The sequence below is a fragment of the Pinus tabuliformis genome, chromosome 5_1, assembly GCF_031772625.1.
Source record: "Pinus tabuliformis cultivar Carrire ecotype Pingquan chromosome 5_1, CPIR1, whole genome shotgun sequence".
Taxonomy (NCBI): domain Eukaryota; kingdom Viridiplantae; phylum Streptophyta; class Pinopsida; order Pinales; family Pinaceae; genus Pinus; species Pinus tabuliformis.
In genome coordinates, this window is record NC_142305.1 from 690,515,886 (window position 1) to 690,587,974 (window position 72,089).

The 72,089-nt window shown below is 41.6% G+C and overlaps 4 pseudogenes; all 4 read right to left on the reverse strand.

The window, feature by feature from the left end:
• Positions 1-35,275: 35,275 nt before the first annotated feature.
• On the reverse strand, positions 35,276-36,339 carry LOC149166824 (DNA damage-binding protein 2 pseudogene; annotated as a pseudogene).
• On the reverse strand, positions 36,225-37,001 carry LOC149166825 (origin of replication complex subunit 6 pseudogene; annotated as a pseudogene).
• A 3,079-nt stretch (positions 37,002-40,080) lies between these two features.
• LOC149166826 (DNA damage-binding protein 2 pseudogene) lies at positions 40,081-41,092 on the reverse strand (annotated as a pseudogene).
• Positions 41,013-41,769, reverse strand: LOC149166827 (origin of replication complex subunit 6 pseudogene; annotated as a pseudogene).
• Between the last annotated feature and the right edge of the window lie 30,320 nt (positions 41,770-72,089).

The window sequence follows — 72,089 nt, forward strand, 5'->3', positions numbered from 1 at the left end:
GCACATTGGGTTGCTACCAATCACATTTTGAGATGTTTTCATGAGACGATCACCCTTGGTTTGAGATATTTTGTTGGAGATGTTTGACTTCATGGATATACTGATGCTCACTGGGAAGGAAAAATTGTGAACAAAAATAGTACGTTTAGATGTTGTTTTATCCTTGGATCCTCCCTGATATCTTGGATGAGTAGGAAGCATAATTTTGTAGCATTTCATACCGCCAAGGCAGAGTACATTTCTTCTAGCATGGATATATGTGAAGCAGTTTAGTTGAGGAATCTATTTGGAGAGATGTTTGAGAAGGTCCTAGACATTATAGTGATGTATTCTGACAATAAGAGAGGGGTCCAATTGACAAATAATCATGTATTTCATGACAATTCCAAGAAAATAGATATTTGATATCATTACATTTGAGACATGGTGTAGAGGGGAGCCATTAGACTCCATCATGTATCAAAAGATGAGAAATTTGTAGATATTCTCACCAAGGCTTTGTCGAAAGGAAAGTTCTTGGTCTTCAAAGAACAACTTGGACTGATGGATGTGACCCCTCCTATTAATGGGCATCACTAATCGAGAACTCTGAGCCGACTCTTCCCCCCTATCTGAGCTCCCAAGGTGAGGAATTGAGATGGATGGATGTTGGGGTTGAGGGATCTATGGACAATAGGGTATCACCCCTATCTTTTATCCATAGGGTGGAAGATGTTTCTCCCCTATATTTTTCTATGCAGAGTACACCCCAGTTCGCATCATACCCACAAGACGATATTGTTGGGATTATCTTTCCCCGTCTGACCAACGAGTTGAGAGAGAGCTTGGGGGTGTGTGATCCTTACCTTTGGTAGTTCAGTTATCTCACCTAAGCTGATTATGATGGACATGTTCTACCATGTGACTCTTTAGGGTCATTGCCGGGAATATCGACATGGAATAGGATGGATGTGATCCTTACCTATTATATAGCAACTTGTATCTTCCCCATTGATTACACAATGGGATGATTGTGATCCTTTCTTGGTAATTTGTATCTCGCCTATGTCTCGATGAGATGACTTGGGGGAGTGTCCCATAGGAACTTCCTCACTATCATAAACATGAGGTAGGAGTGTTCCATAGGACCTTTCTCATTGTCATGACGAGGTGGTAGCTTTAGCTCCTCAATGATTCTTCTTCTTTAGATTCGAGAATGATTCAATAGATAGAGCTGAGCCAAGATGGGATATTATATGATGAAAAAATACTTATGGTGATTACATGATGTGGTTGGAATTTCTCCCTAGCTGAGAGGGAGTGTTAATTTGGAAGCTCAGTGACAAATTTCAACCATGGGACTAGTTTCCTCTTTTCGAGAGAATCAATTTTGATTATTGAAGCACTCAATTTGGATAAGATAAAGTGAAATTTTGAAGAAAATCCCACATGTGCACAAAAGGAGAGGTCAGCCGTAACAGGAAAATATATACATGTTGGCTTAGGGGGTCCTGACCCAAGTTTAGAGTTAGTTGCGCCAATCAACAAAATCCTACACTACCAGCCCTTTCGATAACAACCCACATAGAGGAGACTGCGGTCTCACCCGAATTAGTATGGGGGGATGCTAGAACCAAGTTTCCGCATCCAGAGATTAGTGTGATGTCTTCTAATGCCTCAGATTTTCCTTCGCATAGATTGATAAGACCCTTGGGCTCGGTACTGCAAATATAGTAAAACAGTCTTTAGACCTTCGCGGAGGTCTATGATTGGCTTTTGCGGACCTTTATCAGTTGGTTTATCCACTTACGTGCATCATAGAAAAATTCTATATTAGGGCTCGCGTAGATAAGCTTTTGTTATTAATAAACATTAGCTAATTCATGAAAGTCTTCATGAAAATACATAGAAATGCTTGTGTACATTACCTAATAGTTATCCAATAGAATCATGCACCATTAGATCAATATTTCATACACACATTATTTATCCACAACATATATCGTAAACAAAAATAAACAGAAGTAAACAGAAATAAACAGCTATACATAATATTTCTTTGAGAAACTTCTTTATTGATTTTCAGTTCAACTTTACAGACTCAAAACTACCCTACGCACTCAGCTGCAGGGGTCCACACACTCAGCTGTGGACTCTACCTAGGCCTCTGTGCACTTATCTGTAGAGCCTTTCTCTCCTATCTGACCCACTCTTTGCGCTATCACTTTTTTCTTACTGACCCATTACATCCAAGATTATGCCTTAGACTCTCTAAGACACACCTATTTATAGCCTTTTACATACAATCCCATGGTCCACGGACCATGGGTGGGTCTCAAAGCTGACTCAAACTTTACATAAACAAGGGGCTAAAACCCCATTGACTCCTAACCATCTGTGCGCTCCGCATATAGAAATCACGGATAATTTACATTAGTTACAAAATATACATCAAAACTTGGGTTATTTTAACCCCAAAACTAACCCAGGGGACCCCATCCCAACAGGCCCCTAACACAAAGATTATGACTCGCCCTCGAGTCACTTGGTTGGCACTGCGATCTTGCTGTGAAGATCCCCCAGATCCACCTGAACGATAGCAAATTTAGCAACGCTCTGAGTGGATGCCTGCTTGACCTCTTCAACAAGCTTCTCTGTAGCTGGTCCTTTTGCGACCAGCCTCATTGTCTGCTACGTCTGCTACAAGCCCGTTAGCTTCTCCTGAAGATTGGTCATGACCTAGTAAGCCTCCTCTAACTAAGGTTGCAGCCTGGCCATAATCAAGGCCTCCTTCTTATATTTTGCCTCTACCTACGCTAGGAGTTTCTTCCCCTCCTATAATTTTTTAAGGTGCTGCACTGGTGCGATTTTCCCTAACTTCCTCATACTATCGTTGCAACTTCTTGATCTTTGTATTCCTTTTATGCATGTTTGGATCTTCCTGTAGATTGGTGACCAACTACATGGCTTGTGTTATACTCCTATACCAATAGGTGTCATCTTTCATGATTGAATTATTGAGCTCTATAATATGTTCATCCCTTTCCTTGTTGCAAAGGTTTTCCATATTATCAAAAAATAAAAAAAATAAAAAAATATAAAAAATGTAAAGAGGGTATCCCCTAAAAGAAAAATCAAAGGGTAAAAAGAGTAAAGTGGTCAAAAGAAACAATGAGAAGAAATGAACCCCAAACAAAGAAAGACCAGGAGAGTGTGCAAGTCCAAAATGCCACTACTTTTTCATTTTCTGTAAATAAAGCATTGTGTACAGATTGTTGACTTTTTGCCACAATTGATGAATGGCCAAACAACTTAATCTTGGCTAGTTCATGTTTGAATTTCATGTTTTAGAGATAGAGAATAAAATCTGGCCAAATTGTTTAATCTTGCTAGATAAGTAGATAGGTAGAGAAGCAAAGGAGCTCAACAGTTTAAACTGAGCCCTCGGATGTAATAAGTGCAGACTTAGGTAGGCTTTCTATGAAAAGAAAAGAAAAGTTGATAAGGGTTTGCTAGTCCAAGTGCACCCAAGTAAAGAGAAGAAAAAATGCTAGGCCAAAGTAGGCAGGGTAGGTAGATTGGTGTTGCAGAATGATACTTGTGATGGATCATGTCTCTCAATGTGTTAACTTTCACTTCTATCACAAGTGCAAGGTGGATATTTTACTTGATGCAGATCAACTGAGGCAAGGTTTCATAGCTAACTCCCCTTCCTATTTCTCCCTAATCATTTACTAATTTCCCCCCTAAAATATTAAGAATTTGTTCTTAATATCATTAAAAAGCCACTCCATATCATTTCATAAATTGCCTAAGTGAATCCCTATTTTACTTAGGAAATTGGCAAATATCCCTCACATAAAACCCTTTTTCCCCTTCAAAGCATGAGTTTAACTACAAAAGTCAAAATTGTTTTTAAACTTGGCACTGTCATTTGCATCTTTTCATATTAACAATTAACATGATTATTATTTAAATCCCATATAAAGTCATTTCCCTTCCTGTATTATGTAAATACATAAAAAATCCCCGCATCACTACATATCCTGCCTCGATCGAATACGATAATAAAACATAGTTTTAATAGGGATTAATAAGTTTATTTGAAACTTATTAAGAACCCTCCCCGCGCGCCATATGGGATTAATTAACCCCCAGTTAATTAATAACCAAACCAACCCTGAACCAATGAAATTGCCCCCAATACATTTAAAAACATGGTTTAATATATCGGGCTCGCGCATTAAACCTCTGCCATATTCCATGAGTGTCCACCGTCCGATCCCCGCTCCACCATCCAACAATTCTCATCCATTTCACAACCCCCTCCATCGCCAAATTTTAATGCGTGAACGCTTGGATGTTTTCCGCCGTACCTCTGCCACGCATCACGCTCTCAGCCTACTCACTCGCCCTCCGTCCAAAACCGCCCAGCCCCAAAAGCAGTGTGGGCCAAACCGCTTACCACCATCTGCTTACGTCATCCATCTTGCTTATCATAAAATCCCACCAAAACTCCATTTTTTCCAATAAAAGGGTAAATCGTCATTTTGCTATGTTTTTCTGCATAACGCGCTCTTGGGAAAAAACATATTTTTTAGTGTTATACGCTGCATACAGTGCCTCGAACTCCCATGCAGAAATAACGACCTCTGCTCCAGTTTTTCCGACCGCCTTCCGACCAGAAAGGCTACATCGACGAGCTCGCGGCCATTCAAGCTGCAGCATGCAGTTTTCCTCTGTAAAAATAGGTACATTTTTTAGCTATCTCCAACAATCGGCTATCATCGCATGAATTGCTAGAGAAAGGAGATGAGGAGACACGTTAGCAGTTCTATTTTTCCAGACAATGATGAGCAGGAGTCAAAACATAGTTAAAGTGTATTAGTTCATCATTAAAGTGTATCAGTTCAGCATTAAAGAGTATCAGTTCAGCAATTAAAGAGTATCAGATCAGCGTTAAAGGTGTCAGAGCAGAATTAAAAGTGGCATATCAGAATTAAAGAGCACAGTTAAGACAGGCAGTTGGCGCAAAGTTGCTATAGGACAGCTGCAAGCCGAACCCTAAAGGCCTGCCTCCAACACTGCATCAGTTAGCTGTTTCTATTTTACTTGTAAACTCTTATTTACCCTAGATGTTATCTCACAATTGTTATGAGATATAGGTTGTACATATTTTGATCGTATAAATACCCCCTCCATTAGAGGATTGGGGCGGTGTGTGGTGTGTGGATTTCCTAGGTTGTGCTGTAATATTGAAATTTTGGAATAAAGAGCTGTTGGAATCAAATTGTTGTCTGGCCTACTGGATGAAGAATTGAAGCAGAGGACTTGTCACAGATTTCTTGAATCAACCTTCGGACCAATAAGTCCCCTATATCTTGTGTTTTACAGTTTTCTTGTTTGTTATATCATCTGTGTTTCATAAACTGAATGATAAAGAAAATGGTTAATTTCAGAATATGCTTGATTGCACTTTGTTTTTAGTCTTTATTGTTCTCTATGTTTTCTTCAGAATTAGAATAAGCAGTGAAATCTTAGTTGCTCCTGTTTCCTGATTTTTTCATGTTGATTATTTGCTAAAGAATTCTTAACTGCTCCTTATCAATAATCAACCATTTTCCCTCTTTCAAAAGGTTGAAGGATTCTTAACTGCCCTTCACCCGATCTGAGCCCATTCCATCTGTTTCAATCCTTCATTTGTTCCATGTTTGACTACCTTGCTCTGTGAAACCATCCTCTATTAAGAAACCAAATCCAGAAAGTCATCTTCTTTGACTCCATCATGCCCAATGGACTGAACTATTCTGTCTTACCTCTCTGTTCTATTGAATCTCACCACCCAAACTCAAAACACAACCCCTGAACTTCATAACTAGCCTAATACCTTTAAAAAAACAAAACTAAATCATAAAGAGGGAGCCCTCTCTAGATGCAGATTGGCTAGATTCTGTATCTAAAAGATTGGTCTATGGTTACCTCGGCATCCTTCCCTTTCTTACAACTTTTGGGAAGACCTGAGTGATAACATCATTGGCGACTCCGCTGGGGACCTGAATAATTGTTTGTTACTGTTGTTTATTTCAGAAGCTACAGACAGAGCCTGAAGTCAGCCAGGTAGCCTTTCAAATGCTTTTGCTTTGCAATTGCAGAAGTAAATGAATGTTGCTTCAGTCTATCTCTGGTCTAGTTTATGGACTAAACATCTAGTTTCAAATACCTGATCAGTTTCTCTTTTCAAAAAAGTCTTTAGGAAAGTTCAAAACTCCCACATCTAAAACCTCCTAGAAGAGACTGTTAAAATTGTATTATCAAACCTATTTCAAGAAAAAGCCAAAAACACACCTAGAAACTTGGCCTCAGAAAGGATTCATTACACCAGATCAAATCTTGATCCTAATCCCCCACCTGTGTTTGAAAATCATAAACTGATTCCTAGGATTCTTAGGAGTCAAGAGAGCCAAGGAAATTCTGTTACTTCACACCTGAACAGACATTTGCAGAACTCCATTCAATCCGAGCTTACCTCTGAAAGAACACCAAACCTTTCTGTGATTACTACAGCTTCTCCAAGTTCACCATCAGCCCCTCCAACTACCCTTTCCACTTCTCCATCTACAACACACATTCCCATTGTTATCCCTACTCCTCTAGTTGTCACATCTATTTTTGCAACCATGGCAAACCGATATACTCCCCTAAACTTACCTGCCAATCTAGGGGCTATGCCCCAAGACTATCAAAGTAAAATCCCTTCTTTTGAAAGTGTCACTTACACAGCTCAACGAAATACCAATAAAACGACCGACTATTTTGAGAGATATGAAGTTGATGATGATGATGTTAGAATGAAAGTATTTGTTCAAAGTTTAACTGGAGATGTTAGAACCTAGTTTAGAACCCTCCCTGCCAACAGTATCAATGACCCACAAGCTCTTTATCAGACCTTCTTGAAAACATGGGAAAAGTAGAAAGATCCTCTCCACATTTTATCAGAATATGAAAACCTAAGAAGATGCACACAAGAAACTGTCCAAGATTACTGTACCAGATTCAATAATGTCTACAACGCTATTCCTCAAAATATCAGACCTCCTCCAGATTTGGCCTTGATCAAATTCCCTGATGCATTTGATTCTGATATGGCATACCAACTTAGGGAAAGAGCTCCTCGAAACCTAGAAGAGATGCAGAGTATAGTTGTCAGTGTTGAGGCCAACCTGATATCTAAACGATCTAGAGCCAGAGCTGAAAGAAGGACACCTTTCAAAGAAGAACCTTCTGCCTTTGAACAGAAATTAGATGCAATTATTAAAGGAATGGACAGACTTGGAGATAGAGTAGAAACAATTGAGAGAAAATCCCCTTGGGATGGTCAACCAAGCAATACTGGGAGAAATCCAAATTTCAGGAAGAACCAAAATCCTAACACTGGAAAGACAGGGCCTGACCAAAATATTAGGCCCCCATTTCAAGAAAATTATGCTGAAGCCTCAACTTTTGATGAACCAACATAAGACACTCAAATTAATCTGATGGGACTCAATAATGAACAACAAGTTTTCTTGACCCAAGAGGATCAAGAAGCTCACATCCTTAAACAATTCCAAACTCAGTCAGGTGAAACATTTGACTCTAGGGAGGGATATGATACAACCATTTATGAAGTCCACAAATAGTACAATCTGAGGAGCAGAAGAATAGATATCCCTGAAACCAGTAAACAAAAAGATACCAAGCATCCCAACAAAGGTAAGATGAGTGCTCCCCCTGTACATATTCTTTCTAAAACAGATCCTAACCCTAATAACCCAATTGTTGAAGATGTATTAGACAGTCAACCACCTAACAGACAGCCTTCAACTTTCATTCCTGCTAAAGGAAAAGTAGGAGAGCATCTAGATCTTGATTTGGAAACAACTTCAGCCCATAATCCCACTCTTGAAGAGGAGAGAAACACAGAAAATCTAGCTGTCTGAAATACAAGAACTCAGATCGAAAAACCTTTCAATCTTGAGACAGAAGTAGGCAAACTAAGTATAGCTATTCCATTATCAGAATTAGCTAAACATGATGTCTACAGAAGTCAAATCAGCATATCACTCAAAATTTCTGTGAATGAAGATTCAGTAAATGTTTTTGATGACCAGCCTGAATTCATATTTGGCCCTGAAGTAAATGGAAAAACAGCAGAAGGAGAAATTCCTCCTTTCTATGTAGGTTTAAACATACATGATAAAATACTTCATAATGCCATGTTTGATTCAGGTGCTTCTCATAACTTAATGCCTAAATCTGTAATGGAGAGACTAGACCTTGACATCACTAGGCCATATAAGGACCTTTTCTCTTTTGATTCAAGTCAGGTCAAATGTTTAGGTTTAATCAAAGACTTATGTGTGTCACTAGTTTAGTATCCTGCTGAAACCATCTTAATGGACATAGTAGTAGCTGATATTCCACCAAAGTATGGCATGTTATTGTCTAGATCTTGGGGTGAAAAACTTCAAGGATCTCTACAGTTAGACATGTCTTACGCCACTATTTCAGTGTTTGGTCAACCCAAGAGACTATACAGAGAAACCTTAATGAAGTATGTAGTAAGTAGTCAAGAGAAACCTCAAAATTTCCCTATCTACTCAGTACATTCAGATATGGATTCTTTTATCCTTTACAATGCTGAAATTGATCCCCCACATGCAATAAAAGTTCTAACAGATGAAACAGAAAAAATTGCAAATAAAGAGTCTAGTGTCTGAATCCAAGAAATCTTTGAAAATCATGAAACATCCGATAAACCAGAAGAAACTGAAAAACCAGATCTCCCTATTGAACAGATCCCAGGAACTACAGATACTAATTATGAACATGAAATCCTTTGGTACTTAGAATTTGATGGTTTCGTGAACAAATTAGAAGTAGGAGCAGGAGTATGGGTGCACAATTTTGAAAAAAATCATGTTGAAGGCCATGCCTACAGGTTAAACTTTGAGTGCACTAATAATATGGCTGAATATGAAGCTCTGTTGCTAGGTCTTAAACTGGTCAAGAAATTGGGAGCAACTAGAGTGTCAGTCCTATGAGATTCTGATTTAATCATTCAACAGATAAAAGGGAAGTTCTTAACAAATGATCCCAGATTAAGAGAGTACAGAGGAACATCTATAGAGATCCGCAATACATTTCTAGAAAGCCAGCTTGCTAAAATCCTAAGAAAACATAACTTGCAAGCTCATAGCCTAGCAATTTTTGGCAGCATCTGTAAATTACCATTTGAACCAAATCATCAATTCACAATTGAAATTAGACACAGGCCAGTCATACCCGATAATTTAAAGAACTGGCAAGTGTTTGAAAGTGATATTCAGATCAACAATTTTTTAAACCTAGAAGAGGAATTTTCTAGCACTAACGTTGATGGAGATACAGTCAGTGACTTTGATCCAACAAATCAGATAGAAACAGACATTTCAGTAGAAAACGCAACTCAAATGCTTCATCCAACAAAATTTACCAAAGAGGAAATACAAGATCTTAAAGAAACAAATGTTGATGAGATTATTGAAGGAGAGTCTGAAATTATCAATTTGAAAGACAATCACTTGCCCAAGGGATTAACTCCTTTGGAAGATCTCTTTGATTTCAACGATATCCCAAAGAAACCTCGGATGGAACCCCTAAAAGTAGACATTGAAGACTACAACATAGGAACTAAAGAGAATCCAAAAATGGTAAAATTGTCCAAATCTTTTCCCCCGGATCAAAAAATTAAGTATGTTGAACTGATCAAAGAATTCTAGGATGTTTTTTCCTGGAGCTATGAAGACCTGAAGTCTTATGACACCTTTTTAATTCAACATACAATACCCCTCAAAGAAAATCAAAAACCATTCAAACAAAAGCTCAGAAGAATCAACCCTGTACTGCTTCCTTTAATTGAAAAAAGAAATCAAACGAATGCATGATGCAGGGATAATTGCTCCAATCAGATTTTCAGATTGGGCATCAAATTTAGTGCCTACTAGGAAGAAAACAGGAGAAATCAGATTATGTGTCGTCTTAAGAAATGTAAACAAGGTTTCTTTGAAAGAAAATTACCCTTTACCTAAGATGGATCATATCTTACAAAGAGTAGTAGGGGCTTCTAGGATTTCACTTTTGGATGGGTTCTCAGGTTTTAATCAGATTCTGGTTCATCCTGATGACCAGGAAAAGACTGCATTTACAACACCATGGGGCACATTCAAATATGTTAAAATGCCATTCGGACTTAAGAATGTAGGGGCAACCTTTCAGCGAGCAATGGACATAGCTTTTGCAAAAGAAATTCACGATTTTCTGGTTATATATCTAGATGACCTCACTGTGTTTTCTAGATCAGATCAGCAACATTTAGATCATTTGAGACAAGTGTTTTTAAAATGCAGAAAGTATGGTATTTCATTAAATCCTAAAAATTCTTTGTTTGGTCTAGAAGAAGGCAAACTGTTAGGCCACATCATCTCCAAAGATGGCATCAGAATTGATCCTACTAGGATAGAAGCTATTTTGCAAATACCGCACCCCAGAAATGTCAAAGAACTTCAAGCTTTCCTAGGAAAGATCAACTTTTTGAGAAGATTCATATATAATCTGGCTAAATTAAGTAGATTGCTGAATAACATGTTAAAAAAGGATTCGAACTTCATCTGCGTGACACTTTGTCATCACTTTTCTTGCCAATATTTGTGTGGCCAATTTCACTGTAGGGTTTGAGATGGAAAAAATGGAATACTCGCGTGACTTTTTCACCAGTTCGTAATATTTTTTCATTCACTCTCCAAGCTCCTTCTCTCCTGTCTTTTCGCCAACCTCCTTGGCTAGTTTCAAACCTTCATGTGGTAGGTGTGTAATCCTGTGAATGAGCATATCTATGATGGGTATAGGCCCTCCTAGCCATAAACACCCATCATGCACCAAAGTGAGCAACTGGCATATGAAAATTGTGTTAATGGGGGTGCGGTGGTAATGTGGCACCCATAGCAAGTTGAGAAATCCTAATTGCTCAACACCATAGACCCATTCCTCCATTTCTAGCGCTGTCATACCTATTTCTTCATAGTAAAATCTCTTCATGTACTTGTCCGTCGCTAAGTGTGGGAACTTAGCATGATCCGTGAGGTCCTAATCCTCCATCTTCAATAATGGGACTCACGTGAGCCGTGGACCTTCAAAAGGCACCTACTCAGGTAGCAGGGGTGTGGAGATGGTGAATTTCTCCGAGTCTGGGTCTTTAGTGATCTTTGCTTTTCCCTTTCTCGGAGGGATATACCTAGGGAGCTTTGTTATAGGTTATGTGCCTTCAACATCAATATCCTCTGTTCCTTAGCCTTCTTCTACCTCCAGGTCTACAACCTTCTGTTTATCCTTCGCTGGTTGCTTATATTTCTTCTGGGATGGTGTTGCGATATGATTCCTTGGGGAAGCATGCACCTATACCGAATTTTTCTTCTTCTCATTTGTCGCAGTTTGCTTTCCTATCACAACGGGTTGTTTATCTTTTTCCATGGACTGTTTTGGCCTTGGTGACCTCGGCGCCATGGGCACCACAGTCGTGGCTTCCACACTGGATACTTCAGGTCCTGGGATGTCAGATACAGTGACTTCTGAACTCAAAGCTTCAGCAGGGTTGGTGGCAATCATCCTCTCCATAAACAGCTCATGGGCTTCCAGAGAAGCATCTGTGTGGGCGAAGAGTTCCTCCGAAAACACTCGTCTCATGAAATCAGATAACAAATTTCAACAACTCTAAGGGTGCAAAGTGTTCTCTATTGCGCCGATATGCAAAATTTATAAGGGGATTTGAATTCAAATCCGACCATTCCCCCAAAATTTTGAAAATTAATGGTGTTTTGGTGGCAAATCTTCAAAGATTTTTTCCTTAAGTGCCACCAGTCTGCTCCCCTCAACCGTCTCCTGGCTGTTCAATCATGAATAGTGACTTCAACGGTCACTTTCTGTTGCGTTGCGCGACACCTTTCTCCATGGTGCAGCTTTCTGCGTGCAGCTCCCAGGATTGCTTCTTCATCATCTTTCATGCTGCCCACCTGCTTCGTATTCCTCCAACCCTAGAAGTGTAGTTTATAGTCCCACGCTCCCTTGCAACTGCCTGGAGCGCTAATAATTTCCTTCTGCCATATAGTCATTATGCAGGATCCCCTGTATACAACTTTAATCGGATCCCATTCACTCTCCTCGGAAATTGTTCTTCATTCAGTTTCGCGAGCCAAACTGTGCCTCCATCTATAATTTATTTGATAATATATGGCCCAACCCAATGCATCTGAAATTTACCCATAAATTTAGTGAACTTACTATCATATAACAATACTAGATCGTTTACTTTAAATGTGCGAAGCTTGATGTGTCGCTCATGAACACTTTTGGAAAACCAAATCCTGTTAAGACATACTCAAACAAAAACTTCGTTGTTGTAGCCCCTGTACAATCCTTAATCGGCTGGGCCTCTGCCCATCTGGTTAGATATTCCATTGTAGTGATAATATAGTGCGCACTAGTTTTCTTCCATGGGGGTTGAATTGGCCCAACAAAATCAATTGGCCATTTTTAAAATGGTTGCAAAGACACTTGAGGTTGTAGTGGCAACTCATACCTTCGTGATGGTCTGCCTATTCTCTAACATGCATCGCATGCCTTACAATACACTTTGGAATCCTTATGCATCGTTGGCCATCAGATACTTGCGCACAAAATATTCTGCACAGTCGCCTTTCTTGCATAGTGTCCTCCTGTAGCCCCTCCATGAACTTCAATGAGAATGCTATTTCTCTCAAAATCTAGCACATATCTTTGCAATATTTCATTAGCACCCATCTTATACAAATATCTTACAATCACTAAAAAGTTTGCCACACGCACTACAAGTTCCTTCTTTTGCTGACCTGTATACCCTTCCGGTGCCATCCTTGTAGTGAAAAAGTGAATAATATTTGCAAAATGATTGTTCGTTACGCGCACTGTGAAGAGCTGCGCATATGGCAACCCTTCCTCCAAATTGGTAGGCTCCTCTCCTGTTTCGATCCGTGACAGATGGTTAGGTCCTGCATTTAAATTTCCTGGCTTCACAATTACTTCAAAGTCATACTCCTAGAATAGTAGCAACCATCTGCAGATCTTCCCCCCCAACACATGCTTATTAAATAGGTATTTAAAGGTAGAATGATCTATGTACATCTTGAAATGCCCTCCTAATAGATAGTGCCTAAATTTTTGCAGCGCGTACACCATGGACAATCATTCATGCTCAGTCATTGAATAATTCTTCTCAACCTTCAATAATTTCCTACTCGCGAAGGGAATGGGGTGGTCCATTTCTCCTTCACCGGCCTGTTTTAACATTGCACCCAACACAATGCAAGAGGCATCCACATGTACGTGAAATTCCTTTTTCCAATCAAGGAATACCAAGATCGGCACAATGACCATCTTTTCTTTCAATACATCCAAACTATGCCGACATTCTTCATCCCAACAGAATGTTGCATCCTTCTTCAACAATTCATACAATGGGCGTGGTAATTTGAGCATATTCTTTGATAAATTTTCTGTAATATCCCGTGTGTCCTAGCATCACGCGCAACTTCTTAACGCTTCTTGGGGCCTCTAAATTCACTATCACCGTGATTTTTGCAGGGTCTGCCATCAACCCTTGCTTGCATACCACATGATCCAGCAAAATTCCAAAGGGAACATAGAATAGGCATTTCTTCAAATTCAACGCCATATGATATCTGCGACACATATCCAACATCAAGCGTAGACTTGTTACATGGTGCTTCACTAGACCGAACACTATCTAATCATCAAAGTATACTTCCAAGAACTTATGGATGAACTCTTTAAATGATGCTATAACTACGTGAGAGAATATCGCAAGAAAATTCTTGAGTCCAAATGACATCACAGTATATTGGAAACAACCCCATTCTGTTGCGAAGGTTATTTTGCTCCTATCCTTTGGCACGATCTTGATCTGATGATACCCTAAAAACCTGTCAGTGAATGAGTAGGCCTCCTACCATCCAACATTGTCTAATACATCATCAGTAAACGACATCGGAAATGGATCATGGACACAGACATCATTAAGCTTCCTCAGATCTATGCAAATCCTTATTTCACCCTTTTTTTCTTCTCCTAAACCACCATCGGGCTCACCCAACCAGATTCTTCCATAGGTTCCATGATGGCTGCCTCCAGTATCTTATCCAACTCCTAACGAACCTTTTGCTTGTATTTGGCATTAAAACGATTTAGCCTTTGCTTAATAGGCTTCGTGTCTGTCTTCAACATAATCTTCATTAAGCCCAAGTGACCTATTATGCCCTTCAGGTCCAAAAAATTGGTAGGAAAAAGATATTGGTACTCGCGGAGTAGCTCAACAACTTTATCCATAGTGGCATCGTCCCAGTAATCCCCAATATTTGCAAACTTTGGCTGTTCTTCAATGCCAATGTTTACTCGCTTTATTTTCAACAATGTGGTGATGTCTAGGTTTTCTATTTGCGGACCTTCGTCTTCGCGACACCCTTCCGCTTCTGGGATATTAAGGTTCCTTGGATAGACATCCTCCTCTTCAGCAGTCACATTATAACATTCCCGTGCATGGGAAAGCTGGGTGCTCCAATCTGGCTGGACCCACTCCAATGGTTCTTGCGGCGTTCTGAAGATAACTGCCTTAATTTCGTGTAGAGCTTCACCAATGCTCGCGAAGCCATCTTCAAAACTGAAGGTCAATAAGAACCCTTCTCTTAATATATCCCACTCTGTAGTGGCATGGCGGAGCTTCATCTCCAAATACCAGTTCATGGGGATTGCATCTAAAGTATGGAAAAATAAGTGTACCCACTCCAGCTGAGGCTCCGTTCCATAAGATTTAGTCCACTTTTCTAGGTGATCATGTGGATCATGCCTCCCATCATATTTCCTGGCCAATTGAGTGTTGGGACATCCAAACCACAATCTCATCATTCTTCTATAATCTACCATCCATCAAATCTATCCTTGTGCGTACCCCACCATCGTGCGGGCGTAGCGCGCAATGCCAAATCTAACACTTGGAAGCGGTGATGCTCGGGGACTTCATGCTTAAACACATCCAAAAACTTATCCATGCTAGTTAAACCATCATATTAAGGTAAGTTACTTACCTCTGATGAAATGCGACACGACGATTTAGTCATCATGTTGCAGTGTAGTGTAGATACTTCATACAAGCGATTATGCCAATTCTCCAACTCTTCATTTGAATCAGAGGTGCAAGAACTCTCCCGGTCCCACACAATCCATCCATCTGTTGTCGGGTTGATCCAGTCCTTGTCGCGCATTGTTATTTTGTAGATCTAATCCAGTTCATCCTCACATTCCTCATAATCGTAGACTGGTTCAGTGTAGCACGCCCCTTCTGCACGGTCCAACGACACTACAACTCGAAGCGTTTTCCTTTCAAATGACATCATCCTCTTCTTTAAATTGATGACCTCGTTCATGTCAATGGCCCAGTCAATTTTGAGGAGAGCGGGGTATAGATTACTATCATCAATGATTTCTATCGCCTCAAAGTCAATCATTGCGCTCACACCTTCTATATCAATTGTGACTCTGTATAATCATCCAATAGGGATGATCTTCTCCTGGTTCGCCATTCTGAGCTGAATTGGAGACCACTACAACATAGGTCTCCCCATCCTTTCCCATGTTTTCTTCGGCAACACGTTCGCATCAGATCCCAGATCCAATATGACTTGATCCATTTCATAGTCTCCTATCTACGTGGTGAGCCTCATCTCACATCCTGTTCGCGCCTTATGTTTACCAATTTTTCTAACTACGCGGTGTCCATCACGGGTGTTCTCTTTGCTGCTGCATTTGTTTATTAACTCCTGCAAGACTTTCAAAGCTTTGCTATCTCACAAAAATTTCATGCAGGTATCCAAGAACGTGGTAAGGATAGAGCGATCCACCTCTGTAGGCATGTTGGTTTATTGTACTTTGTTATGGCTTCCTGAGGTGGAGGCCTCAACAATGCTCTTCTTGGCTTCCACAAAAGTTTCCTTAGCGCGGTCCAGATCAAAACCATCTTCCTTTTCTGGGGCCTTGCAGACCCATCTGTCTTTTTCAGGCTATTTACCCTTATCATCAACAGTTGTTATTCCGGTCCTCAACACTATATTCATGCTCTGATCCTCTATATTCTATGCTGGTGTCGTGGTATGCTTCCTTGGGGAAGCGTGCACCTGTACCGACTTTTTCTGCTCCTCATTTGCTACAGGTTGCTTTTCTATCACAACAGGTTGTTTATCTTTTTCCATGGACTGTTTTGGCCTTGGTGACCTCGGTGCTGTGGGCACTATAGGCGTGGCTTCCACACTGGATACTTCAGGTCTTGGGGCGTTGGATACATCGGCTTTCGAACTCAAAGCTTCAGCAGGGTTGGTGGTAGTCATCCTCTCTATAAAAAACTCATGGGCTTCTAGAGAAACATCTATGTGGGCGAAGAATTCCTCCCAAAACGCTCGGCTCATGAGTGACAGATAGCAAATTTCAACAACAACTCTAAGGGCACAAAGTGTTCTCTGTTGGGACGGTATGTAAAATTTATAGGGGGATTTGAATTCAAATTCGACCGTTCCCCCCAAATTTTGACAATTAATGCTGTTTTGGTGGCATATCTTCAAAGATTTTTCCTTAAATTCTGCCAGCTCGCTCCCCTCAACCGTCTCCTAGCTGTCAAGTCATGAACAATGACTTCAACGATCACTTTTCTATTGCACTGTGCGACACCTTTCTCCATGGTGCACCTTTCTGCGCACAACTCCCGGGATTGCATCTTCATCATCTTCTGCGTAGCTTGCCTGCTGCGTAGTCATCTAACCATAGAATGTAGTTTATAGTCCTGCACTCCCTTGCAACTACCTGGAGCACTAAGATTGTCTTGCCGCAATATAGTCATTGCGCAGGATCCCTTGTATATAGCTCCCATTCACTCTCCCCGGAAAATGTTCTCCATTTAGTTTCACCAGCTGAACTGCAGCTCCATCTGTAATTTCTTTGATAATATTTGGCCCCAACCAATACATCTGAAATTTACCTGGAAATTTAGTGTACTTACTATCATATAACAAGACCAGATCATTTACTTTGAATGTGTGAAGTTTGATGTGGCAATCGTGCCATGCTTTTTCATGTTCCTTCAGTACCTGCTAATGGAATCCAACTAAGAATCGGTCCTCTTCAAGCTCCATCAGTTGTGCGATCCGTTCTTCCAAGGCTTCGTGATTCACCATACCTGTGAGAGCTTCCATGTGCAGACTAGGCACAATATACTCCATTAGCATTACAGTTTTGACACCATATACCAATCTGAACGTCATTAGTCATGTCAGCTTCTTGCAAGTAGTCCTATACGCCCATAGTACTGTAGGTATGTGCACATCCCAGTCATTTCGCTGTGCGTTGCAGATCTTCATCAACGCATTCTCCAAAATATTGTTGAAGGCCTCAATATTTCCATTGGTTTGTGGGTGATACGGTGTACTCTTATGATGGTATACCTGAAATTCTTCAGTTAACACGCTAATCATTTCATTCAGAAAGTGTGTACCTCTATCGCTCATCAAAACTTTTGGACAGCCAAATCTGGTTAAGACATAGTCAAACAAAAACTTCATTGTTGTAGCCCATGTACAATCCTTAACCGGCTATTCCTTTGCCCATCTGGTTATATATTTCATCACAGTGATGATATAGTGCACACCAGTCTTCTTCCCTGGGAGCTGAATTGGCCCAACAAAATCAATAGCCCATTTTTCAAATGGCTGCAATGAAACGTGAGGATGTAGTGGCAACTCATCCCTTCGTGATGGTTTGCTCGTTCTCTAACATGCATTGCATGCCTTACAATATGCTTTGGAATCCTTATGCAGCATTGGCCACCAGAGACCTGCACGCAGGTCTAAAGCTTCAATGAGAATGACATTTATCTCAAAATCTGGCACATATCTTTGCAATATTTCATCAACAACCATCTTATACAAATGTCCCACAATCACTGAAAATTCCACCACACGCACTACAAGTTCCTTCTTTTACTGACCTGTATACCCTTTCGGTGCCATCCCCGTAGTCAAAAAGTGAATAATATCTACAAAATGATTGTCCATTAGACACACCATGAAGAGCTACACATATGGAAACCCTTCCTCCAAACTGGTAGGCTCCTCTCCTATTTCAATCCGCTAGAGATGGTCAGGTCCTGTGTTTAACCTTCCTGGCTTCACAGTTACTTCAAATTCATACTCCTAGAATAGTAGCAACCATCTGCAGATCTTGCCCCGCAACACAGGCTTATTGACTAGGTATTTCAAGGCAAAATGATCTTTGTACATCTTGAAATTCCCTCCTAAAAGATAGTGCCTAAATTTCTACAACGCGTATGCCATGGCCAATAATTCTCGCTCAGCCATTGAATAATTCTTCTTATCATTCAATAATTTCCTACTCACGAAGGTAATGGGGTGGTCCATTTCTCCTTCATGGCTTGCGTTAACATTGCACCCAACGCAATGCAAGAGGCATCCACATGTACGTGAAATTCCTTTTTCCAATCAGGGAATACCAAGATCGGTGTAGTGACCATCTTTTCTTTCAATACATCCAAGTTGTGCTGACATTCTTCATCCCAACAGAATGTTGCATCCTTCTTCAACAATTTCTCCATGGGCATGGTAATTTGAGCATATGCTTTGATAAATTTTCTATAATATCCCGTGTGTCCTAGCGTCGCGTGCAGTTGCTTAACGCTTCTCGGGGCCTCCAAATTCACTATCACCATGATTTTTGCAGGGTCCACCATCAACCCTTGCTTGCACACCACATGACCCAGCAAAATTCCAAAGGGAACACATAATAGGAATTTCTTCAAATTCAACGCAATCTGATATCTGCGACACGTATCCAACATTAGGCACAGACTTGCTACATGGTGCTTCACTAAACCAAACACCGTCCAATCATCAAAGTATACTTCCAAGAACTTATGGATGAACTCTTTAAATGTTGTTATAACTACGCGAGAGAATATCATAGGTGCATTCTTGCGTTGAAATGACATCACAGTATACTGGAAACAACCCCATTTCGTTGCGAAGGTTGTTTTGCTCCTATCCTCTGGCGCGATCTTGATTTGATGATACCAGGGGTAAACCCGTCAGTGAATGAGTAAGCCTCCTACCTTCCAACATTGTCTAATACTTCATTAGTAAACTACTTCAGCAATGGATCATGGACACAGGCATCATTAAGCTTCCTCAGATCTACGGAAATCCTTATTTCACCCTCCTGTTTCTTCTCCTGAACCACCATCGGGCTCACCCAATCAGATTCCTCCACAGGTTCTATGATGGCCACCTTCAGCATCTTATCCAACTCATGACGAACCTTTTCCTTGTATTTGGCATTGAGACGATACGACCTCTTCTTAATAGGTTTTGCATCCATCTTCAGCGTAATCTTCATGATGCCCAAGTCGCCTATCATGCCCTTTAGGTCCGAAAACTTTGTAGGAAAGGGATCTTGGTACTCACGGAGTAGGTAAACAACTTTATCCACAGTGGCATTATCCCAGTAATCCCCAATATTTTCAAACTTCAGTTCTGCTTCAGTACCAATGTTTACTTGCTTTGTTTTCAATGACCCGGTGATGTTTGGGTTTTCTATTTGTAGACCTTCGACTTAATGATACCCTTATGCTTCTGGGATATCAAGATTCCTTGAAACATCATCCTCCTCTTCAGCGGTCACATTATAACATTCCAGTGCGTGGCACAGCTGGGTGCTCCAATCTGGCTAGACCCACTCCAGTGGTTCCCTCAGTGTTCTAAAGATAATTGCCTTAATTTCCTATAGAGCTTCACCAATGCTCATGAAGCCATCTTCAAAAATGAAGGTCAATAAGAACCCTTCTCTTAATATATCCCACTCCGTGGTTCTATGGCGGAGCTCTGTCTCCAAATACCAGTTCATGGGGATTGTGTCTAAAGTATGGAAAAATAAGTGTACCCACTTTGGCTGCGGCTCTGTTCCATAAGCTTTAGTCCACTTTGCTAGGTGATCATGCGGATCATCCCTCCCATAGTATTTCTCGTCCAATCGAGTGTTAGGATGTCCAAACTAAAATATCATCATTCTTTTGTAATCCCGCCATCCATCAAAGATATCCTTGTGCGTACCCAACCATCATGCGGGCGTAGCATGCAATGCCAAATCTAAAGCTTGGAAGTGGTGATTCTCGGGGTCTTCAAGCTCAAACGCATCCAAAAACTTATCCATGCCAGTTAAACCATCATAATAAGGTAAGTTCATTACCTCTGATGAAGCGTAACGCAATGATTTAGTCATCAGGTTACAGCGTAATGTCGATACTTCACGCAAGCGATTCTACCAATGATCCAACTCTTCATCTGAATCAGAGGTGCAGGAACTCTCCTGGTCCCACGCAATCCATCCATATGCCATCGGGTTGATCTAGTCTTGGTCGCTCACTATTATTTTGTAGATTTGATCTAGTTCATCCTCACTTTCTTCATAATCGTGGACTGGTTCAGTGTAGCATGCCCCTTCTACAGGGTCCAACGGCACTACAACTCGAAGCGTTTTCCTTTCAAATGACATCATCCTCTTCTTTAAATTTATGACCTCGTTCATGTTAATGGCCCAGTCAATTCTGAGGAGCGCGGGGTATGGATTACTGCCATAAATGATTTATATCACCTCAAAGTTAGCCATTACACTCGCACCTTCTATATTAACTATAACTTTGTATAATCGTCCCATAGGGATGATCTTTTGCTAGTTCGCCATTCTAGGCTGAATCGAAGACCACTGCAGCGAAGGTATACCCATCCTTTTCCATGTTTGCATCGGAAACACGTTCGCATCAGATCCCAGATCCAAAATGACCTAATCCATTTCATAGTCTCCTATCTGCGCAGTGAGCCTCATCTCACGCCCTGTTCGCACCTTATGTTTACCAATTTTTCTAACTACGTGGTGTCCATCAGGGGTGTTCTCTTTGCTGGTGCATTTGTTTATTAACTCCTGTAGGCCTTTCACAACTTTGCTATCATGCAACAGTTTCATGTAGGTCTCCAAGAACGTGGTAAGGATAGAGGGATCCACCTCTGTAGGCATGTTGGTTTCTTGTACTTTTTTCTGGCTTCCTGAGTTAGAGGCCTCAACGAAGCTCTTCTTGGCTTCCATAAAAGTTTCCTTAGCGCGGTCCATATCAAAACCAACTTCCTTTTCTGGGGCCTTGCGGACCCATCCATATTCTTTAGGCTGTTTACCCTTATCATCACCAGTCATTATTCCGCTCTTCAACACTATATTCAGGCTTTGATCCTCTTCGCGGGGTTCAAGTCTCATCATCTGTAATTTCTGTGTCGGCTCCTGAGGTTGTGCCTTCTTTTCTTGGATATTAGCTATCAACATCGGGAATTCTTCTATAGTATGGTCAAACTGGTTGCAGTATTGACATGACGGGTGTGTCTGATTTAGACACTCCCACATGTAGTGCCTTGGTGTCCCTCAGTTGTAGCAGATAACTTGTCCACGACCTCTACCAGGTCCTCCTTCTCTGTGGCCTCGTCCTCTACCCTGATAACCTCCACGCGCTCCTCTAGTGCTCTACTCTGGGGGCTAAGTTTCTGCTTGCATCTGGTATGTAGGTGTTCTTTCATCATCAGCTCATAGCTGCGACAGTGGCACTCATCATGGCCCACAGATTTATGGAAGTCACAGAGCAATTACTGGGGTGTCTGAATGAACTTTTGAAGCAAATGACAATTATCCATTACGTGTTTTCTAGCAACCTGACAAATAATGCACCATAGTGTAGTCCCCATGCTCGACCCTGCTGGGGCTTCCGACTTTAGGGGATTTGGTCCCCCTCTTATAATATAATTCAATAATACGGGACTATGGTCTTTATCATGCCCCCGGATCTTACACTTCAGACACCAAACTTCCACACGCACCTCTCGTTTAGTATCCTTGTCTTTCTTCAAGCTTTTCAATTCTAAACAGAGGCTTTGTAACTGGGAGTGAATCTGTTGTACCTGTTAGAGCCTAAATCTGCCTTAGGCTGAAGGTAGGCAAGATTTCAGGATAACCACAAACCACGCTCAGTCTGGTAGCTAGCCCTACCAGAACAGGAGAGGGCTCTCTCCGGGTCACGCTCAGTAAAATAGACAATAGGGTCTGAGATGACTCAAAATGTATGCTGATTTTAGGCTAGTAAATAGATATGAAAAGATAATTTGATTGAATGACTGAAATTTTCTGGGCTGTATGGGACAAAGGACAGTATGCGCTGGGAAATTAAGTCAAGATACAGAATATTTCGTGAGGCAAGATAGGCAGGAGGTTTAGCAATCAGATTGAAATAATATGGAGCGGAAAGACTGTTGAGAGGTTGAAAAGGGCATAACTGATGAATCCTTTTCAAACAGAAGAAAAAACACAGAAGATGAATGCTTTCTAAGGCAGAGCAATAAATTGGATTCTACCGTTCTTACTCAAAAACATTCAACTGGAAATGACTATGAATGAACTGCAAAACATAACGAGACACATATGAAACAGAGAAGAAACATTTTGCTAAACTCATACCACAGGGATCTCATGAATCAGAGCTGCATCATTTATTAATTTCCTGGCCAAAAACTGTACAGTGAAAAAGCACTGGGCTTTCCTCCACACCTCTCCCAGAAATCAGAAGCTCTACAAATGATTTTTCATACAATAAATAATCTCTACCATGAGGAAATGGATCGACCCAAAGTGGGGATCGTTTAATCATTATTGACAGAAGGTGAAAGGCCAACCACCTGTAAAGGAACAGCGTTACATTTTTTTTGTTGATAACCAATGAGAATGCGGAACCTGTGGCATAGACCCTTTGAATGGCGACTGAAGACAAAAAATAGACCATCCAACCATATTTCTCTGCCACGGTGGATATATACGTTTAAATTTAGCTTTTCACTTTTGGACTTTTCACCTTCCCTTTGCCATTTAATAAAAACTGATTCTTCATAAAAAGGATTTTGAACTAAGCTTTTTGCCCTTTAATAAAGGAGAAAACGTGTTAATAACCGATCCAGCTGGCAAGTCCATGCGTTTTTGAGCGATGGGAGTGAGTTTAGGCGTTTCTCGGGTTTCCTGGCTGTGTGCGTCGCGTGCAAGCCCAGTGCGCCGTGCCATGTGAGTGCGCCGCGAAAGTGTAATTTAACACTGCGAAAATGTGCCCCATGCGCCGCGCACTGTGGGTGCACCGCGCCTGCTCCCAATGCGCCACGCGCCCGTCCAACACACAATTTCAGCTCTCAAACAGTAAATTTGCTCCTCCTCTTCATTGATTATTGATCTTGACTGTATTCCGGCATGATTGAGCCGATTTCCCATCGTACAATTGTGTGTTGACAAGGAGGAATGTCATCCTCCCTCCTTCAGCTCTCGAGCATTGTGTTGGATCCGATTTCATGGTATGGCGTGTGGATCTAAAATTTTCAAATTTAGGGATCAAATCTTCAGAATTCATTGCTGGAGCACGACACCGATCCTTTTCCTCAAACTGACAAATCCGTGCATTTTTGGGTGATTTTTGGCTTTCCTGGCTGTGTGCGCCGCGCCAGTGCAAATTTGCATTGAGAAAATCAGCTCTATGCGCCGCGCACAGCCAGTGCGCCGTGCCAGTTGCCCAGTGCATCGCGCCTGGATTTCACACAGATTTTGTTTTCCAAACAACTAACTTCGCCTTTCTACATTTTGCTTTATCTTCTTGATACCCTTCAACTTGTAGTTGCCAATGTTTGCCATAAAATACAATTTTGCTAGTTATGTAATGGACCATATAACAACATGAATAATGGATTCTACTGAAGAAATGGCACTGATCACACTCCTCGCTCCATGACGCCCACTGTTTGTATTTTGTTTATTTTTTTTGCAATCCGAACTTATGCCATACTTCAAGTCTCTGAAAGTGGATTAGCATGAGGGCCGTTATAATCCCCTTGTGTTTCCGAGCTGGGAGAATCAAAGGGTGGAGTAATCAAATCTGTAAGCCCTACTGTACCAGCATGAATACATACCTCTCCAAAAAAGTTGCATTTTCCTTCATTGGCCTTATGTTTTGCATGGCCTGCCATTGTGCAGTACGTTCTGACCAAATCCTTAAATGGGACATTACTTTCACTCTGAACCGAGACATGTTGCGTAATAAAATCAGATCCCGCCCCATATAAAAACATGCCATTGCACTGACTGTACTAAAATATGGACCCTCCTGTTAGGCTGATTAGACTCCTTCCCTTGGCAATGACGCAACAAAATTGGATCTGGAAACTACAGTGCAAGATTCTTATGCAAATAGAACAAATTATACTACAGATGTGTTTTAATTTCCATTCTGATTTTAGCTTGAAATGATGACTTTCTTGGTTGATTTCCTCTAAGGATAGGAGCTGCTGAAACCTGGCAAGATGACCAGGGCTGCCTGAAGAACTGTGGAACTTGAAAAACCTTAACAAACATGTGTTGAACAAACTTGATGATTTCTTCTTCAAAACAGAGTTTTGAAGAAGAAATATCCTTCAGCATTATTAATGATGAAAATCTTGAACTGAGCACTTATTGAAAACATCCTCATGGCCTGCAGGCATTATTCAACATTCTGAAGACAAACCCTAGACCTAGAAAGTGAAATGACTCCTTTCTGGACCAAAATAGCATCTGCAAATGACGTGAAATGAACTTTGAGAAATTTTTTTGACCAACCCAGTAGGTACAAACATGATGGAAACAAGTGAAGAGACCCTTCCGTTAGATAATGGCATGCTCCTAAATGGAATGTAGGTGATCAAGCTGAATGAGACACCTAAAAATGAAATGCAAAAAGAGTTTTTATCTCTGAGGGAGGATTGACAAGACCGACTCTAACATTGGCTCCAATGGGGATGGTAGCTCCTTGGAGGTGCCAAGAATGGCAGATCTCTGGAGGAGCTAGACAGTGCCTTCGTCCATTGGGCTATGGAGTCATTATTTCGACAAACAACACAAAGCTCTTGACTCATTTATTGACTGAAACTTGACTCGAACTGACTCAAATTTGGACTTAAAATAACTCGAATACTGACTAGACAAACCCAAACCAAAACTGAACTAAAATGGTATTTACAGTGACAATGGAAGCAGCATAAACAACTCAGAAATGGTACCGCTTGAGCAGCCGACCATTGATCGACCCTCCTGGACAATCTTCTCCATTCATTTCCTTTAGAAGAAAGGCATTCTGACCCCAATATGCTGGAATCTTGAAGGGACCTTTCCAGAGATTCTCAAATTTACCGTGCTTACCCTTTTCCTCATTCCTTGCATCCCACTTCAACACCACATCATCCAACTGAAATTTGTTCGCCTTTACGTTTCTATTATAAATTTTCTTAATCTTCTCCTGCAACTTGGACATGTTTTGGAAAACTTCTTCTCTAGTCTGCTGCAAATGGACCATTTGATTCAATCTTCTCTACATAGGATCATCTTCACTACCGGCCTCCTGAAGAAGTTTGACTACCAGAGCTGCGAGAGAGGTAGGAAACACTGTATCAACTCCATAAACAAGCTCAAAGGGGGACATACCAATGGATAACTTCTGACTGACCCGATCTGCCCAAAGTACATTGACCAATTTCTTTTGCCAACTATTCTTGTTGATTTTCAACAGCTTCTTGATGATATTGACTAAAGATTTGTTAGAAGACTTTGCCAGCCCATTTCCTTTCGGATGATAGGCAGTTGAATGACCCAAAATGATTTTATACTTGTTACAAAACTCAATCATCTTCTTTGATTTGAAAGCTGCTGCATTATCAGTGATCAACTTCTTCGGGCAACCAAAACGAGACAAGATGTTGTTTTCCAGGAATGAAATAATCACCGCATCTGTAGCTTGTCTGGTGGGAACTGCTTCGATCCATTTCGTGAAATAATCTGTTGCTGTGAGAATCCACCGATGCTGACCGTAAGAAGCGGGATGAATTTCACCAATGAAATCCAACCCCCACTGCTGAAAAGGGGCGCTCACCTCAATGGGCTTAAGCGACAAAGGCTGTAATTTCTACCTTCCTTCAAAAATCTGACATTTATGACAGCTCTTGACTACCTTATATACATCATCAAACAATGTCGGCCAATAGTATCTTGCTCTCAAAATTTTATTTGCCGTTGTTTTCCAAAAAATGTGACCGCCACATTCTCCTTTGTGGAAATCCTCCATGACTTTCTTTGCCTCTTCTTCCACCAAACAATTCAACAGAATGCCACCGAGATCTTTCCAATAAAGTGCAGAATTTAGAATGCAAAACTTGGCAGCCTTTAATTTGAGAGTTCTAGCTTTGTTTCTAGTCATGCCGGGTGGTGGTGACAAATTTTGAAGCACATATATGATATCTGAATACCACGGAGAAAGAGAAAACATTTCAGATACCTGAATTGACGAACCTTCCTCATTCTCATCGGACATAGCAGCGATCAGATTTATGTCTAAGGCGTGCAAGTTTGATTCGGCCATTAACTTTGCCAATCCCTGTCCTTTAACAAGATTTGTGGGCTTTATTTCCACATCATATTCCAACAAAGCTGCAATCCACTTGCCTCGTCTTCCTTCCGGATCTATCTGCACTAAAACATCTTTGACAGTAGCGTTAGGAACATAAGCCAAAATATGAGAATGCAGAATGTATACCCGAAAATCTTTTAATGCTTTTACAAGTGCGAGGGCTTGCTTCTCAATTATGTTGTACTTTAAGGCTGCATCTCTTATAGCTCGGATGAAGAAAACAATTGGTCTTTCGTGATCATCTCTTTTCTACATCAACACCGCTGCCATAGTATGCTCCGAAGCGAATGAAAATAATATAAAATCCTGAATGTATTCCGGGCTGATTAGAACTGGAGCTGAAGAAAGAGCCAATTTGACTAAATTGAAAGATTTTACAGCCTCTTCCATCAACTTCACTTGGCTGTCCTTCTTAAGCATGTTTGTAATCTCTCTTAGGTGTTCAACAAGATTAGGTACAAAGCGGCGTAAAAAATTCATTTTACCATTGAAAGATTGAATCGCCTTCTTATTCCGGGGCAGATCAATTTGTTGAATTGCTTGTACACGTGCTGGATCAATATGAATGCCATCTTTTGAGATAATGTGCCCAAGTTGTTTGCCTTCCTCCATGGCAAACAAGCTCTTTTTCGAATTCAGCGACAGTCCATATTTTCTGCACTTTTGAAAAATAGTTTTCAGATGATACATGTGTTCTTCATCTGATTTGGAAAACACTGTCAGATCATCAAGGTACACAACCAAAAAGACATCCTTCTCATTTGCAAAATCCAAGTCCATTGCCTGCTGAAATGTGGCACCCGCGTACTTCAAACCAAAAGGCATTTTAGCGTAATGAAAAGTTCCCCACGGAGTGGTGAACACTGTCTTGTCTCGTGATGAGCCCAAAATTTGGTAACCTTTTGGGTTCATTTGGCCTAACTACCCTTGCTCAATCCTTCATTTTTCATTACTTATGCATTATTTTTTAGTATGTTTATGTCATTTGTATGAATAAGGGTAGTCATTATTCCTAGGTGGCTAACACGTGCTCATTTCAGGATTTTTTGACACATGTTGAAGCAAAACCGAGCAGACATGGGCTAGGAGACAGCCAAGCTTGGGTTGAGGATTCGTAGGGGGTTTGTTTATGGCATTAAATAGCCTCCCTCAGGATCTTCACCCCCAACTCCGAGCTCCGAAGGCCACCAAAACCGGATATAAAAGGCAGCCAAGCAAATTTCTTGGAAGGAGTTGTTCACTCACAGTTTGGGTAGCCAAGTCCCATAGATTTAGGAGGCCAGCTAGGGCCTCGTAGTGTATAAATGTTAAGGCTTCAGCCTTCGAAAAGGACTTTTGAAAAACTCTTGCATATTCTGCACTACGTGCTGCTAGCTCTATTTTGTTCTTTTGTAGCCATTATTGGCATAACCCTTGACTTGTGATTATTTTTTGATAATGGAAAGCAGTCAGATTTGATATCAGCTCTGAGTTTTTTATAGGAGCCATAGCTCTCGGGGTTGGGCCCAACCTGAGAGCCTAGGGCCTCCTTATTTGTATTGTTATCTTTCCTTTTAGCACTGTGATTTTCCTTTTATGCATCTGAAACGAAGTTTGTTGAGCTAGATTTAGTTGTGTTGGTTAAATAGGTTATTGTTGAGGAATAGAATTACTTTAGATGTGTAGAACAGATTGATAAGATAAATATTGATAAAAGCTCCATAAAAGGGTTGCCTGCACTCTCAGTTTCACCTCTCCCTTATTGGATCAGGGGCTGGAATTGTGGAGCCAGTGCTGCTCAACAAAAACACTAGTTTGCTTGACCATGCAATCATTGGTGTAATGTTTTTCATTTGTAGAAGTTAGTCATGCGTTTAGACCTTTTTAGATGTTCCTTTGATTAAGTGTTGTACATGGTTCTCTTTGGAAATAAAGCTGTTGTTCATTTGTTTCATTGACAGTTTGGATAGATTAGCTAAGATTTCGATTGTATGCAGGATTTGGTTGATTCAGTTAAGTGCACACTGTGCAGGGCTTATCCATCTTTCTCTCATCCACAGTGCACACTGTGCAGGGCTTATCCATCTTTCTCTCATCCACCTAAGCTTCATCCAGGCCAGCTGTTCCATCTCCTAGTCAGCTTCCTCATCTCACAACCCCTCTTATGTCCACGTCACCCTACCTTTTTGCTCTTCCATTGCCTTAGCCTTCCTTAAGACAAGTTAGCTCTCCACACCCTCTCATCACTTCATTCATCAGTCACTGGGTCATCTCAGACCCCTACCCTACCTCCCTATCCATTCATGCATCCTCTTTCACTCACCCATCCTCCAAAATCCAATGTCAGAACATCCTGTAGAAATTTCTGAACATCCTGTAGAAATCCCTGAAACATCTTGTAGAACCCCTGCAGACTTCCTGTAGAAGCTCACAAGTGAGGTTGATGGATAGCCAAACTTGGTGAAACTCTCTGGAAGGGTGTTAGGGACTCCTTAGACCCTCTCTGAACCTTCCCAACCTTTTCCAAGCATTTCTCCTCCTTGATCCACCCCTGCATAGTAAGAAGCCAGTTAAAAGTACATGTATGATAATTTTGATAACGTAACCAAAATACAAAAAAAAGGTATTCTTTAGATAGAGATAGCATAGGCATGTGCATTTCACCTTTGTAGAAGTAATGGCATCTTCTTCAATAGTTTGCATCCTCTCCTTTGCATCAGTAGGACTAGCTGGTAGAATCAGGGTTTGCTAGGGTTTATGTTACTCTTTGACTTTCAGTTTCTTTCTGCAAGTAGATCAACTTCCCTTGAGTTAGCTTCCATCCATCAGGTACAAAGCTTCTTCTAAGAGCTCATAGAAGTTGGCTTGAGCCCCTAGCGGACTTGTGCCAGCTGACCAAGTGACAGCTGCGGCAAGAGCTAGTACTTGTGCATACAGCACCGTCGCTTCCAAGTTTGTTACGAACTATCGGGTTGATAAGAGTAAAGAAGGGAGTCCCAGGAGTTGCAACATTATTGCTACAATACTGGAGCCCACCCTCTTTTTGGTGCCGTTGCTGGGGAAGCGTCAGAGTATTGGTGATTGTTGCTTTTCTTCCATTTTTCTACACTTGCCTTCTGCGAAATATTTCACTTCATTTTCATTCTGCAATCTCATTTCCGCAAAAGTAAAATAGATATTTCCTGCTTTCATAGATTAGCAGTTTCAATTCTGCAAGTGTAGACTAGCAATTTCAATTCTGCAAGCGTAGACTAGCAATTTCAATTCTGCAAGCGTAGACTACCAATTTCAATTATGCAAACGTAGATTAGCATTTCATTCCTGGAATTTCATTTGAGCAACGTAGCTTAGTCTCATTTCAATTCTGCATCTTCATTCCAGCAAGATAGCTAGTTGCAGTTCAATCTATTTTAGTTTTGCAGGTACAAGCAGAAAAAGCAAAAATCAATTAAAAGCCTTTCCATTTCATGCCTTGTAGGAACATAGATAAAACCGGCAAATTCCTACCCAACACCCCCACCACTTCACTGAGTCACCCTTCTCTCTTCTTTGGTGACAGTGATCCAGAAGAACCTATAGGTGAGCCTCCTGAGACATACGAAGATCCTATACCAGAAGAAGAGTTAGAAACCATCCCACCTGAAGCCATGGCTGAAGATGGAAGAGAAGATGAGAGAATAGAAGGTGCCTTTCCCATCCGAGAGACCAATGGAGACATGAAAATGAAAAACATAAGCCCCTCTGCTTTACCTCACTTCCATGGATTGACTACTGAAGACCCTGATACCTTCTTGTTTGAGTTTTCTGTCCTTTGTCGAACCTATGACTATACAGAAGATGAGAAAAAACTAAAACTCTTTCCCTCTACTCTCAAGGATGCAGCATTACGCTGGTTCATGGGATTACCTGGAAACAGTATCACCACTTGGGCTCAGATGCAGCAAGCTTTCAATACCAAATACCGGGACTACTGTAGGTCCAAGGAAGCCAAGGGAGAGATCTTTCGGATGACCATGGGAAATGAGGAGTCTTTAGAAGATTATGAGGAAAGATTCCAACTTAGCTATAAACGGGCCAGGTGCACACTTGACCCTGAATCTCTCAAGTTGGTCCTGCTCCGAGGAGTCCCTGAAGACCTCCTAGATACCCTTCACATGCTAGCTGGAGGAGACATCTACCAACTACCTTACGAGGATATAATGAATGTGTTTAGAAACCACTCTAGGGCAGCCCGGAAAAGAGGTAGGGGAAACCCCCTTTCATCCAGTGCTACTTTCTCCAAGCATGAGTTTGTTAATCAGCTGGAGGACCTCAAAAGTGAGGTGAGACAGACCATTGCCATGCAACTTGATACATTTTGAATCCAGCAAAAGAAAGAGGAAGTTGAGAGGGCTTTGGCCATCTTCTGTCCTAGGTGTACAAGGAAGCACCCTAAGAACGAGTGTCCCTTACACTCGGTAGAGGTATGCTTCGTTTGTGAGGAGGACCACCCCACAAACCAATGCCCAACCTTACCTGGGCTTAAGGCCATGTACCAAGGAACTGAGGCACCCACTGAACCTCTCTACTTCCTCAACCAAATAAGGCCGCATGGACCTAGACCTTACCAGCAGGGGATGCAAGGGACTCAAACAGTTGTGTGTAAGAATACCACTTCTCCAAGCCATCAAATATGTACCGATATACAAAAAATTGGTTAAGGAAAAGTGTTTCAGGCACCCAGGCAGGCGAAAAAGAGATGCCTCAACCATCAATGTCATAGGACAAATGTCTAATCTTATGTTGGGGCAAGTAATCTGTCCAAAGTATTTGGATCCCGGGAGTCCTGTAGTTGATGTTCACATCAATGGAACCATCATACCCCACACTTTGATTGATTTAGGGGCTGCCATCAATGTGATGACTAGGGATACCATGCTCAAACTCAACCTTCAGGGTTCCTTAAGGAAGACCTCGAAAGTCCTGCAGTTGGCAGATCGCTCCACTGTGACTCCCGAAGGGATTGTGGAGGATGTCTTGGTCTCTGTTGACTCTTGGGAGTATCCTGCGGACTTCTTGGTTCTTCAGCCAAAGGAAAAGCTTACTAGATACCCCCTTATTTTGGGAAGACCTTGGCTAGCTACTGCGGATTCTTACATTATCTGCCGAGCAGGAAATATGACCATCAAAAATGGTCTTATGTCCAAGCAGATAGTCCTATACCCTCCTGCCCAACCTCTATTAGAGCATGACTTACCACTTTGGTTGGAAGAAGGAGAAGAGGATGAGGTGTACTCTGCACCCTTGTGCACCTTAGAGACCACCAGGGGAGGTCCTCAAACTGAGGATGATTTGATTGAGACCTTGATTCAGAATCTGCCTCCTAGTGCATTGTCCTTAGAGAAATTGGTGGAAGATACTCAAGCCAGCACCTTAGTGGACCTTTGTGTGACCGATCCACTCTCTCCCAGGGTCAAAAATGTGGAGTTTGGCTCCGAGAGAACGTTAAAGATCAGCTCCTCCCTATCTCCTTCCCAGGAAAAAGAGCTGTATAGTCTGTTGGCCAGTCATCTAGATGCTTTTGCTTGGAGCTATAAGGAGATGAAAGGAGTCCACCCTTCGGTCTGTACCCATCACATCTACATCAAAGAAGATTGTAAACCGGTCAGGCAACCTCAGAGGAGAATGAATCCAGCCCTTAAGGACATTGTCAAAGAAAAACTGCAAAAATTGTTGGATGCAGGATTCATCTACCCCATCTCGGATAGCGAGTGGTTGTCCCCTCTAGTGTTGGTACCCAAGAAAAATGGAAAGTGGAGAATCTGTGTGGACTACCGAGAACTAAACAAAGCCACCAAGAAAGACCACTTTCCTCTGCCTTTCATAGATCAAGTGTTGGATGGACTAGCAGGGAAGAAGTTTTTCTCTTTCCTAGATGGGTTCAGCGGGTATAACCAGATCCAAATCAGCCCAGAAGACCAAGATAAGACCACCTTCACTTGTCCTTGGGGTACCTTTGCTGACCGAGTCCTTCCCTTTGGGCTATGCAACGCTCCTGCCACTTTCCAAAGAGAAGTATTGAGCATCTTTTCTGAGCTGGTCCATGATTCGGTGGAAATCTATATGGAGGACTTCACTCCCTATGGGTCCAACTTCCAAGAAGCATTGTCCAATCTGGGAAAAGTCCTAACCAAGTGCATTGAGATGAACCTATCCCTTAGTCCGGAAAAATGTGAATTCTTGATGACTGAAGGGACCGTGATGGGACATACCATTTCTCGCCAGGGATTGCAGGTGGACCCTAATAAAATTGCTCTCATCAAAAAGGTTCCACATCCTCAGAAAGTAAGAGATGTTCGGAGTTTCCTAGGCTTAGCAGGATATTATAGAAGGTTTATTAAAGATTTCAGTAAGCTAGCCTCGCCACTGTTTGGCCTCTTAGCAAAAGATGTTGAGTTCAAATGGACGGATGACTGTCAAAGGGCTCTGAATGAGTTAAAGGATAAGTTGGTGTCCGCCCCGATATTAAGAGGTCCAAACTGGGCCCTACGTTTCCACATCCACACTGATGCCTCGAAAAAATCCATAGGGGCAGCCTTAGGACAGGTTGAACAAAAACTCCCATATGCCATATACTTTGTCAGCAAAAACTTATCCAAGGAAGAACTGAACTATATTGTAACTGAGAAAGAGTTCCTGGCTGTGGTCCATGCCCTGAACAAGTTCCGACACTACATCACTGGCTATCAAACATTTGTACATACTGATCATGCTGCAATTAGATATTTAATGAATAAACCAGATGTGAATGCTCGTATTATTAGATGGTTACTTCTGTTGCAGCAATTTGATTTGACTATTGTTGACGAACTAGGTAAAGAAAACGTTGTTGCTGACTTCTTGTTTAGATTGGATTTACCTGCAGGTGAAGATGGAACAGTGGACGACCAGATGCCAGATGAACATCTGTTTGCTATCTCAGTACTCTCCCCATGGTTTGCTGATATAGCAAACTATTTGGTCTCAGCACAGTTCCCTCCGCATCTATCTTCCAAAGAGAAAAGCAAAATTGTAAGGAAGAGTGCCTCGTTCACTTGGATCGAGGGCAACTTGTTCAAACTTGGCCCCGATCAGATCTTAAGGTGTTGTGTAAGGGAGGAGGAAGTCTTTGACATCCTCCTAACCTGTCATAATGGGCCTCGTGGAGGACATTTTGCAGCCAAGAGGACTTCCTTCAAAATTCTATAGGCAGGCTACTATTGGCCCACGCTTCATCAAGATGTCAAGAGATATATCAGCCAATGTGACCGATGCCAAAGGATGGGGAAGCCAACCCCAAGGGACGAAATGCCTCTCCAACCTCAAGTGACTCTTGAACCATTCGAGAAGTGGGGCATGGATTTTGTGGGTCCTATCAATCCTCCTTCAAGGCAAAGGTCTTACATCATTGTGTGCACAGACTATCTGACAAAGTGGGCAGAAACCAAGGCAATCAAAGCAGCGACAGAAGAAAAGGTGGCTAAGTTTTTAAGAGAAAACATCTTCTACAAATTTGGCTACCCAAGAGAGCTAGTCACCGATCAAGGAAGCCAGTTCACCTCCAACTTAATTGAAGATTTTCTTGCTCATCACAAGATCAAGCACAAGACTTCCACCCTCTATCATCCTCAAGCAAATGGGAAGGTGGAAGTCACCAATAGAGCGTTAGAAGGGATTTTGACTAAGGTGGTGAGCAGCAGCAGAAAGGATTGGGCAGATTGCCTGGTTGAGGCTGTTAGCGCTCGAATTTGCCTCAGGCTGAAGAAGGCGAAACTCAAGGTAACATCAAACCACTTAGCCTCGTAGCTAGCCCTACAAGGCAGGAGAGGGTTCTCTCCAACCTATCTCAGCAAAAAGTTTTCAAAAGGGGCTGAGATGATTTTAAAAGAAACTGATTTTAGGCTAGTAAATTGATAAAAAGGGGTTTTTAATAAAATGATGGGGTTTTTCTGGGCTGCATGGGGCAAAGAACAGCTTGAAACAGAGAAATATAATCAAAAACACAGATTATCTCATGAGGCAAGGTAGGCAAGAAATTTAACATCAAATTGAGATTAAATGGACTGGCAAGACTGCTGAGGAGCTGACAAGGGCATAGAAGATGAATCCTTGTCAAACAGAAGAAAACATTGAATATGAACAAACTTAAAGGCAGAGCATAAAAATTATGAATTCTACCTTAACACTTCATTTTTTCAAATGGAAAAGATCATGAAATGAAATGAAAACATAACAGGCTACATATGAAACAGAAGGAAAACTTATGCTAAATTTCATACCACAGGAATCTCAAAAGCCAGAGCTGTGTATTTTCATTAAAATCTCTGTCAAAACTGTACAATGGGAGCTCTCTGTTCTCCACCAGCTCTCAGAACTCTCTCTCCTCTCTCTGACCCTTAAAAATGATTTTTTTAATACATTAAATAAACTATACTAGAAGAAAACAGATCGACCCAACAATAAGGGCGTTGTTTCAACTGAAATTACAAAAATTAGAAAAGAGCATTACATTTATTCTACAAACGGAACAGCATCCCTCTAAATCTTCTGATGATTGGTTTATTAAGAGGCAAAGCTGGAGCGCAGATCCCATCGAATCAGGACTGAAGTCATTAGTAGGAGATCGGTTGCTATATTTGGACCCATTATTTCAGCAACAAGCTATCCATTGTTTGTATCGATGAATTCAATTGGATGCAATGCTATGTCATTGAAATTATCACTTATGTAACGACCAATAACTGCAAGGCACTCGGACGAATCCTTTGGATCCCATTCGGCACGAAAGCAGGTCAAATGACGATTAAAATCATGACTATGGACGATCACATGGCTTGGATAGCTCAAATCACCAAAGATAGAATCCCATACACGTATCCGATTATCTTGGTAGGTAGTTATGATTTTACTACCAGTTTATGGTGAAAAATAAGCAGAGTTCACAACACATGGGTGTTTCAACTCTCCCAGGAAGGCCCCAGCTTTTAATTGGCGAATATCCCAAAGACGAGCAAAATGATCATTGCCACAGCTGATCAAAAGATCTGGATTTAATGGATTGAAATGAAGCCTCACAACTTTAGAACCCTTTTTGTGGATTAGAATGGGTTCCTCTGTTTTCTTATTTGAGCGAATGTCTATCTGGTAAAGAATCCCAAAGTTATCCGCAACCAGTAAAAGATCTTTCTCTGAATTGATATCCATGCCAAGTTATCCGCAACCAGTAAAAGATCTTTCTCTGAATTGATATCCATGCCATATAGCATTCTCCATGTTGCCAGTCCATTCCATCCATTAGGATTGCAGTCCATCAGGAGGATTGGAACTCTCGTATCAATATCAGTGCAGCTAAGTATTCCATCAGATCCTGATGTGTATATATAATCATCCTTCACGGGATGAAATTTCATACTATTCAGAATGAAGGAATGTAACTGTATTGTAAACTGTCATTTGTTTTCTTCTGTGAAATAACTCTTCAGATGCATTTCTTCTATCTAATTGTCACTTAATACTAGTGAGGATAGGCATCACTTCATAATCCAAATCGTATGATATTTGGAGTACATGATTTGATAAAGCAATCAAGATCAGCATTACATCAAATCAGACATGATTACCATCATTGCTATGAGCCTTCAAGTGGTACAGCCAATGAAGGCTTCTTTACAAAACTGAGTTGCATTTGCCTTGTTTTCTTTTCAAGTCTTGTTGCTTTAAATGTTTCATTCGAAGCGAGAACTAAAGATATCCACTCCTCGTAAGCAAGTTTCGGCATTTTCTTAGGCCTCTTCAAGCCAGGCACCTCTAGTCCATCTTCATCATCAATTAACTCATTGGAACTATCAGATTCGCCATCCCCTTCATGCCTTCTTTTGCTTGGCAATGGATCTAAAAGCTCTCTATTATTCTTCACATACTTTGGATCCTTATTTTCTTTGGAAATTCCGACCACGTCAAAGAAAAGGTCGATCATGGATGCTGCACCACTTGAGAATTCTGAATCGGATGTACCACAAATCTCAATCAGTCTTGTCCTGTCCACTTTTAGCTTGTTCCTTCTTGCACATAAGTAAAATGACACCGCGGTAAATACAGGACGAATAAAATCAGCACTTGAACGCCGAGACTCGGGCAAAGCAACTACAAATCTCTCCTTGTATAAAGATATTTCTCTTTGGGCAGCCCCAATCAATCTAAGACAACCAAATTGGATTCCCAGTTCTCTGATGTCTAGCTTTGGCCTGACACCGAGAGCATTCTGCATTGCATTTCAAGGATCTTGTGTAGGCCTTTTTTGACATGCCACTGAGTTTGATGGCCTTCTGTCTATCAGAGGAACCTGCAGTTTGGTAGTGGCTAGCTCAAAACAGAGCACAGATTTACAGACCTCACCCACACCAAAAGTAGAGGGATCAAAATGAACATCACTGAGGCGCCTCAGCTCCTCGGCTTTTCTAATGGATGTCTTTTCCTCTGCAAGACCCAGCTTCCTTCCTAGCGCCTCCATATCCATCTTTCCTTAGCTACCTTCAATGTAATGCGAAGGATCTTTGAGACTCTGAGCCAATATACTGTGGCTGTGATCATACCATTGAGATGCCAAGAGACAATGGAAAGCGAGAGCCATGAGAGTACCATAGATGCCATGATATAGTAAAATATGAAAGCCATAGATGATGTTTCACTGAGCTAAATGCGAAGCACTGAGACCCATATATAATGAGACCATCCACAAAGAGCAAGTAATCTTTCCACAGAGATGTGAGTAACCTGAGATGCCGAAACACTGTGGAGACTGTGACATCGTTTGCTTCTCTTCTTAGAACCACTTGAGGCTTCCTCGTAGTCATAGTAATTTCTGGAACATTTTTTATTCCAGCAAAAATCAATTTATTTGAGTAATCTCCAATGGCACCTTTATCAAAAATAAAGTCAGAGATACATCTATCCTTCCCTGTCGAACATATACAGATTTGATTTCCATTTGATCTGGCAACTGAAATGCTAACCACACTTGAGATACCATGGGCTCCTTTAAATGAGCAAAATGTTTGAAACTTGTGTTTTCAAGATCGATCAATCTCATTGGAAATTCAAAAGCAACGATATTGCCCCGCTGATAACCACAAACAAGTAGCTGATCCGCAAGGCTCACATCAATACATACAATGCGTGCCAAGAATGCTGATGTGAAATCAACAACTAAAGATGCCTGATACTCTTTTGATGGATCCCCTCCAACCATTTCAGATTCACTGACTTCTCTAAATGTGTACTCCAACCTCCACAATTTTAATCCTCCTTTTGGATCTGTTGTAAAAAACATGCCTATGCTCTAAGGACTTGCACCAGTAAATTCCAAGAAGTTGCCTCTCTCTTTCAGCAGACCAAGTAAAAGAGCATGGGTTTTCATGATTAAGATCACTAGATACAAGTTGCACAACAATCACTCTTCCTTTACCACCTGTCAATTTGTCTCTGACAGAGGACTTTGAGAAGACGGAGTCTAACATCGGCTCCACTTGGGATGGTAGCTGCTGCTTCGTGGAGGTGCCAAGGACTGCAGAACTTTGGGAGAGCAGACAGTGCCTCCATCCATTGGGCAATGCAGTCCATTATTCCAACAACTAACATAGACTTTGACATATTTATGGACTAAAACTTGACTGAAATGATTGAAAAACAGACTCGGCAAACTTCACACTAAAACTGTAATGAAACTGGAACAAAATGCTGTCTTTTGGCTGCTTATTTATTTACAAAATCTACCCTAATCTACTGTACAAACAATAGATCAGGTAATACTAAAATGCCAGATTAACCATTCAAGTAAACCTGAAAATGATGCCGCTTTAGAATGCTTCCACCAGGATGGAGATGTTATTGCTGGCAGCTCTTCATGCACGTAATGAGCCTGGTCACGTACAAGACAGCCTGATCTATCAATCAAACTGAAAAAATGTGTCCATGTATGTTGCCATTGGATCGCGGAAGCTGGACTCTGTTGGCTGCCCCAACTCTACAATACATACTTCCAGCTGCACACTGTCAATGTAAACATCTGTAGGCAAGTCTGTTATTTCTTTTTTCGAAGGAGGAAGAATTTCCAAGAACTTTTTAGGGTCTTGGAAATCATATGACTGGATTTGCTCATCTAAACATTGAATCTCCTTTTCGATTCTTTCAACAATTAACTCACAGACACCCGTTTTAGTTTCAAGATGAAACTTCGGAGATTTCAAACATTGAAGGAAGGTACTGAAAAATTCTTCATTAATTTCAATATCCACCAACCACTCTCTAACTTCATTTAGAGCTTCACAAAGTGCAGGGTTTGCCACATACCCCACCATTGCATAAATGGATCAGTGAGCACTGGACTGTCTGGATCGAGTTGGAGTCGCCAGGTGAACGTTTCAGCCTGCATATGTGTCTGATTGCTGTCCACCATCAGCATCAGATTTGCAATTTGATTTCATGTACTGGGACAAGACAATCAACAAGTCGAATGTTCTCCCCAGTATGGTCACCAATATGTTAGCGCTCGAATTTGCCTCAGGCTGAAGAAGGCGAAACTCAAGGTAACATCAAACCACTTAGCCTCGTAGCTAGCCCTACGGGGCAGGAGAGGGCTCTCTCCAGTCTATCTCAGCAAAAAGTTTTCAAAAGGGGCTGAGATGATTTTAAAAGAAACTGATTTTAGGCTAGTAAATTGATAAAAAGGGGTTTTTAATAAAATGATGGGGTTTTTCTGGGCTGCATGGGGCAAAGAACAGCTTGAAACAGAGAAATATAATAAAAAACACAGATTATCTCCTGAGGCAAGGTAGGCAAGAAATTTAACATCAAATTGAGATTAAATGGACTGGCAAGACTGCTGAGGAGCTGACAAGGGCATAGAAGATGAATCCTTGTCAAACAGAAGAAAACATTGAATATGAACAAACTTAAAGGCAGAGCATAAAAATTATGAATTCTACCTTAACACTTCATTTGTTCAAATGGAAACAATCATGAAATGAAATGAAAACATAACGGGCTACATATGAAACAAAAGGAAAACTTGTGCTAAATTTCATACCACAGGAATCTCAAAAGCCAGAGCTGTGTATTTTCATTAAAATCTCTGTCAAAACTGTACAATGGGAGCTCTCTGTTCTCCACCAGCTCTCAGAACTCTCTCTCCTCTCTCTGACCCTTACAAATGATTTTTTTAATACATTAAATAAACTATACTAGAAGAAAACAGATCGACCCAACAATAAGGGCGCTGTTTCAACTGAAATTACAAAAAATAGAAAAGAGTGTTACATTTATTCTACAAACGGAACAACGTCCCTCTAAATCTTCTGATGATTGGTTTATTAAGAGGCAAAGCTGGAGCGCAAATCCCATCGAATCAGGACTGAAGTCATTAGTAGGAGATCGGTTGCTATATTTGGACCCATTATTTCAGCAACAAGCTATCCATTGCTTGTATCGATGAAATCAATTGGATGCAATGCTATGTCATTGAAATTATCACTTATGTAACGACCAATAACTGCAAGGCACTCGGACGAATCCTTTGGATCCCATTCGGCACGAAAGCAGGTCAAATGATGATTAAAATCATGACTATGGACAATCACATGGCTTGGATAGCTCAAATCACCAAAGATAGAATCCCATACACGTATCCGATTATCTTGGCAGGTAGTTATGATTTTACTGCCAGTTTATGGTGAAAAATAAGCAGAGTTCACAACACGTGGGTGTTTCAACTCTCCCAGGAAGGCCCCAGCTTTTAATTGGAGAATATCCCAAAGACGAGCAAAATGATCATTGCCACAGCTGATCAGAAGATCTGGATTTAATGGATTGAAATGAAGCCTCACAACTTTAGAACCCTTTTTGTGGATTAGAATGGGTTCCTCTGTTTTCTTATTTGAGCGAATGTATATCTGGTAAATAATCCCAAAGTTATCCATGCCAAGTTATCCGCAACCAGTAAAAGATCTTTCTCTGAATTGATATCCATGCCATATAGCATTCTCCATGTTGCCAGTCCATTCCATCCATCAGGAGGATTGGAACTCTCGTCTCAATATTAGTGCAGCTAAGTGTTCCATCAGATCCTGATGTGTATATATAATCATCCTTCACGGGATGAAATTTCATACTATTCAGAACGAAGGAATGTAACTGTATCGTAAACTGTCATTTGTTTTCTTTTGTGAAATAACTCTTCAGATGCATTTCTTCTATCTAATTGTCACTTAATACTAGTGAGGATAGGCATCACTTCATAATCCAAATCGTATGATATTTGGAGTACATGATTTGATAAAGCAATCAAGATCAGCATTACATCAAATCAGACATGATTACCATCATTGCTATGAGCCTTCAAGTGGTACAGCGAGTGAAGGCTTCTTTACAAAACTGAGTTGCATTTGCCTTGTTTTATTTTCAAGTCCTGTTGCTTTAAATGTTTCATTCGAAGCGAGAACTGAAGATATCCACTCCTCGTAAGCAAGTTTCGGCATTTTCTTAGGCCTCTTCAAGCTAGGCACCTCTAGTCCATCTTCATCATCAATTAACTCATTGGAACTATCATATTCGCCATCCCCTTCATGCCTTCTTTTGCTTGGCAATGGATCTAAAAGCTCTCTATTATTCTTCACATACTTTGGATCCTTCTTTTCTTTGGAAATTCCGACCACGTCAAAGCAAAGGTCGATCATGGATGCTGCAACACTTGAGAATTCTGAATCAGATGTACCACAAATCTCAATCAGTCTTGTCCTGCCCACTTTTAGCTTGTTCCTTCTTGCACATAAGTAAAATGCCACTGCGGTAAATACAGGACAAATAAAATCAGCACTTGAACGCCGAGACTCAGGCAAAGCAGCTACGAATCTCTCCTTGTATAAAGATATTGCTCTTTGGGCAGCCCCAATCAATATAAGACAACCAAATTGGATTCCCAGTTCTCTGATGTCTAGCTTTGGCCTGACACCGAGAGCATTCTGCATTGCATTTCAAGGATCTTGTGTAGGCCTTTTCTGACATGCCACTAAATTTGATGGCCTTCTGTATATCAGAGGAACCTGTAGTTTGGTAGTGGCTAGCTCAAAACAAAGCACAGATTTACAGACCTCACCCACACCAAAAGTAGAGGGATCAAAATGAACATCGCTGAGGCGCCTCAGCTCCTCGGCTTTTCTAATGGATGTCTTGTCCTCTGCAAGACCCAGATTCCTTCCTAGCGCCTCCATATCCATCTTTCCTTAGCTACCTTCAATGTAATGCGAAGGATCTTTGAGACTCTGAGCCAATATACTGTGGCTGTGATCATACCATTGAGATGCCAAGAGACAATGGAAAGCGAGAGCCATGAGAGTACCATAGATGCCATGATATAGCAAAATGTGAGAGCCATAGATGATGTTTCACTGAGCTAAATCCGAAGCACTGAGACCCATATATAATGAGACCATCCACAGAGAGCAAGTAATCTTTCCACAGAGATGTGAGTAACCTGAGATGCCGAAACAATGTGGAGACTGTGACACCGTTTGCTTCTCTGCTTAGAACCACTTGAGGCTTCCTCGTAGTCATAGTAATTTCTGGAACATTTTTGATTCCAGCAAAAATCAATTTATTTGAGTAATCTCCAATGGCACCTTTATCAAAAATAAAGTCAGAGATACATCTATCCTTCCCTGTCGAACATATACAGATTTGATTTCCATTTGATCTGGCAACTGAAATGCTAACCGCACTTGAGATACCATGGGCTCCTTTAAATGAGCAAAATGTTTGAAACTTGTGTTTTCAAGATCGATCAATCTCACTGGAAATTCAAAAGCAACGATATTGCCCCGCTGATCAGCACAAACAAGTAGCTGATCCGCAAGGCTCACATCAATGCATACAATGCGTGCCAAGAATGCTGATGTGAAATCAGCAACTAAAGATGCCTGATACTCTTTTGATGGATCCCCTCCAACCATTTTAGATTCACTGACTTCTCTAAATGTGTACTCCAACCTCCACAATTTTAATCCTCCTTTTGGATCTGTTGTAAAAAACATGCCTATGCTCTAAGGACTTGCACCATTAAATTCCAAGAAGTTGCCTCTCTCTTTCAGCAGATCAAGTAAAAGAGCATGGGTTTTCATGATTAAGATCACTAGATACAAGTTGCACAACAGTCACTCTTCCTTTACCACCTGTCAATTTGACTCTGACAGAGGACTTTGAGAAGACGGAGTCTAACAGAGGCCACCTGGGCTTACAACACCACTTGGAAGACCACAACCGGTTTCACACCTTATGAACTGGTCTATGGGAAGAGAGCTTTGCTGTCAATTGAGTTCGAGTACAACACATTGAGGATGGCAGCTCAGCTGGACCTAGATCTCAGCCACGCCCAACAAGAAAGGTTATCGCAACTGAATGGGCTAGATGAACACAGAATGCAGGCCCTTCTCCACTCAGAAGTGGTTCAACTTCAGAGGAAGATATGGCATGACCGGCACCTCAATGACAAGCAATTCCAACCGGGAGATTGGGCGCTATTGTATGATTCCAGACACAAGGATTTCAAGGGGAAGCTGAGGACAAGATGGTTAGGGCCATATGCAGTGGAGAAGTGTAATGATAATGGGTCTGTTCTTATCCAGACCATCAATGAGGAAGCCATCCCCATGCTCGTCAATGGGCATCGACTAAAGATCTACAGGAAACCTCTTTCGAGGCAAGAGTTCATCAAAACTCTGGAAAAATCAGTGCTGGTCATAGAGAAGAGTTCTGCCTCTGTTTTGGGCATACCCTGAGCATTCAAAAAAGAAAAAAAAAAAGAAAAAAAAATCATAATAAAAATATCCTTGGGTGAAAACCTTTCTGAGGCTCCCAAGGCAGATGGTAGGGGTGAAAACCTCATTGAGGCGCCCTTGCTGTCTCTCTGAAAAATTGGAATAAAAACAAAAAATACCCTTGGGTGAAAACCTCTCTGAGGTGCCCAAGGCAGATAGTAGGGGTGAAAACCTCATTGAGGCACCCCTGCTGTCTCCTCAAAAAAAAAAAAAAAAAAAAGAAAAAAGAGGAAAAAACCAAGGAAAAGAAGAAAGAGGCAGAAACAGAAAAAACAGGCTCAAGCTTTGGAAATTAATGCAGGTTGCAGGTATTCCATGCAGAAAAGGAAGCCTCTCAACTCAAGGATAAGGGTCCCTACCATGCTACCAGGTGACCTCACCAGCACTCCCTCCAGAAACACTCATCTTTTCCAAGGTTTGGGCACGGTCTAGTCATAGTTAGCCTCCTATAGGAAGCTACAGGACTTTCTACAGGAAGTTCTGTATTTCTACAAGAAACTTCCTGTAGAATCTTGGGACGGGCCAAGACCGACTGTGTAGAAAAATTTGAAGCCCGAAGTCCAATAAGGAGGCATGCAACCAATGTTTTTCTCCATCACCCACTGTTGTCGCCTCCTTCCACCACCATTGCTGCCATACGATTGAAATACCTGCGCAGTCAAACTAGAACGTTGGACTCTCAGAAGAAATCATTTTCAAATGAAAAAAAAAGCATGCAGAGGCCGCTGCGCTACCTGTCAAGGCAATCCGAAGACCCTGCAACCGTGAACGTGACTCCACCGTTCAACATGCACCTGAGGAGGAGAAACGGCTACAGGATGTCCTAGGAGAGAAGTGGCGATCTAACAGGAGTGGCGGTGGTAGATATGCAGGGAATGATTCAGCGGTCAGGAAGACATGCAGTGGAATGATCACAGGTGATGTCGGCGAACGGGCCGACGGGGACAGCTCACCCTCGCGCCATGAGTTCCGCAGAGATTCAAATCTACCAGCTAGATCGCGCATGGCGCACTACACTCATTTATTCCAACCACTTTGCAGCCGAGTATGCATCCGCAATTTCCTGAAGGTTGATACTCCGAGTTCTCGGCCTGTTCAAACGTCATGTTGTTGCACAGAAGGCCCAGAACCGCTGAAGCACTCCCCAGAACCCATGCACGACTCCTACAGGAAACTGTGCTACAGGAAGCTCAACGTTACGGAGAAATCAAATTGTTCACGTCAAAGGTGGCAAGTCTGGAATGAGGTAAGCCTGAACATAGTCCTCCCATGCAATTGGTCCGAAAGGTGGTGAAGTCAACGTATCAAAGGGGTAGAAAACCGTAAATTTCAGTCTGTGCATGAATTTGCAAGTGTCTTCTTATTTCTGCATGAGAATTTTCGTCGTAGTGTATATGCGGGATTTTCTATAGGGTTTGGTTCATAATTGAGCCACTGTCAAAGCTCACCTGTATACAGTCGTAAATTTATAAACTGTGTGCATGATAGAGGCATAACTCTGCGCTCTGTCTGAAGAAATCCCAAAGGTCCATCTTTTTATATGCGACAGCCAACTCAAGCCACCACAACAAGCTTTTACCATGTCGGGTGGGTTGATCAGGAAAGAGCCTACAGACTCAAAGAAGCTACGGGAAACCCTTGAGGTGGTAGACCTATTTTCTCGTGCACGGTGGATGTCATTCTGTGACAAGCTTCAAGGTCACGATGACGAGGTTGCAGAGGAATTCTTGTGATCCTTGCAACCAAAGTCCAAAATGTTGGCTGTTGTCAACTTCAGAGGTTTGACCCTCAGACTTACCCCACAGTTCATTAGCAGGGTCACTGATCTATCGATGGGGGTACCTTGGGATAAGGAGGAGAGAAAACTAGGCCAGAAGGCTAAGAAGGAATTCTTTTTGCTGGAGGAGCAATTCTCAGAAGACAAGAATGGAGTGCGAAGAACAAGCCTACAGCCATTCTGGAGTGAGGTCAGCCTCCAAATTATGAAGTATATCACGTGCGAGGGGCGATTCAGCATCGTGTATGGATACCATTTTCGGCTGCTCACAGAACTTAGACACCAAATGGAACTACCCTCAGAGAAAACGTTGAGCATCCCTTACTTCCTCCTGCAGTCCATGATCGAGTGTGCCACTAAGTTGAGAGAGGGGACGCCAGATCAGATAGCCCATCATGGGCTCATTAAGCTCCTCGTGGAAGATGCACTTCACACGTATACCGTCCCTCTCTCCTGGGAAACCTTCCAAAATTTGACTAAGGATGATGACATCCGAGTGCTGGCTGAGGAGCTCACCTCCTCCAGCAGCGAGGAGAAGGAACCAATTCGAACAGAGAAGAAAGAGAAAGGCCAAGAAAACATGGCCAAAGCACGAAAGAAAGAGCACAAAGGGAAACAAGAGGAAAAACAAGCTGCCAAAACAGAGGGTGACAAAACCACATTAACCCCCAGGGAGAAACGACTACAGAGTAGGGTGGAAAGGACTGAAAAGGTCCATGTCAGTGAGGGAACCTCTAAGGCAGCCTCAGAAAAATTGAAAGAAAAAGCACCCTCAGCCAAGCAGGCTAAAACGGTGCCATCTGTTTCTATAGGAAAATTGAAAACGGCTTCTACAGGAAGCCAGAAATCAGCCACTACAGGGCTTTCTACAGGAATTCCTGAGAAAAGAACACAGAAGGAGAAGACAGCCTAAATTCTTGCTCAGGAGGCAGCAGCTGTGCTGGCCACCCTAAGTACCTCCCCCAAGCCAAAGGAGAAACGCAAAAGGGAGATTCCTCTGTATTTCAAAGCGAGGAGAAGTGTGAGAATTAAAACTGGCAGGCCCCAACCTCCATCTAAAGACCCAATTACCGTCGAAGACACCCCTACCTCGCCAAGGGAGAAGTCCCCCTCCAAAGTATAAGTCACTTATGAGCGGGGGAGCCCTAAGACAACTACCTGGAGGGAGAGAATGGAAAGGTCAGCGTCAAAAACCCCTCTATAGGATGCTGAAGCAGTTCTACAGGAAACTTTAGCCAGGCTCAAGGAGACCGAAAGAATGGAGGGGGAAGTAGCCACCTCACCACAAAGGGAAGCAGAGATAGAACACATCATGGAGCCTAGCCCCCAGCCTAGCTTGAGCTCTTATTATAACTTTTTGGAGGCTGGGAAAATTATCCCACAAAAATTCATAGTACCGCTCTTCTTTGGATTGGAAGAAGAAAGAGTACGGACCCACACGTGGATGAGGATAGCTAAATCTAAAGGAGTAGCAGATATAGGCCCCTTGGAGGAACAACTCAAGGAAGCAAGAAGGGAATTAGCTATGGCCAAGCACGTGGGAAACTGCCAGCGAGTATTTCTATAGGAAGATAATGAGAAGCTCAAACTGCAGCTACAGGAATAGAGGAAAGAAAGGGGAACAGCCTCAGAGGACACTACAACAGAACCTCAAGGCAAAGAAGGAATGCAAGCTGGTCTTGAGGAACTAAACCAACATTTACAGGAAAGGGAACTACAAGCAGACATAGAAATACAAGCTCTCAAACAACAGTTGCAAGAAAAAGAGGCACAACTGGCCTGCATGGCCATTTGGGGTATGGATGCTCTACAATGTAGGAAGCCGGCCATATCTTATGGCCTATACCTATGGGACCAGTGGCTGCAATTCCAGATTAATGCATTAGCACAGAGGGGTATCTCCCAGATCCAAAACCCACAGCAGTTCACAGATTTATGCAACAGTAGCTCCTCAGAGGACAAGGCCAAGCTATCAGAGTTCTACCTCCATAATTTGGCCCTTCCTAATGTAACTTCATGGGATCCCAACACAGTTGTGGGAGATATGCAGCTAATGGCATTTACCTCATGGTTAAACCACGAAGAAAAGAGAGCGACAGAGGTCAAATATGTTATGAACCGGGAGTTACATGAACCATTGTTAATCAGAGCAGAGTGAGGGGACCCCACCGGATTGATATCCGCCCACCAACACCTAACAACCAACCCACAAGCTTTACTAAAATATATGGATCAACAGGCTTGTTGTGGGGAAAAATGCCTATTTAGGACGATCCTATCCACCTAAGGTGTGACAGCGCCTTAGCAACAAACGAATACAGCTATCATGATTTCTTCCTTTATGAAATATGAAAGAGAGGAGATCGGCAGACTTACCGTTGTCTTTCGGTTGTCCCTCGAACTAGATCCTCTTCTCTTTGTGTGTCCACAGCTACTTGCCTCCTCGCTTGATCAAGAGAACAACTACTTGAATCCCACGAGATCACAAGAGAACAACTACCTGTGACAAGAGAACAGCTACTTGCAACAAGAGGAGAACACAATACAAAGGCAAATATACATATTCATAAATGATTTAGGATTAGAAGTAAATCAAATATACTAATGCAATCATACAAAATACACCAGCATATAGGAAAGAATCAAGATAGCTTTATTGAAAGTAACAGGGTTCAGGAAGAGATACAACCCATAGGGCTCCAACCCAGCATCTGTTGGAAATAATACTGAGAGGGGGGGTGAATCAATATTATCAAGCAATTTAATAAATCTTCCTTATTTGATCTTTGAATTATTTTTGCATGTCAGTACCATAAAATAATGAGCATGAAAAACAGATAGTCACACCAAAGAACACAAGATGTAAGGTGGAAACCCAATGTGGGTGAAAACCACCTGCTGCAATATGTCTCTATCTTCTTTCAATTTAGAAACTTCTTTTACAATGATTTTGTACTGGTGCAGTCCTTTACCAGTACGCAGGCTGCAACCTGCAGAGAGCTACAACTCTCTCTCTTTCTCGTTTTCCAGTCTACTCCTGGAAGGGAGCTACAACCCCCTACTTCTTTTCATAAAGCATCAGATGATCAACAAGTACATAACAGATATAGACCACTACAGATATCAGATCAGCAATAACAGAACTAACCCAGAACACCTTATCAACAGAGAAATTCAATCAACAGAACATCTTAAAACAGAGACGCAGTTTTTCTTTCTGTGGCCTGCGACTAGACGCAGTTAACCTTCTGCTACTCTGCGTCCATACGCAGATATCCTTCTGCTGTGCTGCGTGCCCACGCACTGTTCCTTTGACTTCTCTGCGTTCTGTTGCTTCAGGGACGCACCCAAAGATACTATCGCGCCACGTCTTTTGCTACAGAGACACACCTGAAAACACTATCGCGCCGCGTCCTTCTGCTTCAGAGACGCACCTGAACCTTGATCGCCCTGCATCCCCACGCCGGTCTCTCTCTACTGTACTGCGTCCCGGCGCACTTGCCCTTTACAGTACCTGCGTCCCGGCGCACTTTCCCTTCACTGAACCTGCGTCCTTTCAGATATAAATGATATGAAGACTTCAGGACTAACCCAAATAGTCAGATCTACATATCTGATCATGCGCCATAGAGATCACAGTCCATTAGAAGATTCGCCCTCTTAGATCTGGACTAGATCTCACCAAATAAGATATTCAACCAAAGACAATGAATAATCCAAATGAACTCCTTTGCTTTATATAGGCAAGCTCCTCCCCAAAACATGGAACAATACCACGAGCCGACACCATAGAAACACAAAACCGTCGGCTAGATACCACACAAGAAACCCCCACGTGCTTTTCTCTGCCTTGAAATGTGTGCACTGGGTAGACGCACCCCCTGAACGGCTGGCCGGCGTCCCTGGACGCGGGTTCTGCATGGTATACCTGCGGGGACGCACTTTCTGAACCGATTGCCTGCGTCCTTCTTAATTTTCAACAAACTGAGAGCCTTACCACCGGAGTTGCCATCAAGTACAACATCTGTAACATACAGTCATACCAAAAAACATAATGCCAACAATCTCCCCCTTTGGACTTGATGGCAACCTCACAAACTTCAGCTTCATTCTCCCCCTTTGACATCAAGGGCAAAGGGTATGCTCCCCCTAAGCTCATGCTCCCCCTGAATATGAACCAGATCTGCAGCAACGCACCACCATGAAAGAGATAGAGACATATTGCAACTATTTCCAATATCTCCTTCTCCATAATGCCAACAATGCATTATGTGCTCCCCCTGAGCCTGTACCACCAATAAGAAGAGGTTCAACAAGATGATGCATCAACAACCCCCAGCTTTTGCCTGAGGTATTCAAACGTGTCCCTGGGCAATGGTTTGGTAAGAATATCAGCAACTTGTTCCTTGGAAGGAACATACTCCAACTTGACTTTCTGTTCAAGCACTTGTTCCCGGAGAAAATGGTACTTGATTGGTATGTGCTTGGTTTTTGAATGCATAACCGGATTCTTTGAGATGCTGATTGCACTTGTGTTATCACATAAGATGGGAATAGGTGGTGTACAAGTGATTTGAAAATCCTGCAAAGTCTGCATCATCCAAAGGAGTTGAGTGCAACAAGATGCAGCAGCAACATATTCCGCTTCAGCTGTAGACAAGGCAATCGAACTCTGTTTCTTGCTGAACCAAGATACCAGTCTGGAACCCATAAAGAACGCACCACCACTTGTGCTTTTCCTGTCATCCACGCTTCCGGCCCAATCTGCATCTGTATAAGCATGAAGAGTAAGATCTGTATCTCTAGGATACCATAAGCCATAATTTTGAGTCCCTTGAAGATATTTGAAAATTCTCTTTACTGCCTGAAGATGAGTCTCCTTCGGATTTGCCTGAAATCTTCCAACTATTCCAACTGCATGCATGATGTCCGGTCGGGTACCTGTCAAATATAGTAAGCTTCCAATCATAGATCTGTAGGTTGGTTGATGTACTGCTGCAGATTCATCATTTGCACTGAGACTACATCCTGTGACCATGGGTGTACACACTGGTTTTGCATCTTCCATGCCATATTTCTTCAAAATCTGCTTGAGATACTTGGTTTGAGATAAAAAGATTCCTCCTTCCTTTTGTTGGATTTGTAAACCAAGGAAATATGTCAGTTCTCCTAGCAAGGACATTTCAAATTCTTTCTGCATGACCGAGGCAAAGCTTTGACTCATAGCTTCTTCATTGCTGCCAAAAATAATGTCATCTACATACACAACAAGTATTAGCAATTTGTCATTTTCAACTTTTATATACAGATTGCTATCTGCTGAACCTTTTGAGAAACCTTGTTGATGAAGATATTTGTCCAACCGGTATTACCAAGCCCTTGGAGCTTGTTTGAGACCATAGAGAGCCTTTTTCAATCGGCATACAAGATTTGGATCATTTCCAAGAATGAACCCATCTGGCTGTTCAATGTACACTTCTTCTTCCAAGTCTCCATTCAGAAAGGCTGATTTCACGTCCATTTGAAATACTTTGAAGTTTTGAAAACTTGAGAGAGCAAGGAACATTCGAATGGCCTCAAGTCTTGCAACAGGAGCAAAAGTTTCTTCAAAGTCTATTCCTTCTTGCTGCGCATACCCTTTACAAACAAGTCTGGCTTTGTTTCTAATTACTTCTCCATTTTCATTCAATTTATTTTTGAAGACCCATTTTGTTCCGATAACATTCTTATCCTTTGGTCTAGGAACCAGCTCCCAAGTGTTGTTCTTTTCGATTTGCTCAAGTTCTTCATTCATTGCTTTCACCCAACATTCATCTTTGCATGCTTCTTTCACATTTTGTGGTTCAGTAGAGGAGAGTAATGCCAAATAGCTTGAGGCTTCTGCAACTGTTCTTCTTGTTTGTACACCTGCTTCTTTCTGCCCCACAATCTGAGATTCTGGATGATTCTTCTGAACATATCTGGATGGAGTTTTCTCTTCTATTCTTGTCTGCTTCTCTGGTTCTTCTTGAGGTTCTCCTTGGGGTTCTTCTTCTTCATTATTCTGTCTTTGAGGGTAGCCTTCATCTTCTTCTATATCTTCATGATGTACTTGCCTAGGAATATATCCCTTCTCATCAACCACTACATCAATGCTGTCAACAATTCTGCCAAGTCTTTTATTGTAGCATTTGTATGCTTTGCTATGTGGAGAATAGCCAAGAAGAATGCCTTCATCTGCTCTAGGTTCAAGTTTGCCAAGCTGCTCATCAGTATTCTTGATATAGCATTTGCTCCCAAAGATTTTGAAGTGCTTTACCGAAGGAGTTTTACCACTCCAGAGCTCATGAGGAGTTTGAGTGCTGTTCACCCGGACATTTGTCTTGTTGAGAATAATAACCGCAGCATGTGCAGCTTCACCCCAGAAAGTTGCGGGAGTTCCTGATTCATCAAGCATAGCACGATCCATTTGTTGGATTGTTCTGTTCATTCTTTCAACAACTCCATTTTGCTGAGGAGTTCTAGCTGTAGAGAATTCTCTCCTTATCCCATGTTCATCACAGAAATCGAAAAATTCATTTGAAGTAAATTCCCCACCTCTGTCGGATTTGAGGCACTTAATTTTGTGACCTGATTCATTTTCAACCAAGGCTTTGAAGGACTTGAATTTTTCGAATGCTTCATCTTTGTGCTTCATAAGTCCTAACCAGACAAACCTGGAGAAATCGTCAATAAATAATATCAAGTATTCCTCTCCTCTAGGTGTTCTTTTCCTAAATGGACCACATGTATCTGTATGTACTAGCTCAAGAGGCATGCTAGCTGATCCTTCTTTCTCTGGAAAGTTAGTCCTGGTTTGTTTTCCAAACTGACATGATCTGCATATGGTGTTGTCAGGAATTTTGATATCTGGAAGATCGCGAACTGCCTGATATTTGCATGCTTTCCTTATTTGTGAGAAGCTTAGATGTCCCAACCTTCGATGCCATAACCAGTGCTCTTCATCCTTGCTTAGATAGCATTGTTGTTGTCCTTCTTCAAATATGTACATATTATTTGGAGTTCTTTTGCCTTTGAGTACTGTTTTACCTGTATCAAGATCACGAACAAGACATCCATTCGATCTGAAAATAACCTCGGTTCTTTGATCACACATCTGGCTGACACTTAGTAGATTATGCTTCAATCCATCAACATACAAAACATTTCCAGCCTTGACCTTTTCTTTTAAAGGAGCAATACCTTTTCCTTTTATAGTTGCAGGAGTATCATTTCCAAAAGAAACTTTCTTTCCTTTTTCTAAAGTAGAATAAGATTCAAGTTTTTCTTTATCACCTGTCATATGTTTCGAACATCCACTGTCAATGTACCATAGATTTTCCTGTCCTTCTGCATAAAATGCTATCCCACATCTTTCTGTTTGAGGTTCCTTTATTCTCCATGTTTTGGTGCTTGTGGCTTGTTCCTTTTTCCCTTCTTGTTCCTTTTTCTCCTGAAACCTGCTCCTGCATTCAGAGTCTTCATGACCAAAATTATTGCAAATAGAACATTCAACTTCATTTTCAAGAGCCGAAAAGTTGTTATAGGTCCTTTTTGTAATCATACTTCTTTGTTTTTGAGCTTCCCTAGTCATGATTGTTTTATATGCAACACATTGAGCTGCTTTGTGACCAAAGTTATGGCAAGAAAAGCATTGTCCATTGAAGAAGCTTCTGCGGTTATTGAATCTACCAGCCAACTGATTGTAATTTCTATTTTCATCTATTCTTGAACCAAACTGAGAAGATTTTACCTGTGGCTGGTTGTAGCTTTTGTTCACCCTTAAGATGGATTGCCCTTGATAATTTCTGTTTGTAATTCGTCCCTGCTTTACCTGATTATCTTCATTGTTCTTTTGCTCATTTCTTCTTGCTGCATCAAGATAACTTTTTGAGGTGGATGCTTGAGAGGTTTCTCCATTATAGCCCAAACCTGTCTTGTTTAGAGGAGACCGCTGCACATTGATAATCTCATCCAAAGTTTCAGATCCTTTGACAAACTTAAGATTAATAGCTTTTGTTTTCTCAATTTCTTTTCTGAGACCAACAATTTCACCTTCTAGTTTTTCAAGATGTTTTTCCTTTTCATCAATTTGAAATTGTAGAGTATCAATGATCACATTCTTTTCTTCTATACATCTCTTGAGTCTAGTAATTTCATCATAGAGATTATCCACATCTACAGCATCCTCATAATCATCATCTTTAAATGCCATTAACAGCGTATATTTATTACCTTGTTCATCTTCATCACTGTTTGATAAGCCATCACTATCTTCATGGGTGTAGTAGCTTTTCTTATTTGCACTTTGTTTCTTGTTCCATCTAGCAGGTTCCTTTCCTTTATCCTTATAAGGACATTTTGCAGCATAATGACCTACTCTTCCACAAGCAAAGCATTTGAAAGGTAGCTTACCTCTGAACCTTCCAGAACCCCTTTGAAGATTTCTGACAAAATTTGATTCTTCTTCCTCTTCTTCTGGAACATGGCTTGCTTCATAGTAATCTTCTTTGCCTGATGCCTTAAAAGCAGCTTCCCTTCTATCTGATGGACCTCCCTTTCTCATTTCATAAGCAGTTAGAATTCCATGTAGCTGAGACATAGTGAGAACACAAAGATTTTCTTTTTCTTCTATTGCAGATACTTTAGATTCAAACTTGGGGGATAAAGATCTTAGAATCTTTTGAACTACTATAGCCTCTTTTATTTCTTCACCCAAATTTTTCATACAATTAACAATCTCATCTACCCGAAGAAAATAATTAGCCACACTTTCATCATTATACATCTTGAGAGTCTCATATTGAATCCTGAGAGTTTGAAGTTTAGCTTGTTATACCTGTTCATCTCCTTCATAGCTCGTGACCATTTTGTCCCATATCTCTTTTGCTGATTTGAAGTGCATTACCTTCATGAATTCTATTTGGGATATACTTCCTAATAGAGTACTGACTGCTTTTGCATTTGTTTCATACTTCTTTTTCTCAGCTGGATCTGTAGGAGTAGCTGAAGGAAAAGCATAGCCTGTTTCTACAATGTCCCAAACTTCTGTACCAAGAGATTGAAGATATGCAGTAACTCTTACCTTCCAATAATTGAAGTTTGTCCCATCAAAAATCGGTGGCCTGATTGATGCTTCTCTCTCGTAGTTGCTCATGATGAACGATCTACCTTCAAGCGATCAAGCTTCTCTGAAGGACCTGCTCTGATACAAATTGTTGGAAATAATACTGAGAGGGGGGGTGAATCAGTATTATCAAGCAATTTAATAAATCTTCCTTATTTGATCTTTGAATTATTTTTGCATGTCAGTACCATAAAATAATGAGCATGAAAAACAGATAGTCACACCAAAGAACACAAGATGTAAGGTGGAAACCCAATGTGGGTGAAAACCACCTGCTGTAATATGTCTCTATCTTCTTTCAATTTAGAAACTTCTTTTACAATGATTTTGTACTGGTGCAGTCCTTTACCAGTACGCAGGCTGCAACCTGCAGAGAGCTACAACTCTCTCTCTTTCTCGTTTTCCAGTCTACTCCTGGAAGGGAGCTACAACCCCCTACTTCTTTTCATAAAGCATCAGATGATCAACAAGTACATAACAGATATAGACCACTACAGATATCAGATCAGCAATAACAGAACTAACCCAGAACACCTTATCAACAGAGAAATTCAATCAACAGAACATCTTAAAACAGAGACGCAGTTTTTCTTTCTGTGGCCTGCGACTAGACGCAGTTAACCTTCTGCTACTCTGCGTCCACACGCAGATATCCTTCTGCTGTGCTGCGTGCCCACGCACTGTTCCTTTGACTTCTCTGCGTTCTGTTGCTTCAGGGACGCACCCAAAGATACTATCGCGCCGCGTCTTTTGCTACAGAGACGCACCTGAAAACACTATCGCGCCGCGTCCTTCTGCTTCAGAGACGCACCTGAACCTTGATCGCCCTGCGTCCCCACGCCGGTCTCTCTCTACTGTACTGCGTCCCGGCGCACTTGCCCTTTACAGTACCTGCGTCCCGGCGCACTTTCCCTTCACTGAACCTGCGTCCTTTCAGATATAAATGATATGAAGACTTCAGGACTAACCCAAACAGTCAGATCTACAGATCTGATCATGCGCCATAGAGATCACAGTCCATTAGAAGATTCGCCCTCTTAGATCTAGACTAGATCTCACCAAATAAGATATTCAACCAAAGACAATGAATAATCCAAATGAACTCCTTTGCTTTATATAGGCAAGCTCCTCCCCAAAACATGGAACAATACCACGAGCCGACACCATAGAAACACAAAACCGTCGGCTAGATACCACACAGGAAACCCCCACGTGCTTTTCTCTGCCTTGAAATGTGTGCACTGGGTAGACGCACCCCCTGAACGGCTGGCCAGCGTCCCTGGACGCGGGTTCTGCATGGTATACCTGCGGGGACGCACTTTCTGAACCGATTGCCTGCGTCCTTCTTAATTTTCAACAAACTGAGAGCCTTACCACCGGAGTTGCCATCAAGTACAACATCTGTAACATACAGTCATACCAGAAAACATAATGCCAGAGAACAACTACCTGTGACAAGAGAACAGCTACTTGCAACAAGAGGAGAACACAATACAAAGGCAAATATACATATTCATAAATGATTTAGGATTAGAAGTAAATCAAATATACTAATGCAATCATACAAAATACACCAGCATATAGGAAAGAATCAAGATAGCTTTATTGAAAGTAACAGGGTTCAGGAAGAGATACAACCCATAGGGCTCCAACCCAGCATCTCCTTCCCAGCAGAATGGAATTCCTTCTTCAGCTCCTTTCAAAGCATAACACACCCAATGTTTCTAGCCACAAACCAACATCAATTCTTTGCAAATACCAAATTCCAACCTCCCTAGACCTCATGAGAGAGATCTATATATAGGAGTTTTGGAGAAAGGATGAGTCAGCTTGAGGCTGGTATGAAGCTGACTAGTGTCCTCTCCCACTTTAGTTCTTGAGTCCACTTGGAGGTCCTTGCTTCCACTTGGAGATTTGGAACCTCTTACTCATCACCAGTCGAATTCCCTGATCCAAGTGTCATTTTGGAAGCTTCCTGGGCATTGACACCTTGAGAAATGACTCTGCCACTTGTCCAAACTCGCTCAGTGCAGGTAGCCTTCTTTTCAGTTGACATTCAACGCAGGTAGACAGTGGAGCAGTTGACATTCAGTGCAGATGCTCAGTGGAGCAGTTGACATGATCCAGAATTGCCTTGTTTTTGAGTGTTTTCAGGTGGAGAACTTTTGTTAAGTGTTGTGGTTTGCTGGCCTTGTTCCTCTAGTGGTAGGAACAACATGTTTAGGGACTTTGGATCCCTTGATTATTGACATTTCATGCTCAGTGATGCAAGGCACAAAAATGTCTATAACAGTTGCCCCTTAAAGTATGAGGCCGTTTATCGGGTGAAATGCTTTATCCAGGAGGGTCCGAAGTTCATCCATCTGCTGGGAGGAGACCTGTAATAAAATACAATACAATACATTATGATTCATTTTGCTTTCATGATCTAGCTGAGGTGGGCATTCCCATGATCAGCTTTATAAATTCATTTTTGTACATGGAACAGATGATCGTCTGATTGTAGACTGATAATTTTGGTGAAATTATCATCCTTTGAGTAGGATGATCATCTGCTGCAATGATGTACGTGTCAAATGTCTTTATATTTCTTGAATATATATCGCAGCCCGGATGGATGAAACTAGATCCGGGGTCTTCAAACTCGTTCGATCTTCACTCTAAGTACAAGTCGATCCATGTGAGAATTGCGCTGAAGTCGAACATGGAAAGACATCGCTTGATTACCGGTCAATAATGTAAACCGTTAACAAGCGCGAGAGGAATCACCGATAATGATAATGACCCTCAAGGTACTGCAGTACAATTCACGTGGTGTGAATAAAGGACTTGGCGTCGAACACCACGCAAAATCTTCTGGTCGAAGGTCATTGATGTATACCTATCGCCGGAAGTGAGAAACTTGCCATTGAGGCATGCAAGCTTCAAAGTACTGAAGGGGGTGTTCCTAGATCAACTCCTTGGATAATGAGCTGATGTCGACAAGGAGCGATCCGTCAAAGGAGGGCCTTAATGAATCCCACATCAGTGACACGTAACGGAGCTAATGATTTTAATGGAGGTGAAAACAATCTATGACATATGATTCAGGGTGGCGGTCATGAATGGATCAAGGATAATGTATGGCAGTGGATGGGACCTGGTTGACTCTTTCTGAACGACTTCTCTTGAACATATGGCGACACTGATGCGATGGATCGGTAGCATTACCCCAAATATGGATGGTATGGCAAGACCATGGTGATGCGACCGGTGAATGAAACAACCCAACCCGAATGTGATACGGAGGAAAAGTGTCATGTTCAAGAGCGACCTGCTACCATCAAAGTTTTCTTGATTTTTCCCAATTTTTCCCCAGTCATTGCTGACCAGTACCTCTTTATTTTTGTCAAGCTTGAGGAGGATAACATATGCTTGTTCTATAACCTGCCCTTCGGGCAAGCCCATCACTATGTTTTAACGAGCTTAGCGATAGTGAAACTCGTTCTCGTCTAAAGACAAGTTTGTCGCTATTTAATAATTTTAACGAGTCTAACGACAAGGATAACTCGGTCCTTTTCATTTTTAGAGAGTCTGAAAAGGTACATAAAGTTAACTCCAAAATTCCTTTTTTGTCATCTAATCCCTTAAGTCCGAAAAAGTATAAAACAATGCAGAAGGGATGAGTTTTCGATAACTTTAACGAGCCGAATAAAACAAGCGCTCGACCTTTTTGTGCAATAATCCCTCAGGTCCAAAAAGATTAAAATTTAGAGGAGGGATAGCTCTTCCTGTCCTTTAACGAGCTGGAAGGCCAAAACTCGGCAATCTTTTCATATTTTACGAGTCAGTTGAAAAGAGCTTAAAGAAGACTCGTCTTTTGAGGAACGAGTGATAAACAGGGACAACAACTGATTCCAGGTACAGGTTGGAATTTTCCAATCACGGCAGTGTCACAAGGATGGCTAGGTGAAATCACTCTTCGCAGCTGTTCCTCAAAATGGGTAAACAATCATATGGAGGTGAACGATCGGCCAAATGAAAGATGGAGGTGGCAGGTGCAAACACGACCAAGGTTTTTATGGCTGATAAATTTACGATCACAGCGGTTATTTACCGGGATAGGTTCATTTTTTAGTTAAAATGAGCTTAAACTTTGGAGGAAACATTGCTCACTGCTTATATTTATTTTTTAACGAGCATGAAGACCGCGTTAAAACTGCTCAGATCTTGCGTTTATTTTTTAATGAGCATGAACTTTATGCTAAAACTGCTCGATAAGTTTGCATGCCCCCAGCATAATAACGCAAATCGAGGTCATGCCCCCCAAGCTTCATTGCATTCAACTTGGTGGTTGGAATGAAGGTTTACCTTTGAGATTTGAACAAGGGGATTTGTTTCATTTTTTAATGAGGTTGACACAGTAAAAGAACTATCCTCATGACTCCTTGTTTCATTTTTTAACGAGGTTGACACGAGATAAGAACTGTCCTCGGGGTCCAAATCCATTAGATGTAGAAGGTTTCATATTCCACTGTGGCCACTTCTGCCAGATTACTCGGAAGCGGTAGGGCAAAAGTACCCATTAAGGCAGGGTCTTTTAGGAGACCTACTCCGATATTTTGGAGCGAATGATTCCTTCCATGGATCATTGGAATGCTTCCCGTAACTTGCGAACTGTTGGGGAGAAAAGTTTGTTGGTCAACGATTGTAATTCCTCCTTGGAAGGGAAATGAAATCTTCCTAAAATAGGTCGACACAACAGCTGCCATGGCATATATCCATGGTCTTCCTAGTAGGATGTTGTAATCAAGATTCCCATCGATGACTTCAACATCTATTTCTACTGTTTTTCCCTCTAGTTCAACTTTCAAGTTATTTAGTATACCATATGGGGTATATGTCCTTCCGTCGAATGCTTTTAACGTCGTCGCAGACCTTGATAAGGTTGGAGATCCTAAAGTTTTCCAGCAACTCATCGACATAATGCATGTAGATGCCCCCTCATCAATAATTGTTCGATGAACAGTTTTGTTGAGGGCTTTCACTTGAATAAGGAAAGCTAGTTGAGCTGGTAACTGAGGGTCATATCCTTTATGATCAAAGGCCACAAGATTGGAATCCATTGGGTCAATTCTACCTATTGTTGATAATAAAGCTTGCTCTTGGGAGAAGCAATTTTGCGGTACCTCAAGTGTCGACATAATGGACGGCGATTGGGCTAGGTCCTCTATCTGTGCTATTTTCGCACAAGGATTAAATGTCGATTTGTGTACTGCTCCCTTTTGCGACTTTATCATTGGCTCAGGGACGATGGGTGGCACAACTTCGGTCAAAGTTGTTGTCGAACTACTAGGTTGTTCATTAGCCTTGTTGTTCGACAGCCGTGGATTCCCGTAATCCTTATTCCTCGTCAAAGCATCATTTTGCTGCTTTGATATAGACAACATAAGCACTTGGGATCGGGAAGCATTTTGATTAGCAACCAGTTCAGTTCTCGGGCTTGGAAATGGATCCGTCAACACAGCTGAGGTTTTCGAACTCTTAAAGAATCTTTTAAGCTCAGCTTTGTATGGACAATCTGTTGTCCAATGATCCTCATCGCATATATGACACCCCGTAGGGGGTTTCCTTTTTCTCCCTTTCTTTTTCTTCTTGCCCCCTGGTTGCTTCAGTCGTTTGCCCTTGTCATCCGACACGGCACTTACTTCTGAGGCGAGAAGTTCCTCATTTGCATTTTGACCGGAAATCATACGGGCCTTTTTAGATATAGCCTTTGTCGATTTCATGTCTGTTGCGCCAATCACGCCATCGCCGGCATGAGAGTCACTATTTGATTTAGGAGGAGGAGGAATTGAAAATTCCGGTCTAGGGGCTTCAGGTATTTTATCATAGAGCGTGCCGGACTGAGTATATACTAAGTCTAGATATTGTGCACGAGCAATAACTTGCTCCTTCGTTACGACTCCCCCCTTGGCCACATCTTCCGTTATGGCAGGAAGTAACGACTTTATAAACCATTCAGCTAACAGTTGATCTGGAACGTAAGTCTTTACCATCCTGCGACGACGATGCCACTCATGTATATGATCGGATATATGTGTGGCCGTCGTCTGCTTGAAGTTGGTTAAGATTTCCGTTCCAGTTTCATACCTTATCGGTAATTGAAAATGGGTTAAGAAAGTCATGGCTAGGGAACTGAAATTGTCGAAAGAGGCTCTAGGTAATTCAATATACCATTTAGCCGCTGGACCCGTCAATGTCCTCTAAAAAGGGCGGAGCCTTATCGAATCATCGTTCAGGGTGTTCGACGAACACCACAGATGAAAAGTCATGACGTGATTCGATGGGTCTTCACCTGGATTTCCATTGAATTTAGGAATGTCCGATGGAAGCTTATGCAGAATCGCTGGCCACCAAGGGGCATAAGCAATTGGATCATTCGTCAGCCGGTTTAGATATGGTAATTCTAGAGTTTCTACAAAGGGCAACTGTTGATTCAGGTTAGGCGGAGCATACCCAGGATAAGACGGAATCGCCTGAGCAGTGGGTCTTTGCATACCAGCATAATGTATTTGATGCTGGCAACTTTGACAAGTTTGATGGGCATGACCGTTATTATACGGTTGCCCATTACTTACAAAGACTTGTTGCTCGGGTCCTTGATATGATTGCTGGAATTGCGGTTGTTGAGTTTGAACCAGCTCCGGTTGTTGGACCATTTGCTGTTGTCCAATACTGGATGATTGACCAAGATGAGGAGTCAGAGTACTTGTTTGAGCCTGAGTCGCTCCAGATAAGGAGGCACTAACCGGAGGTTGTGATTGAATTGTCGAGACAAGAGGCTGTTGTATGGCAACCTGAGAAACTTGAGGTTGACATACAACAGGTAGCGCTTGTACTTGCGACGCAATCAACATACCAGGTATAGTGGCAACATTCGACATAGGGTGGACTGGTTGCATTGAATATGCAACCCTTGGTTGCTGAGGCAGTATTGGTACCCATCCGCTGGATGTAATTCCAGTTTGACCTGAACTTTGTTGTAAACTCCCATATGGTTGTTCTCCGGGGGGGGGGGGGGGGGGGGGAACAATGAAAAGGCATACTGCCCTCCATATGGTGGCAATCCAGTGCTTAAAGGGTAGATTGGCCTTTGAAGACACATTGGATCAAGTTGTTGAGTTTCAACATAAGAAATACCAGATGATAATCCGGATGAAGAAATAGGAACTAACCATGTCGTCGAAACAGTCTCCGATTGGACTCCAGCTTGTTGTTGACAATTTTCCGGGATAGATGGTATACCAACGAACATCGTTGGAGTAGCAGCAGGAGGCTCTGCCGCTGCTGTGTCGGATGACACAGTCCTGGATGTCGACGGTTGTTCAGACATATTTAGTCCATCCAAAAGATTTCCTAGCGATTCTACAAGAACTTTGTGATGAAGGTAGACTAACTTCGAAGATCAACGCAGGAATAAAGGGTGATTGTTCCGTTTAAAATAAATTGTTAACGACGCTTTAGACACAACTTGCTTTTTCAGTTTTAAAGAGTCGAGAAAAAGCTAAAGATGACTCTAGTCTCCTTCGATGTTTTAACGAGCCCGAAGTGACAAATGCTCGGATGGACTTTTTCTGTTATAGAGTCTGAAAAAGGCCAAAAGACATTGCTCTGGAGATCTAGGCAGAGGGTGTGCCAAACTTTTCGCAAAACCACAGAATACTTTTTACGGTACGGGTGGTCGATCTTCGTGAATGCTGTGTTCACTGCATTGTGATCAGTAGGGCGGCCGACATGGCTTCCTAAGGATAAAGGATATATGCCTATAGGGGTCTCCCAATATATACGCGACGGTACATGGGAGCACAAATCCATACTAGTGCTATTGTCCCTCAGGAGGAATCACCCACCTTCCACGAGATCGACAGTCACTAGGCTTAACGACGCCGGAACACGTCTCTAGCCTAGACCTCTATGTTGTGCGTTATGTTACAAAGCGTTGTTAGGTTCATTCAGTTTATTTTAGGTTGATCTTTTTAAAGTTTGCCTTTCAAGGTTCACCACGAGATGTATGATACAAATTCCTAAATGCAGTCTAAGATGATAAGCAAGCTTTACAATCTTTCAACTTTGAAAATCCTAGCTACTAAGGGAAAAGAGAGCGACTATCTTTTCTCAAAGAGAAATCAGCACACTCTAATGCACTTTCCCTAAATCCAACATGCAAACTATCAAATGCAAAATGCACAATGTAGGTGTTTGTTTTCACTTTCTTAGTATAAATGCCTACCAAGAAATCTTTTTGCACAACTTTGAATTTGCTTTTACAATGATCAAAATAAACAAGTTCACTTTCTTCGAAATCAACAAGGGTAGAAGAGATTACAATCACTTTGCGACTTTCGAAATAAAGACTTGTTCTGATACTTTGAAAGAGACAAATCCAAACCAATAAGCAAAAGTAAAACTATAATCAATCTGAACAAACAGCCAATGAACTCTCTTCTAAGATCACTCTCAATCAGATCTGAATCAAAGGCTACAGAAAGACTACTTTACTCATGCAAAGGAAGACTGTAAATGACGCCACAAACACATAAAAACATTCACAATCTTTTTGTACAAAAATGGGGTGGAATTCAGGCAAAGAAAAGGGTTATCAGGCTAGTACCTATGCTGGTTAAAGGCTGCAAAAACAGAGATCAAAACAGGGCAAAAAAGGACAAAGAACCCCAGCTGCACAAGGCCACACTGGTTCAGCACAGGTCCAACACTGTCAGTTTGACATTCAGCACAGGTAGCCCCTTCGGGACCTGCGTTGAAATGCGGACTGCCTTCACAGTGCCTGCGCTGAAGAGAGAAACTCTCGTTTCTCTTGGTTTCTGGGTCACAAAATGCTCAAAAATACATTGTTTCAGGCCAAATCAGAAACACAAGCAAGGTATAAACAGAGGGATGCTTTGAAAGGGTACTAAAGACTATCACAAGGATCAATCAAATCATTTGCGGATCTAGTTTAAATCATAGACAAGTCCACCATACTAGATCAAAGCAACAACTTTTACTTTGCATCCGGGAAAGATGCAGTTCAAGAGTAACTGTCAAGTCTATGAAGTAAAAAAATGATGGAAACACAAATGAAATGAATAAACAAGTTCTCCCCAGCGGAGTCGCCAATTTGTTGTGGGGAAAAATGCCTATTTAGGATGATCCTATCCACCTAAGGTGTGACAGCGCCTTAGCAACAAACGAATACAGCTATCATGATTTCTTCCTTTATGAAATATGAAAGAGAGGAGATCGGCAGACTTACCGTTGTCTTTCGATTGTCCCTCGAACTAGATCCTCTTCTCTTTGTGTGTCCACAGCTACTTGCCTCCTCGCTTGATCAAGAGAACAGCTACTTGAATCCCACGAGATCACAAGAGAACAACTACCTGTGACAAGAGAACAGCTACTTGCAACAAGAGGAGAACACAATACAAAGGCAAATATACATATTCATAAATGATTTAGGATTAGAAGTAAATCAAATATACTAATGCAATCATACAAAATACACCAGCATATAGGAAAGAATCAAGATAGCTTTATTGAAAGTAAGAGGGTTCAGGAAGAGATACAACCCATAGGGCTCCAACCCAACATCTCCTTCCCAGCAGAATGGAATTCCTTCTTCAGCTCCTTTCAAAGCATAACACACCCAATGTTTCTAGCCACAAACCAACAACAATTCTTTGCAAATACCAAATTCCAACCTCCCTAGACCTCATGAGAGAGATCTATATATAGGAGTTTTGGAGAAAGGATGAGTCAGCTTGAGGCTGGTATGAAGCTGACTAGTGTCCTCTCCCACTTCAGTTCTTGAGTCCACTTGGAGGTCCTTGCTTCCACTTGGAGATTTGGAACCTCTTACTCATCACCAGTCGAATTCCCTGATCCAAGTGTCATTTTGGAAGCTTCCTGGGCATTGACACCTTGAGAAATGACTCTGCCACTTGTCCAAACTCGCTCAGCGCAGGTAGCCTTCTTTGCAGTTGACATTCAACGCAGGTAGACAGTGGAGCAGTTGACATTCAGTGCAGATGCTCAGTGGAGCAGTTGACATGATCCAGAATTGCCTTGTTTTTTAGTGTTTTCAGGTGGAGAACTTTTGTTAAGTGCTGTGGTTTGCTGGCCTTGTTCCTCTAGGGGTAGGAACAACATGTTTAGGGACTTTGGATCCCTTGATTATTGAAATTTCATGCTCAGTGATGCAAGGCACAAAAATGTCTATAACAAGGCTCAGGCTATAGCACATTTCGAGGATATGGAGCAACTACAAGGGGACAATTGTGTTCATGCTTGCACCCGGAGGTGGAACACATTGTCCCACAACCTCAAAATCAGGGAGTATCACACTCCAACTAGAATGAGGGAGGGCCTAGTATGGGTACCTCTCTACAAGAAGTCCATGCAGAACCTCCAGGCCAGCTGGATCGGCCTCAAGCTAAGCCCACCTTTGCTTCTGGGATTGGTAGAAGGAAGCACAGAAAAAGAAGAACATAAGCAATGGGAAGAGGTGGAAAAGAAGGCTAGGTTCCATGACAGTGAGGAGGATACTACTTCAGAAGCCTGGGATGTGAGAGTGGCGGTTAAAGCAATGAAGGACGAGGAGCTGGATTAGTTGCTCAAGGATGAACAATCATTTTAGTAGGGGGGTGATGATGAGCCCCAAATTTGGTAACATTTTGGGCTCATTTGGCCTAACTACCCTTGCTCAATCCTTCATTTTTCATAACTTATGCATTATTTTTTAGTATGTTTATGTCATTTGTACGAATAAGGGTAGTCACTATTCCTAGGTGGCTAACACGTGCTCATTTCAGGATTTTTTGACACATGTTGAAGCAAAACCGAGCAGACATGGGCTAGGAGACAGCCAAGCTTGGGTTGAGGATTCGTAGGGGGTTTGTCTATGGCATTAAATAGCCTCCCTCGGGATCTTCACCCCCAACTCCGAGCTCCAAAGGCCACCAAAACTGGATATAGAAGGTAGCCAAGCAAATTTCTTGGAAGGTGCTGTTCACTCACAGTTTGGGCAGCCAAGTCCCATAGATTTAGGAGGCCAGCTAGGGCCTCGTAGTGTATAAATGTTAAGGCTTTAGCTTTAGCTCTGTTTTGTTCTTTTGTAGCCATTATTGGCATAACTCTTGACTTGTGATTATTTTTTGATAATGGGAAGCAGTCAGATTTGATATCAGCTCTGAGTTTTTTTATAGGAGCCATAGCGCTCGGGGTTGGGCCCAACCTGAGAGCCTAGGGCCTCCTTATTTGTATTGTTATCTTTCCTTTCAGCACTGTGATTTTCCTTTTATGCATCTGAAACAAAGTTTGTTGAGCTAGATTTAGTTGTGTTGGTTCAATAGGTTATTGTTGAGGAATAGAATTACTTCAGATGTGTAGAACAGATTGATAAGATAAAGATTGATAAAAGTTCCATAAAAGGGTTGCCTGCACTCTCAGTTTCACCTCTCCCTTATTGGATCAGGGGCTGGAATTGTGGAGCCAGTGCTGCTCAACAAAAACACTAGTTTGCTTGACCATGCAATCATTGGTGTAATGTTTTTCATTTGTAGAAGTTAGTCATGCATTTATACCTTTTTAGATGTTCCTTTGATTAAGTGCTGTACATGGTTCTCTTTGGAAATAAAGCTGTTGTTCATATGTTTCATTGACAGTTTGGATAGATTAGCTAAGATTTCGATTGTATGCAGGATTTGGTTGATTCAGTTAAGTGCACACCGTGCAGGGCTTATCCATCTTTCTCTCATCCACCTAAGCTTCGTCCAGGCCAGCTGCTCCATCTCCTAGTCAGCTTCCTCGTCTCACAACCCCTCTTCTATCCACATCACCCTACCTTCTTGCTCTTCCATTGCCTTAGCCTTCCTTAAGACAAGTTAGCTCTCCACACCCTCTCATCACTTCATCCATCAGTCACTGGGTCATCTTAGACCCCTACCCTACCTCCCTATCCATTCATGCATCCTCTTTCACTCACCCATCCTCCAAAAATGTCAGAACATCCTGTAGAAATTTCTGAACATCCTGTAGAAATCCCTGAAACATCCTGTAGAACCCTTGCAGACTTCCTGTAGAAGCTCACAAGTGAGGTTGATGGATAGCCAAACTTGGTGAAACTCTCTGGAAGGGTGTTAGGGACTCCTTAGACCCTCTCTGAACCTTCCCAACCTTTTCCAAGCATTTCTCCTCCTTGATCCACCCCTGCACAGTAAGAAGCCAGTTAAAAGTACATGTATGATAATTTTGATAACGTAACCAAAAATACAAAAAAAATGTGTTCTTTAGATAGAGATAGCATAGGCATGTGCATTTCACCTTTGTAGAAGTAATGGCATCTTCTTCAATAGTTTGCATCCTCTCCTTTGCATCAGTAGGACTAGCTGGTAGAATTAGGGTTTGCTAGGGTTTATGTTACTCTTTGACTTTCAGTTTCTTTCTGCAAGTAGATCAGCTTCCTTTGAGTTAGCTTCCATCCATCAGGTATAAAGCTTCTTCTAAGAGCTCATAGAAGTTGGCTTGAGCCCCTAGCAGACTTGTGCCAGCTGACCAAGTGACAGCTGCGGCAAGAGCTAGTACTTGTGCATACAACACCGTCGCTTCCAAGTTTGTTACGAACTACCGGGTTCATAAGAGTAAAGAAGGGAGTCCTAGGAGTTGCAGCGTTATTGCTGCAATACTAGAGCCCACCACTCGGTCATCTTCATGGACAGAAATTTGATTATATCCAGAATAACCATCGAGTAGTGACATACGAGATGCTCTCACTACTCACTGAAGTATATGATCCATTTTGGGCAGTGGATAGTTATCTTTCAATGAAACTTTATTTAGAATCCTAAAATCAATGCACAAGTGAATCTCACCTGTCTTCTTTCATACGGGCACCAAATTAGAGATCCAGTCCGAAAATCTGATGGGAAAAATGATTCCTAATTTGTACAACCTGTTTATCTCCTTTTCAATTGATGGCAGTAGTTTTGGATTTAACCTTCTCAACTTCTGTCTGAAAGGTTTCTGATTAGGCTTAATGGGTATAGTGTGCTGAATTATATTGGTATCATATGTCTTCAAGTCAGAATAGTCCCAAGCAAACACATCGGCAAATGAAGATAGAAAACTGATATATTTGGCTTTTATCTTTTGTGGCAATGCTTTAGACAGTTTTACCAAGTTAGGATTAGCAGCTGTTCCGATATTGACCTCTTCAACACCCTTCTCTGTTGGCTGCAATGTTGGTTTGCAGGCTACGTCATCTTGATCAAAGAGTTCTTCTAAAGGTATCAAGCCTTTAGGAATAATGTTATCCTTTAGCTGCAACATTTCCATTTGATTGATCTGCACATCATCTTTACCATCATCATTTTCTACATCAATTGAGGTTTCTTTGAACTTACCTTTGTTTTGTAGAAAATCATCAATCTCCTCATCATCTTGGAAAACTTGCCAATATCTCTGTTTGTCCGGGACAGTCAGACGATGCTTGACATGGATTTTGAATTTATTACTGGAGTTCATTGGAATCTTCAAACTACTGCCTGCCTTAGCAAGAGCATCAACAATGCTATTTTGAACACGAGGCACACATGTCAAGGTATATTCTAAAAATAATTTCAGGATGTCTAGAATTGCATTCCGGTAAGCCTGCATCCGAGGATGCTTTACTTGATATTCGCCTCTGACCTGCTTAATCACCAATTCAGAGTCGCCATATACTGCAATCCTCTTAGCATTCAACTTTCTTAGAATTTTTAGGCCAGCAATCAGAGCTTCATACTCAGCCTCATTGTTCGAACAATCAAAAGCTAATTTGTAAGAGCATACCCACACATTACTAGGCACTTTGTTCGGGGCGGAGAAAGGACTGCGTACCCAAATACCAATTCCAGCACCATCATTTCCCACTGCTCCATCGAAATCCATGGTCCACAAACCTTCTTCCTCTTCTTGCAAGTGCTGAAAATCTGTTTGCTGTGCTTTTTCTGCTTGCTGTCCATTACCTTCAGCTAATTGCTCAACGGTGTTCTGCTGTTCTTGTCCTTCTTTCTTTAAAACTCCTCTGAAATTTTCTGCTATTTCTGGAATACTTCCTGCTTCTACTAACTAACTATCAATATCATTGAAACTATCTGAATACAAAACAAAAGACTCTAGATATGTATGTACATAATTAATCAGATGATTAATTGGTTTCTCCTTGCTTGTAATCATGTATTTCATTTTTTGTTCCCGATACAGTTTCCTCATTTGGCCAAACACAGGAATCGTTGCATAGGAGAAATCTAGTTGTAGTGTCCCTTTCAATTTTGCTGCCCAAGACCTGGAAAGAAGCATACCGAACCTGGGAGGAATATCCGCCACAACAATATCCATCAAAACATTCTTCATTGGGATTTGATCCAGACTCACAACCAAGTCTTTGATGAGCCCGATACATCTTACTCTGCTGGAATCAAACGAATAGAGATCATGGTATTTCCGGGTGATATCCAAACCCAGCTTATCCATGATAGCCTTTGGCATGAGATTATGAGAAGCTCCGAAATCGAACATGGCATTATGTAACACAAAATCATGCAATCTTAAACTGATATAAAAAGGTGGCACATCACTATCTGGAGACTCACCATTCAATGTTGGCCCAAAAATCATTTCGGGTTGATCATCTTCGACATTCACCATATCAGACATTGGATCAAAATTCAAAATTTTAGAAACTTGTCCTCTATAACTGTTGTTCCTCATTATTACAGTCAAGGGAATGGATACCTTCAATTTAGTAATTTCATTCTCTAAACTAAAAGCTGGAGCTTTTTCTACCTCTTTGGCTAGGACTTCTTTCTTTTCCTTTTCTTTCGATACAATTTGCTGATTTTATTTTTCTGCTGATGGTGATTTGCTGCTATCAGGATCAACTGCCTCTTTGCCTTTATTTTGTGCAACTGATGAATCATTCTTTGATGCTGAAACTTCTTTCCTCTTTCGAATTGGGTTAACCGGCACATCTCTGTTTCTAAGTGAATATTGCTGCTGCTGAGAGGACAGAGAATTCATATAACCTCTTTGATACTCATCTGGTTCTTCTTCCAAAACTGTGTCCTTTGCTAGAATGAAATCTGCATCTTTGTGTGCCGCTGAAATGTCTGCATACTCCTCATCTTCAGTAATATAAATAGGCAAATCATCAGGAGTAAAGAAGTGGTTTTCTTCCCCTATCACATTCTCTTCCTCATCTAACTTCGGTCCATGCACAAAATTTTGTTGTAGAGGTGGCTGTACTGGCTGCTGTGCTGTCTAATCTTGGGCTCGCTGCTCTCTCTGTCTTATTCTATATTGTGACTGCTGCTGGCCACAGAAGTTAGGATTTCTAACTTGTGGCTCAGGTTTGTCGAGTTTCACCCTTTCAAGAATCTGCTCTACCTTCTTGAGTAATTGATCCATCGAGGAAGACTCTTCCTTTACTGTGACCTTCTTTTCTGCTTTTGTTGTAGCCCTCTTGGTCAACAGATTTGCTTCAATGTTGACCGCGATCTTCTGCATGTCTTCCATTGTGGCCGGCTCTCTCTCTCTTAGTTGATAAGCCATGTCAGCATCAAAACCATTTGGAAACTTTATCATGGCTAGCCTTAGATGATCGGGAATTTCATTATAAACAGAATTGAATCTAATGCTGTAGTCTTGGACCGACTCACCAGCGTTTCATTTGATTTGTTCATATTCAACCAAAATTTGAAGAGGATTATTTTTCACTTCCCAACGGTCTAAAAATTGTCTTTGCAGGTCAGCCAAGGTAGTGATACGTGCAGCCGGAAAACCTCTGAACCATTTCCTAACTTCACCCGCAAATGTCTGTACAAAGAGTCTCATCGTCACATTTTCTGCATCGATCTCATGAAGGTCGCAGAAATCTGCCATTCTGTCCACATGTTGCTGAGCGGTAATGCTGTTAGGAGCGCCATCAAACAAAGGGATTTTTCTTTGATAATTTGCGGGCATATCATCTAAAACTTGAGGCAGCACAAGAGGTGCAAAACGAGCAGCCATCACTCTTGGTGGGTTTGGTCTTGGAGGTGTTGGAGGAGTGTGTGCAAGCTTGTAGGGAATTAACAATTGGAGTTTGAAGCTGTGTCACAATATAATCATCAATTGACCGGTTAGCCCTTTCAGTTTCTAGGTCTACAAGGAACTATGGATTGGGGACAGTAGAGTCAATAGCCCTTTCGGATTTGGTCTCGAACAATGATATTTCAAACTGCTCATCAAAATAAAGCTCTTCAAGATACTCAAAAATGTCAGGACATGAATGGGATTTGAACATGGGAGTTATAGAGCTCTCTTGATGAAGAAGTCTTGGAATCAAATTGGGATTTTTGTAGATATGAGGAGGATCTGGATCTGGATTAGCTTTGGTATATCTTCTTGAAGCCAGCGTGCTATTTTCAAAAAATCAAAAGGACATGAACAACTTACTCAGCCTATCAAATCTTAAACTTATCATCCGGAAGCTTAGAATTATCAGAAGTATTGGGGTGTTTGTAGGTTAAGCTTGCCATTTACGCAATGAAGAAGACTAACAAACAAATAATTTCGTTCCCCAGTATGGTCGCCACTATGTTAGAGCCTAAATCTACCTTAGGCTGAAGGTAGGCAAGATTTCAGGATAACCACAAACCACGCTCAGTCTAGTAGCTAGCCCTACCAGAACAGGAGAGGGCTCTCTCTGGGTCATGCTCAGTAAAATAGACAATAGGGTCTGAGATGACTCAAAATGTATGTTGATTTTAGGCTAGTAAATAGATATGAAAAGATAGTTTGATTGAATGACTGAAATTTTTTGGGTTGTATGGGACAAAGGACAGTATGCGCTGGGAAATTAAGTCAAGATACAGAATATTTCGTGAGGCAAGATAGGCAGGAGGTTTAGCAATCAGATTGAAATAATATGGAGCGGAAAGACTGTTGAGAGGTTGAAAAGGGCATAACTAATGAATCCTTTTCAAACAGAAGAAAAAACACAGAAGATGAATGCTTTCTAAGGTAGAGCAATAAATTGGATTCTACCGTTCTTACTAAAAAACATTCAACTGGAAATGACTATGAATGAACTGCAAAACATAATGAGACACATATGAAACAGAGAAGAAACATTTTTCTAAACTCGTACCACAGGGATCTCATGAATCAGAGCTGCATCATTTATTAATTTCCTGGCCAAAAATTGTACAGTGAAAAAGCACTGGGCTTTCCTCCACACCTCTCCCAGAAATCAGAAGCTCTACAAATGATTTTTCATACAATAAATAATCTCTACCATGAGGAAATGGATCAACCCAAAGTGGGGACCATTTAATCATTATTGACAGAAGGTGAAAGGCCAACCACCTGTAAAGGAACATCATTACATTTTGTTTGTTGATAACCAATGAGAATGTGGAACCTGTGGCGTAGACCCTTTGAATGGCGACTGAAGACAAAAAATAGACCATCCAACCATATTTCTCTACCACGGTGGATATATACGTTTAAATTTAGCTTTTCACTTTTGGA